The sequence below is a fragment of the Lynx rufus genome, unplaced genomic scaffold (assembly GCF_022079265.1).
Source record: "Lynx rufus isolate CCGP_SWC_20201006 ecotype Redwood Valley unplaced genomic scaffold, mLynRuf1.p SCAF_5, whole genome shotgun sequence".
NCBI classification, from domain to species: Eukaryota; Metazoa; Chordata; class Mammalia; order Carnivora; family Felidae; genus Lynx; species Lynx rufus.
In genome coordinates, this window is record NW_025814867.1 from 78415187 (window position 1) to 78487031 (window position 71845).

Genomic DNA, 71845 nt, shown 5'->3' on the forward strand with positions numbered 1-71845 from the left:
TGATCACCTTAACAATTCCAAGCAGTATTGGTCAAGTGTTCTGTAGACTATCCCTCAATTGGGATTTTTCTGATCTGTTTCTCATGATTTTAGGCCGGGGTTATGAGATGAATGGAGGAAGAGTGCAGAGATACAGTGCTATTTTCATTAGGACATATCAAGGTCATATACTATCAACATGACTTATCATTGTTAATATTAACTGTGATCACCCGGCTGGGGTAGTGTTTTTGTTAGGTTTCTCTACTCTAAAGTTATTTTGCTGCCCCCCCCCAGCTCCCCCATTTCCATACTGTACACTTTGGAAGGAAATCACTATTTGCACCCCACACTTAAGGGAGGGAGAATTATACTCTATCTCCTTTAGAGCAAATTATTTATATAAACCATTTGGCATTCTTCATGGGAGATTTATCTATTCTCCCCCATTTACTTATTCATTCAATAACTTACGCATGTAAGTATATACTTATGGATATGTATTTTATACTTTGGGTTGCAATCCAATTCTGTTTTGCTTTGTTGCTCAAAGTGTTCTTGCTTTGGTCATTAGAGTGCTTCTAGTTGGCTCCTGTGTCCCTTTGACATACCCCCCATCACTGTGTGTGACTACCTTACTCTCTGGAACAACATACTCCAGGTTCATCTTGTATATTTTCTGTGCTAGTCCTGGAATCAGCCATTTCTTTAAGGAGCCCTCGTTCCTTTTATTGAAGAATAGTGTTAGAAACCAAAATCTGGACATTAGGTGTGCTTGCTGCTACTGGGGTGTTGGTGTTTGTAGGTTGGTCCATATTTTTAACCTCACTGTTTTAGTTTTCTTGCCTGTAAAAAGGGGAGAAGAGAGTAATAGTACTTTGTGAGGATAGATGAGAGAATTATGTAAGAGCTTAGTGTGGTCTCAATCAGATAGTGAATGTTCAGAAATGTTAGTGATTATCTCCCACAGAATTTTTATATTTGAGCTACATTTAGTTTCCAGAGTTCTTTCCTATATGGTAATTCATCTTATTCTACAACCCTCAGACAGGTAGAGCAAAGATTTTTCTGCCAGTTAATAGATGGAGAAATTAAGTGGATAAGAGAGTCAACCTATGCTGCACTAGAACCTAAGTCTCTTGGTTTCAAGACCTATTCTAGACCCAAATTGGCCACCATCTCTGCCACATGATCAGTATAGATTTCTCTAATTTTACCTAATCCTACCTATCATTGCTAGAAGGGCTTCTTGTTGGTGCTAATTCTCTGATTCTTGCCACCGGAACAAGATTAACTCATAGCAAAAGGAAAGTACACACTACAATTCAAAAGAGTGCACTCATAGACATGGTGCCATATTTTCTGAACCAAACAATTGAACACATGATAAAAAAATTCTTTTTATATTCTGGGAGTGGATGACAATCAAGAAATGTAATTTGGATGCTCAAAGATAAGCATCCTGGGATATTTTGATAATTTATAGGAATAATAGGACAAGGTGTTTAATCAGAACTGACCTGAAAAACCTAAGACCTGCTATTGTATTGACAATATGATCTCCCCCACTATCTCTCTTCATAGTACAGTGATACTAATCAGATTCAGAGAAGTGTTGATAAATGAAAATACAACTTACCAGAATCATTAGTACATGAAAAACATACAAGCCAAACAGGATTCTTTGACTCAACGCAGATGTTTATTGGAACAAATGTGTAGCTACTCACAAAAACAATAGCATTTGTTGCTAATGAAGTTGGCATGATCATTATTGCAAAGAACATTCATGGTATGGAATCACAGCTACAAACTCTATTCTAGGGAGGTGGAGTTTTGTTGCATAGAAAAGGGAGCCTAAGAGGCAGCACATTTTGAATTTGGAATGGGTTGCATTTGGAGGTAATGAGTTTCACACCTCTAGATAAGATGGTCCTAATAGACACTCCCACCCTCTGCTTCTTTTTTTTTTTTTAATTTTTTTTAATGTTTATTTAATTTTTGAGAGAGAGAGAGAGAGCGAGCACAAGCAGGGGAGGGGCAAGAGAGAGAAAGAGACACAGAATCCGAAGCAGGCTCCGGGCTCCGAGCCGTCAGCACACAGCCTGACGCGGGGCTTGAACCCACAAACCATGAGATCATGACCTGAACTGAAGTCTGGCGCTCAACTGACTGAGCCACCCAGGCACCCTCCAACGCTCTGCTTCTATAACTCTGTGAGAAGTTTGGGTTTCTTGAAACTCAGCAGCAGTGCAGGGGTTGATAAATGCTTGTTGATCAAGGGTAAGCTGGAGTTCCAGAGCACATTTAGACATTTCCTCAGAATAAGGATAAAGGGGAAATAACAGGATGAACTGGGTCCAGCCAGAAGCCAGTATTTATGCACAAATCCTGAGGCTATTTCAAACGCTATAGTAGTCTGACTTTTAGAAGAAAGGCTATTTCAGATGGTGATTCTGATCCCAGAATCAGAATAATGTCCTTTCTCTGTTCCAGGCCTAGTAAACCCACCATTTTTGTGGGAGAAGCTAGTCTAATATGACGAAAACCTGAGTGGACATTTACTCTTGTGATCCTTCCACCTGGAATGCCTCCCTCTGTTTTACCTGTGGGAATGCCCACCCTCCTCAAGGGTTAGTGCCAACATCATCTCCTCTAGGATTCCTTCCTGATGTCCCCTCTTCTTTCGCACGCCTCCATATCAGAGTGGCTATTCTTTAGCTTCCATGCTGCTCCCAAACACAGCACTTGGCTGGGTTCCTTCTGTTCATGGTAGTCACTTGTGGGTGTCAGTTCCACCTGTAGGAGCTCCTGGAAGGCATGAACCATGCTTCCGTCAACTTGGTATTCTCCATAGCCCCGTCGGCACAGCCTAGCACATGGGGACACCTGGGCAGTGCTGTGAGGTAGGAAGGTATGGGGTTTTGGAATGTCTTACAGCAACTCCAAAACTTTGCATTGCAATTCTTTGGTGTCTGAGATAGAGCTCCAGCTTGTCTGACATATATCTGATGAAGTTGGGTACCCATTGCCATCTTCCCTTTACAGCATGGACCGCAAGGCCCAGAGAGGTAGAATGACTTGCTCATGGAACCAGCAGCAGGCTGTGAATTGCTGTCCCTGAGCACTCAGCCTAGTGCTTAGTTTCTGTGAGTTATCACCCCTCAGTATCTTCATCTTCCAACAAGAGGTTCTGACTGAGTCCACCAACCGCAGTGCAGGTTAAGAACTAGAATCTCCCACGAAGACCAATTTTGATAAAATAGAAGACAGGAACCTGGGGCTTCTGACCCTTGAAGAGCTTAAATCTCAGAGCTCTGGAGGGGATGAGGTCTCCCCAGAGAGGAGGTGGTTCTTGGAGGGGAGAGGCATTCTGCCTGGGAAACACTTGTGATCTTGCACTGCCAGGGCATCCAGGGTGAGGGACGGGGTGTGAAATCAGTGGCACTGATGCTTGGGGTTAGCTGGGGACATAAGAAGGAAGAGTTCAGGGGTCTGAGTCTAGCCTACCAGGGCTGACCTTGTGCAGCTCAGGTTCCCAGGAAGGGTAGGAGCAGATGCTCTGCTTTGGAATGTGGAAAGTTCCCTTGGCTAGCACTTTGCTAGGCGACATTCTTGGAAACCAGGGCATGGTAGACGGGGTGGGGATGGGGAGAGCAGTGGATGCAGTATTGGGTCTGCATCAAAGCTCTGTTGAACCTTAAAGTAATTTTTGCCTTTTGGTTACTTCAGCTTCAACTCATCTCATTAGAGAAACATTAGAGAAACATCTCATTAGATCCAACATGTCTTCGTTGGATCCTAGACTGTCAGAGCTGGGAGGGTCCTTTCAGATGAGGGGAAGGGACTGGCATAGAGCCACATAGGAGCTGGGGGGAAGAGCTATTTGTAAAACCTGGCATCTGACTTCCCAGTCCACTGCCCCTGGTCTGCCCCCCTCCTCCTGTCCTGCTTCTCTCGGGCACTCTCTCAGTTTCGTGTCCAGCTCACATTCACAAGTGCACTGCTATGGGACATGCCATTGGACTAAGAAACTTGTCACTTTTTCTTTTTTTAATGGGGAACATGGATTGGGACTGAGAAAAGTGCATGGTAGCAAAGAATCATGGAACATTTGCAGGCAGATGAAGGAGATGGTCAAGGTTGAGGGGAAGGGTACACACTGAGCAGCCCTAAGACCCAACGGGATTTGTGGGAGAACTTCATTTGCCTGGTAAACACAATGACTTTTGCTAAGTCATGTTTATTGAGGACTTATGTCTGCACTGTGCTAAGTGCTATGTATATATTAATTTTATCTTCATCAGACTCTTCTGAGGTAGGTAAGGTATGCCATTTTTATAATATGGACAAAGAAACTGCCATTCAGAGGTAAAGCCACCTGCCCAATGATGCAATGTCAGTAAGTGATAGTGCCTGGGTTCAGCCTTGTGTTCTGATCACTCAGCTACTCTACTCCTTTACAGAGTGTGGAGAGGGGGCTGAGATACCTCTTTATTGGCCAGTAATAGGTGGGCTGAACGAAATGGGTGAAAGGTGAGGGGTGGCCATCTTGCATCAGATAATTCTCCTGTGCTGCTGAGTGACCCGGGGCAGGCGGTTGGGGGTGAGGAACAGAATTCAATTCCTTATCCTGGTGACCCTCTGGATCCAGTCTGTGTTGTAGTAGATGTAGGAATACACTCCATAGCGGTCCTTCTTTCCACAGTCGTCGCCCCAGGACACCGTGCCCACCAGGTACCACTGGCCTGTCGCTTTATCCAGGGTCACCATGGGGCCTCCGGAGTCACCTGAGCAAGCGTCCTTTCCCCCTAAATGAAAAGGAGATGCATGTTAAAGCTTTCCCCTTCCTAGCCCCAAATAAATCCAAAGGAGCCTCCTTTTCCCTACATCTGACTTGCAGTTCAGAGAATTGAACACGAGGGGGCGCAACAGACCATGTGACCCAAACCTGGACTCCGCAGTTCTGTCCGGCCTCCCGAGAGCTCAGTGATTTCAGTTATTGCAGGCAGGTTCGGGACTCTCCTTTCATAGGGGAATCCTTGGGCTTGGAGATGGGAATGATGGGAATTTCTTAGCACTCGTTTCTCTGACGCAGTGTAATTCTCCAGTGGAATCCTTCCTCTCGTGACCTCCCCCATTCCTCTCTGAGTCCTCCTCTGTTCAGCCTTAGACTGGACGATCTCCAGTCCTTCCATTGCTGGTGGTGCCCTGTTGTATGCCATCCTCTTGACTTACCTTCCTTCTCCCCAGCACAGATCATGTCCCTGGTCACTTTCTTCTTCAGAGGGGCATAGGCCTCTTGGCATGTGCGGTGGTCAACAATTGGGATTTCAATCTGCAACATAAGGCCATTGTTGGCTCTACCCTTGGCTGAGGAGTTCTTGCTGTTCTGATACCCCTAGAGCTGGCTCCTCCCCATCTCCTTCCTGGATGAGCTTAGGTCGAACCTTAGACCTGGTCTCAGAGACTATCCTATTGTGCAGGTGAAGGAACACTGAAGAATGGGGAGATCATGTTCTGCTACAGTCTTAGTCATGAACTTGCTGTGCGACCTTGAGCAAGTCTTTTGCCCTCCCTGGGCCTCATTTTTCTCATCTGTAATAATACTTGCCTAGCACATTCATTATTTCAAATATGGGAATGTATACAAAACGTGGTCAATCTTCTCCCCCCGCCCCCATCCCTACAATTGCTGGCTGTGGGACCTGCGGCATATAGTTTGCTTACTGCTTTTCAGACCTCTGAGATCGCTTCCTCATCTGAGAAGTGGAAGTCACACTACTTGCCATACGAATCACATGGAATGGTCCAAAGAGGAGATGAATAAGCAGATACTTTGTAAATTACAAACACCGGATAAATGTTAAGTCCATAGGGGTTACCACTGCTTGCCTTACAGCAGGCATCACAGTAGTATGAGCTTCTGGACACTGGGTTTGTATTTTGTCCACTTCTACTTACATAGCTTGGGACAGAGTCAATACTCAGGGAATAGTCTTTTTAACTGAAGCAATAAATTGATACGTAAAAGTAAGGTATTGTGATTATTATTGCCCTGGATTCAGCTTGGGGGTAAATGTTGGAGCAGATGTCTGGAATAAAATGAAGAAACATATGAGTCTCATTTACCCACACCAAGAACTGAATGGGTCATGGGACCCCAAAGTATAGTTCTTGTTGACATTTGTCATTTCGGTCCCTCTTGGGCCATGCCCTTCCCAGATCACTGGGGAGAGAAACTTAGGGCAGAGTGGTCACAAGCACAGAGTGGTCACAAGCACATATCTTCAGCAGACCATCAAGTGCCTGACTGACCTCTATTCATTGTTCAGGTATTAAAGTGTTATTTTCTCTGGAGAGCCCTTCTGTACCCTTAAGACGAGGTTGGATTTCCTGTTATACATTCTGGAGCCTCCTGCACTTCTTCCTCATCACGTTTATCATGTTGGTAACTACTTTCTGTCCCCCTCACTTGACTAAAAGGGCAGATCCAGTCCCTATAAGATCCAGGGACAGGATCTGTCCTTTTACCCCCCTGCATACCTAGTAACTAGTACAATGTCCGGTACATGGGAGGCACCAAATAAGTACCTGGAAGTTAATGAAGGAAAGGATGAATGGCTGTTGCAAATCTGAAATTCCGATGTGTGTTAAAATAACATATGTTGAAAGGTCAAAAATTAGCTGTGGCAGTCACTAACCCCAGTCATGTCAGAGTCAGGCAGATCTTGGGGGGGGGGGTGTCTAGCGTTGCCCCTAACTTTGCAGCTCGAGATACTATACAATGGTCTAGAGAGGCAAATGACTTGTTTAAGATCACCCAGCAAGTTAGTAGGAACCAGTACTTGGAGCTATGACTCCTTACTTCTGGTTCAGTGTTCTTTTATGAAATGATATAAATGTGAACTCCTAAATGCAACTGTCAAGTTTATTACTACAAGAACTGCAGCTCTCAAGAGCCCATTCTTTAGCCCATTCTCTGGTATGTGAATCTTTATGGTATACTGATGGGTCACCTTTTGGGGTGTCCGAGCCTGCTGTTTTCTGGAAGAATTTCCATAAGCCGAGACTTTAATATGTTACAGAAATACTGAACAATGTTTAGAGACTAGTGCCCCATGTAGAACAAACAGACCAAACTTGTGGGGGTTCAAAGTCCCAGTGAATTTTGGAGGTGGGTCTGGGCCTCTTTTGTCTCTCTCACCCAAAACTCTAAATCCCTGGGGGGAACATGGAGCAGAAAGGGTCAATGCAGGGCAGAGGCATCATTCTCTATGGGACATAAATTGAACCTCACCTCCATCAGTGTCTCTGGGAACCTTTGCAAGAACTGTTTCCCCCAGCCACTGACGATGACCATGGCGCCTGGAGGAAGGAAGACACAGTGAGAGAAGAGAGGCTGTCTGTGGGGTTCTCAGAGGGTTGAGTCTTGCTGTCCCATCATTCCCTGCATGGGAAGGAAGGGCTGAATTTGTCCCCTTGGAGAACGGCAGCATGGTGGAGAGGAGAACTGCTGGGTTGGAGCTTACCTGCAATAGAGGTTTGGACATTTGTTTCTAGGACTCATTAGCTGGCTAATTTGTTGTCCAGTTTCTCCCGCTCCCAACTAGCATGGAACTTAGGCTCCATTAAGTTAGTAGACTCAGCTTTCTCTCTCTTCCCTGCTATATCCCCATGCCTCCAGCAGTGCTGGTGCATAGTAGGTGTTCAATCAATAATGGTGAGAAATTAAAAAGTTCAGCCTAGTCCACAATGTGCTCTGCTGCCTTCGGGGAGCCCCCTCACCTCCCTCCCTTGCTGAGGCTTGGCTTCCCTGTCCATAAAACAAAATGAATTGGCTGGACTTGGTATTCTCTAACACCTCTCCTAGCCCTGATATTCTAGAAGTCTATGAAGTTGGCAAATATTGGGACAGTGTGGAAATGGGTTGAGCTCTGATAGAGCAATCATTTCTTCATTTGAAAAAGAGTCTGGACACTGGAAACAGCATTGGGTGTCAAGAGGGAAAACCTGGCTTCTGGTCCCAGCTACGCCTCTTACAAACCGTATCTTGGGTAAAGTCACTTCACCTTGTGAGGACTCATTTTCTCATCTGGAAAATGGGACTACAATACCACTTCACCAGGCTTTTAGAAGTAATAAATAAATTAACGAAAGCAAAGCAACTGGTACGTGGTAGGCACATGACATCTGATAAAGCAGAGTCATCGCTGTGCCTTTCCTGTTGGCTCAGCTCTATTCAGCCATGTTTTATAACTTGATCAAACCGAAGAAGGTTAACTACGATGCGGCACTACTGGGTTTAGACCAAGATGAAAAGAAAGCCAGTGTGTTTGAGTGTATTATTGAACTTAAATATCACAGCCGCCCTATGGGGTATTATCCTCTGTGTAGAGGTAAGGGCCTTGAGGGTCTAACACTGTCTCAAGGTCACCCAACTGGGAAATGGCAGGGTGGGGTTTTGAATCTGTGTGGTGATGAAACCATCGTCTCTCTCGGGCCCAAGCTTCCTCTTTACTCTGCTTTGTGATGCTGCAGACAAGGCTCTAAAATGGGAGTTGTGCTTTGTTGAGGAGGAGGGGTCCCAGAAATAGGGGGCGTTTCCAGGAAGCCTTGCTGTTACTGTTGGCATTGCCCTAGCCCTGGGGGCTGGCCCTGGCTATTTCCCCAGCACCTCAGCACAGGGCTTTCTCCTCGGGCTTCTGAGTCCCCTTTCCAAGTTTCTACGTCCTGTGACTGCCCCCTCCCCCCTTTGTTCCCCCAGCCCCAGGAGGGATGGGTTCTTCCCGTGGGTACTACCTGTGTTACATTAGCATTAGTATCCCCCTTACTGCCCTAGTCCTCCAGTGCTCTGTATTAAATTCTCTCTCTTGTGATAACTAGTCTGGTTTCTGTTTTCTCATCTGCATCCTGACTGACATAGTATTTACAGTACTGGTCAAGCCTGCCTATTTACTGTGTCCTGCCATGGAGCCAGTTCTGACTTAGCTGTTTTAGGGGAGGCAGCGGAGGGATCACGCAGACATGGTCAGCAGGCTCGGCTGGCACCAGAACCTCCCCAGGGCTGGAGAAGAAGTCCCTGTGAAGGCACCTGCTGCTCTGCAGAGGCGGGAGCAGGGGTGCGGCAGAGTACCTTCCTGTGGGGGCCCCTCGGGCAGACAGATGGGCATCACATAGTCGTTCAGCACCGGGCTCTCCAACAGCTCCACCAGAGCCACGTCATTCTCAAATGTGTTGGGGTCATACAGGGGATGGAGGAAGAAGCGTTTGACTCTGAGATGCTGTTCATTCTCATCTGACCGGCGCCTCCAATGCTTACCTGGGCAAGAGAAGGCCCATGAGGCATGGGGGTAATGGAGACATGGAGGGGAAGATCACACCTTGTCCCCTGTCACCCCCTGTCCCATCCAGCCTGCTTTCAGCCTTAACCCTTTTCTGCCTCTCACTGCTCTTTTCCCAGCCATCCCCTACTTGACTTCTGCAAAGTCATGGGCTCCTACCTCTGGCTTTCTTCTTGAACTGATCCCATTGCCTTATAATCCTCATTCTGATGATCATTGCCACATGTCCAAACTATATAATCACACTTCAGTGCCTCGGTCAGGTGTTCCCTCCTTCATGAAGCTTCCCTGATTCTTGCGTTAGATTCTTCAGTTAGAAGTCTCTTTCTTGTGAATTCCAGTGGTACCTCATCTGTTCCCCTCCTATAGGACTCTCTGCTTCCTATCTTATACTAGAGGTCTCTGTGTTCATATTCATAGTAGGCTGTAAGTTCCTTGGGGTGCAGGAACTGGCTCTTAATTACACTGTGTTCTTAGATCCCGGCATAATGTCAGTAGGTAAGTATGTGCTGAACCGAACTGAATCAGCTGATGGTCTAGATTTTATAAAAGAGAGGGTCAGCTTGGATCATCTGTGTGTGACTTACCTGAAACCATGGATTCATAGAAGCCTGAAGTGTCTTTAGAAAATATCTAGACTGGGATCCTTATTTTACTTATAAAAACTGAGGGCTGGACTTCAACGACTGGCTCATGGTCTCACTACCTGCAAATCATAGCCTTGGGCTAGGACTGAGGCCTCTGGACTCCAGTTCTAGCTCATTCTTCGTCCCAGGTGTCCTGCCCTGATGAGTGAGTGAGTGGACACAGTCTATGCCTGGACCCACTGTTGGCTTCAGGAGTCAGCCTGCCCCTCACTCACCCAGGATGATTTTGAAGTCAGAAGGTCTGATCAGGTCTGAGTCCTGTAGGGCTGGGTATTCTGGATTGAGTAACTGGTGGAGGCAGTGAGCCGCGGTCACAATCCAGCTGGAGCCTGAGAACAGAATTGTACATATGTACTGCCCTAGACTGCCCCCTCCTGCCTTCTATTGCCTTGAGCTGAGAGCTTCAGACTACTTCAGGCTTTCCCCTTTCCATTGTGTTTCACAGCCCGAATTCAGACACTCATTTGACCCTAATCTGAAGATGAGGATTTAAATCTGTGATTTCATCTATCTATTCTAACCAAGAGGCCAAGACTGAACATCTTCAATGGGATTTTAGGGCTCCCTTAAACCTATGGGCTTGGTGAACTCCACACAGCCCAAGATGGGTCCGCAAAAAGCCTTGTGCTTACTGGCTACCCTTTAGGCATCAGCCTCAACTGGGAACTTCTTAGAAATGCAGACTCTCAGGCTCTGCCTCAGATTTACTGAAATACAATCTTTATTAATTCTATAATAAAATCTGGGGATTTTAACAAGACCCTCAAGTAATTCCTATTCATATTACAGTTTGAAAAGCACTGATCTAGCACGGACATGTCCTTACCTGACTGTACTGTCAGGAAGGTGAGTCAGTGAGAGACGAGGCTGGCAGCCTGGGAGCTGCCCAGGCAGATGTGGACCCATTCAGGCCTTCTGATCTCTCAGAGATCAGACCAGGAACTGGCCAGGGACTCTAGGTTGCTATTCATTTTTCCTATGATGTCAGAGCTGGAATGGATCTTTGATCATCTGGACCAAACTGCAGTGGGAAGAGCCGCCAGCCATTTCTTTCCCACCCTTACTCCCTTTCCCACCCACGTTCACTCCTTGCAAAATCCTGACAGTCCTATTTCCTAATCCTTTCGAATCTGCCTTATTTCTTTCCCTTGTCCCATGTCCTCATGCTGAGGCTAATGACTTCCCTCCCTACAATTGCAATGGCTACCTCACTGAATTCCTGGCTTCACTGGATTCACTCTTCCTTCAATCCGTGTTACCCCGGCAAGAACTTTCCAGAATATGTTTATAAATCTGCAGCAGCCTTCAGGATAGATCTAAATTCCTAAATATGGCACTCAGGGCCTTTGTAAATCTCCCTTCCCTGACTTCTCCAGGGTGAGTTTCCTGGTTCTCCCCAGTCCCACAGCCCTAGTCACCATGCTTTTGAGCTGCACATAAGTGCCTTGTAATTCATGTTTGAGGGTCTGACTCCTTGACTTATTCCTTCCCAGTGCCAGAGACTGACCAGGACTTCATAGGTGTTTGTTGACTGAAGGAGCAACCTAGAGCAGGAACACATGTCTCCTAGCTCCAGTTAAGGACTCTTCCTACCACACTGTCCTTCTGGGTCCTGCTACTAGTGTGGACAGTGATTCTCAATGAAGAAATCTTGATCAGTCTCTAGAATGAAGGTTGGTTCCCTTCACTTTCACCCAGTCCCCGAATCCTGGGTCCCCCACCCTTTCCACTTCTCCTTACCTAGAAGGGAGCCCCCACAGAAGGGCTGCTCACTCCAGTGTGACAGCATGGCAATCCAGGGGGTGGTGCCCTTCTGGGCTGGGCGTCCATTGAAGATCCTGGCCATCAGCTTCCGGGAGAACTTGGGGAGCCCACACACTGCAGCCAAAGGAGGGAGGGACAGATCACACTCTGGGCTTCATCTTGCTCTTTGCTAGAGGTATGAGCTCATCATCGTCTTTTAGGAACATCTATTATTTTTGATTTCCCAGCATTCACTGCACTTTAAGTAACAGCACCCCAGTTTTCCTCTGGGGTCTACTCTTCCCTCATTCTTAGTCCATTATGTCCTGAGTTGGAATGATCTTACATCTGTTTCCAGACATAGGAATGTGACCCAGACCTAATGAATTAAATCCTCTCATCCTCTGGGGACAACAATTGCTCAGAAATGGGAATGTAACCCTGGCTAGCCCAATGAAAGCTGGCCTTGGGAATTTTGCTAAACGTATTAGAAAAAGAGAAGGCCTTTCTCTATTGGGGTTGCTAAGCTGCTGGTTATAATCCAAGATCTATCAATGATCACTTCATTGAGAGTCTTCAGAGAATGATGCTACTAATGGAAAAAAGTGGGTCTAGATGATGAAGGATGAAGCAAGAGAAAGATTGTATCCTGATTTTTGGGTTCCTTGATCTAACCATACCTGAAGTCTTGTGATTTGGACTTTTTAGCTATGTGAGCCTATAACACAAACTCTCTCTCCCTCCCTCCCCTGCCCTCTCTCTCTTCCCTAAGCTATTTGTATTGGGTTTCTTTTACATGAATGAAAGAGTCCTAATAAAGAATTTTCATGCTCTATCCAGGGGGATCTCTTCTCAGAGAAGCCCTTCCTCAGGCCCTTGGGGGGTTGAAACCCCTCCAAGGGTCTCCCTGATCCATATTGTTTCCACTGACTTGGATTCACAGACACAGACACACAGCACCTTACAGCTGAACAGCCTTGGAGACCATCTAGTCTATCCTCTCATCATACACCTAAGGAAACTGAGGTTTTAAGGAGGGAATTAACTTGCAAAGAGCTACTCTATGAGTTAGGGGCAAAATTCTAATCTAGGTCTCCTGACTGCAGGGCTTTTCCCACCATATCCAGCACCACTAATTCTTACTATGTGACTTCCTAGAGTACTCATACCCTAAGCCCCTGGATACAGGTAGCCATTTGCCTTCTTGGTAGCTGTCACCAGGCTGCTGAGTAGGGCTGGGGAAATCCCAGATGGATGTGCTTTAACCTTGACTGCATCTTCAGTATCTTCCAGTAGCTTCATTCTACATGCCCTTGGCTAATGTCCCAGGCTAATGTCCTGTCCCCACTCCCAGCAGAATATCAGAGCCCACTGTGTGGAAACTCTCCCAAACATTCTGTCTCCAACTTCCCCTGTCTATAAACCTTTTTCTCTTCAGAACTAATTCTGGACCCTGGATCTTCTCACTTCCACACTCTTGGGGACCTGGCTTGGGAGATTCTCATCCCTCTCTGATATCTTGAATCTTTCCTTTGCCCACACCTCCAAAACATGGCCGTGTTCTCATCGTAAAATCGCATTTCCACTTTCCTGGCTTCTCATTCATTCTACAGTCTCTCCTTCTCCTCCCTTCCATAGCCAAACTTATGGAAAGAGGAATTGACAGTTAGTCTCCACATCCTCTCCTCTCCTTTGGAGGTGGATTTGGAAGAAGAAAGTGCCAGACTGTGCATACACTTGGAAATAAAGTGGCTATTTGGACATTTAGTAGATCCACAACAATATATGGAGGTAGAATGACTCTGGACCCATACACGGGACTTCAAAAGACATGTTTTCATGTGTAGGAAAACAGGATTTGAAATTTTCTGTCATATGTTCTGTATGTCCAGGAATTCCCCTTGCCCTCTGGCTCCTTATTATTAAAGCTGAGCATCCATTGTTTTAGGTGAGGCTGGATACAACTCTGACTTTTGAAAGAGCAAAGTAGAAAGCAAAGCTGGAAATTTAAACTTTCATTTGAAGAGTCAAGGATTGTGGTAAAAGATTTGTAGGTTTCAAGGAACCCAAACCCAGAGAACTAAGCATATAATCATAATTTTTACTATAAGTCATAGAGAAAAGTGGATGTGAGGATAGTTGCCTGCCTCAAGAGAGAGAGATAAAACCTAGGAAAAGTCTGGAGACAGAGGGGGGAAATGAGGGAGGGAGAGAGGAAGGAAGGAAAGAGAGAGAGAGAGAGAGAGAGAGAGAGAGAGAGAGAGAGAGAAGAGAGGAGGAGGAGGAGGAGAAGGAGGAGGAGGAGGAGGGAGAGTTGGAGATTTAGACACAGCAGGGGCCCTGCTTCCTAGAGCCTCTGAGTGGACAGTAGAGGCTGGGTCCTTGTCCCTGGGGAGTGTCCTGCCTGGAGGTTAGCTTCAGACTGTCCTGTGGCATTGGCACTGTTGACTACTGTACCCTTCCTGATACTGCCTCCCTGGCTTCTGAAGCACTTCTCTTCCTGTGTTTCTGACCCCTCTTTTTGGTCTCTTTCTTGGAGTTTCTCTTCTCTCCATGCCTTCCATGCTGCGGCACCCTTGATCAGTCCCTGGCCCATTCTTCTGGACACTTCCAGTAGATAATAGCAGTCTCCTGTGCCATCCTACTGTCTATACTGTACCCTGATGGATTCCAAATCAGTATCTCTGACCTGGCTTCACTTCTCAGTGATTCCCTTCTTGCTTATTCATTCCTTACATCTCCAGCTGGATTGCTCGTGACCTTCTCCCCTCTGATATTCCAGATGTCTGTTAAGGTCTGCATAGATTACATCCTAAAGCTGGTAAAAAAAAAAATCACCAGGGGAAGTAGAGAGTAATGTGACTCCTCCCTGCCATGTCACAAGGTGGTTTCTGTGTAACCTCATGATACCTCAGTGTCTCGATATGTCACAACATAAAGTCCTAATATTTAGAGGATAGTAAAAATCTGAAACACATTAGAACGCAAGACAGGATAGTGCTCGAGACCAGCTACATATACAATGCCAAGCATAATTTAGGATTCTTTTAGTTCTCAATAGTGTAAAAACCATGATATTTTCATTATGATACAAACCCCAAACAAAGGCAAACCATGAGCACATCCATGGAGAGCCCTCATGAGCAGGTTAGCTGTGCCCCCCCTCCCCACCAGCTCCGTGCCTGCACTATTTCACACCAGGCCTATACACTGAGCCCTGCTGAATACATCATTTGGATGTTTTAAACTCCCCCAGCTCCCACATCTGCACTGGCTTAGCCATAGGTCTGGTGGGTTTGCACCTTTTTCTCCAGGACCTTCCCCCTCCCCCCACTTCCCACACTGTGCTGCCCACCCTCAGAATCCTCTGCCGGTGAGACCCAGGAATCTGCATTTCTAAGGAGCACTCCAGGTGATTCTAATATACTCCCAATTAGAGAGTTACTGGTTACAGGACATAGTGCAAACATTGTATGGCCTTTAAGACTCCTTCCACCTTCCCTGATTCCCTGATGCACCTCTCCACTCAGGCATGTTTCCCTGCTTGATCTTCATCCACACTGGCCCTTCTCTCCTGTCTCCTGGTGTGTTCTCTGCAGCCTGTTTCTAAAGCTCCCCAAATCCTCTTCAGCCCTGTGACTCTCCCACCTTCAAGTGCCCACAGTGCTGTGATCTCTACTCTTCTTACGACACTTCCCTGCTTTCACCTGTGTGAGACAAGGATGCACGTGACCCTGTCTTGCATGCTAGTTTGGCCTCTTTGAAGTCAAGGACTTAAATGACAGGTGCTTCAGTGAAGGCACACACAGCCTGGGGGGGACACATGTCCATAACTGACTCCATTCTTCATTTTACCCTTTCTTGGATGATGTCCAAATGACAAAAGTTGTACCTTTTCTGTAATGGGAGAGAGAGTAGCTTAATGAGGGGCCAGTCTCCTTCAAAAGGTCAAAATACACAAACATCAACAATAACCAAACCTCAGAATGAAGGCTGTTTGTTATCCACAGAGGGTTTATTTCCACTTTAGACCCCTGACAGGAGAAACAGAGCACAGAGGCACCTTGCAGAGTAGTGAAGCTTGTGGTATGAAATACACAAAATACAGCATTCTCTATGTGCACTGTTCATAGACATAGGAGTGTGTTTCATGAACTGATTGGACAAGCGGACACTTCCCAATGTTCTCTTGGAATTCTTCTCAAGAGACTTCTCTGGCTGCCTTTCTCTGATGGAGAATCCCCAGAAAAGCAAGCTCTGGGGAGGAGGAACACAGTCAGCCCTGTGAGAGCCAGGGAAAGGCTCTGGCAGTCAGAAGACTGAATGCTAGCACTAGAAGAACGCTGAGAGGGATCTGATGTCTTCCTTTTCTAGATGAGGAAACTGAGGCCCAGAAAGGGAAAGTGATTTGTGAGAAGTTATACAGCCAGTTAGGGGACTGGAACCCAACACTCTTGGCTGTCTCTCTTTCTTCCCTGCAAGAGAAGTCTTCATGGGCAAGTCTCTGCTTCCCATGACTCGGGCTCCTGGAAACCGGAGGGGTGGATCTCTCTGAACATCCATGCCAGGTGGGTTCTCTGAAGAGCTCAGACTGTAGGCACGCTGGGCAGTCTGGTGAGATCGGGTTACTCCTAATGTCCTGAGCCCACCCTTCTTCCATTTTCTTGCCCAGAAGCCCAACGGGACACAGTGTGGGCCTTCTCTTTTTCTAAACAATCCAGCTGGGTCTCCACGCCTAGGGCTGGGGCTCAGGTCGCCCTTTCAGATGATACACTTCAAAGCTGGAAGTTTGCTTCATGCTTGTCTGGAGCGGCAGGTGTGGACGCCCATGTTGTCAGCTGATATTGGAGAGTAACATATGGGTCTAAATGATGTGTTCAGAATTGACAATAGGAATTTATCAGGGATGGGGGGCCTCCCACTGATATTCTCCTCCTCCTGGTCACCACAACACCTTCCCAGCTTTCTCATTGTCCTTTGAAATTCCTTTAATAGAGAACACAGGCATATGGCTTGGACTACAAGAAGCTTTTGGGAGAGAAACCTAAGGAACAAAAGTACACCAAGGTATCACCCTAGGAGACAGGGCCTCGGGGGTCTGATCCGTGTCTTCTAAAACCCTAGAAGAGACTAGACTTGTCTGTGCCAGGGCTGATCAGGGAAAACATATGGACTCAGCATTCAGCTCAACATAAGGAAAGATTTTCTAACAATCAGGTCCCAGCTCGGGCACACCAACAGTGCGAGGAGTGGGTTTGGTAAGTGACTAGGAGTGCATAAGGCCACTGGGGTCAAGCGCTCCCAAAGAGGAGTGTTGGGATTGGCCAGAGGTCTAGTCTCCCTCACTGTGCTGCCGGGGAGAGTGAGGCCTACAGAGGGGCAGGGGCTTGCTCAGGGCCATGCACCCAGGTCTCTTATACAGCCTTTTCCTATACCACACTGCTGGCTCTCAGGGCCCCTGGGCTGTCTTGGGAGGATGAGAACAGCGTGTTCCATTCCATCTGGTCTGGTGAGTAACGTGGAGTGTGCCGTCGGAAGTGCGTGTGCAGACTCACTCGGGCTGGGGCGGGGCAGGCAGGCCCTGAGGAAGTCAGTCAGCTCACCGTTCCACCTGGAGCGCCCCCAGGCCTTGTGGGGAGCCCATCTGCTCCCACAACCAGTCCACGTAGTTGGAGACCTTTGTGTAGACCCCATAGACCTGCTTGCTGCCGCATTCTTCAGGGCCCCCCCATGACACCAGGCCTTGGGCCACCCAGCGCTGGGTCAAGTCATCCAGAATGACAAAGGCTCCACCGCTGTCTCCAAGGCACGTGTCCTTGCCACCCTCATAATAGCCGGCACAGAACATGTTCTCCGTGACACTGTAGTTACCCGATCGAGACTCATAGCTGGTTTTGCACTCAGCGTGTGGCACCACAGGTAACTTGACGTACTGCAGGACATCGGACAAGGTCCGTGTGCCACTGCTGATGATTTCATCCACTGTCACGTTAGGATTGGAGATGCCCCACCCAGCTACCAGGCCCAGCATGTGGGGCTCCGGGCCTTCGGGCTCAGGACTTGGTAGGCAGATGGGCATGACGTGGGGTCCCAGGGGCACAGGTTCCTGAAGCTGCACCAGAGCTATGTCATGGTTGTAGTTCTGGATGTTGAAGTCTGGGTGGAGCACCACTTGTGCAGCTGAGCTGTTGACAGCGCCTGATTTGTCCCGCACATCGTGCAGGCCCAGGTAGACGGTGACATGCTCCTTGGAGACCGGTGTCACTGTGTTGTCTCTTCGCTGGGAGCGCAGCACGTGGGCTGCTGTGAGGATCCAGGACTCGGAGAGCAGAGCCCCACTCCCAAACCACTTGTCATTTGGCACCCTTGAGGTGTCCTCCACCACTATCAGGGCCTGCCACGGAAAGAGGCCGGGCTCGGCATTCCGACCCCCAATGATTCTCTTGACCAGGTTTGGCAGAGAGCGGGAGGGCTGACCACACACTGTAAGGAGAAGGAGGGAATGGGGACAAGAGACAGAGACTGGTCAGGTCAGACATATGGAAAGAGCTGCTGAAAGAAATTCACATCATTCACTGTAGATTATGCCACATGGAACCCTACTCTACATCACAGGGCCACAGTAGCCTGGGAGAGTTCTGCACAGGTGTCATCTTCGACTTAGGTCTTTCTGGTCTGGCCTGTGTATGGTCTGGCCCTTCTGTAGCCAGTGCCATCGACAGACCAGACCATTTCATGTGTGGGGGCTTCACCATCCTGAATCGTTTCCAGCCAACATCACTTTCGGCTTTGACCAGCTCATATTCCAGAAGAGGCCCATGCTGTGGGTACTTAGAAAAGTTCTGAAAACCATAGGTCATGGGCTTTGAGCGATGGAAGGAAACTAAAAGACTGTCCGGCGGGTCACAGCAAACACTGGGCTGGGAGTCAAGATACCTGGGGACTTGACCCAGCTTCTCTCTCCTATGTCCTGCGTGACTCTAAGTAAATTTGTCTCTTAATTTTTGATCTGCTAAATGAAGCAGTTGGCCAATATGATCTCCATGGATCCTTCAAATTCCAAATTCCCTCAATTTTTATTTCATTTTCCATGGCCATCCCCATTTTATGGGAGTAAAACTCTCCAGAGGTTAAGCAATTAGCCCAAGACACATGACTATTAAGTTAGTAGGAGAATTAACTAGATTCTAAGATCAATGTCTTGTCCCATATCCCACAGTACCTCATTACATATACAGATCATGGTCATGGGCTCTGTAACTTTTTCTTCTTTGGCCTAAAGGACTCATGCTATGAATGCATGCCCAGGGCATCCAAGGTTAGGGGAAAGTGGCATAATCTACAAGCAATGATGCATGGGCTCTGCTCTGAGCCACCCATCATTGCACCCAGGAACCATGTAGTACCTTCAGGGGAAGAAGAAAGGTCTGATCAAACTTCGTTCCACTGAGTTGTACCCCGAGCATGCACATGCACCACCAGCCTCCTGCAGCCAAATGTCTTTGGCCCATGAGCAGAGAGGGTCTTCAGTACCAGTCCCCTGCTGGCCAAGAACAAGCTCACATGGGCCTTCCCAGCAGGGCTCTTAGGCTTGGGAGGTGAGCCTGGTGTAAGTGTGGGCTTCCTCCTGGTTGCAAATGGCCAGGCTACATTCTTTGGTTCTGGATACTTTCAACAATTCTTTAAAGACCAAGGAATATTTGTGTTTTCTTGGCAACTTTGGGAGGTCAGGCTTTCAGCGACCTAATGTTTTTCAGATGCTCTTCTTCCTGATGCCAAAAGCTTCTGACATGATCCTTAGGCACTCTGTCCTTCACATCAGGCCAGATGTGAGCTGGCCTTTGCTAATTCTCTGTGGCCTGGTCTTTCAGAGTTGAAGGCCAGACTCCCAATTACAAGCAGCAGCCTACAAGGTGACATCTCAAGGCAATCTGTGACTGGCCCTGCACAACAACTCACTTAGTGCTGAAAGGGCCTCATCTGGTAAGGGACATGCCTGTGGTTGAGTTCATGCTTACAACAAAGCCAGCTCTGAATGGTGCCTTTCTTCAGTGTCAGAGCTGGGGAAGCTTGGAGCACCACTAATTGACAGATGGAGAAATCGAGGTTCAGAGAAGGCAAGTGACATACTCAAAGTCATTAGTGACAGAGCCAGAAGTAGAGCCTGTTTCTTCTAACTCTTGTTTTATTTTCTGCACTAATGTCTGCTTTTCATCTTGATGTGCTTTTGTCCTTTCAAGAGGTTGAATGATGCAACAGGCCTTGAGCGAGCTCATTGAAATGGGACCTTCTTTTTGGCTGCTACCCTTTTCCATCCAATCTTTCCTGGAACAAAGGAATCTTCTTGAAAAACTAGAGCTTCAGCTGCACTGAAGCCAAATTCAGACTCTAGAGCACTGGAGGTACTGAGGGAGGGCCCTTAAAACAAAAATATAATATTCTAGAATTCTGGGTCCATGAGGATGCCATGAAACATAGAGTCAAGAATGGCTCAACATTGCTTGTGTTGACAGCAAAATTCTTGGCTTCATCTTCCAGCTCTGCCCCTAACTTTGTGGATAGCTTTGGATAAATCAGTGCTCCTCACCGATCCTCAGTTTTCTCACACGTAAAATGAAGGGCAGAGAGTATTTGCTTAATAAGATTCTTTGGAAAGGTGGATGTTATGATGCTAAATAAAATGGCTTTCTCCTTTCTGGCTTGCTTTTGGGTTCAATTTTGGTGTTTTAGGAGGAAAGGATTTAGAAATCTCTGGCATGGTCCAATGGTGAACCACAGTTCTTCCCAATACCAGGTGTTAAAAGAATTTCATGACTCACTGTATCCAAGATGCTTTGTGTAAATATAGAGGATGATAACCATTGAAGGTTATAGAATGTTATGGATCACTTGGTCCTACTCCCTCACTTCTGAGGTATGGAATCTTAGCCCCAGAGATTACTTACCAAAGATCACAATAAGAAAGTGACAGCACCAGGACTAGGACCCAAGCCCCTGACTCCCAGCTCAATGCCTCTTCCCCTTCCAGAGGTTGCAATATGGCTGCCCAGGATGGAGTCCCCCTGCAATGCTTTTACCTTTGGCCCACATAGTATTTTAGCAAAATGGGGATTTGGCTTTCCAGTTTTCCACAGCTCCACCATTCCCCATCTTCTCTGAGGGTTCACATTGGGTGTGCTCTGTGCCCTTGGGTGTGCTCCTGGCTAAGCCTGAATGAGATGATGGGGATCACCAGAGTATGAGTGGGTTGACCTTTCCTCCGCTTCACCTCCTCCAACTTCTTTCTTAAGTATAAAACCCTCCCAAGTGAAGTCTTCCTAACCAGTCCTGACTCCTCCACTCCCAGACTACCACACGCAGTGAATTCCTCCTTCTGTAGGATCTCATAGCAACTGTGATGGCCAACATAGAATGCTAACATTTTCTTTGGTTCTTACAGATAATGGTAGACAACCCTATAGTCTTTCTATTTTAACATCTATATCTAACATATAGAAGCCTACTGAGTGGATATTGAGGGTTACTAAAAGGTACCGTTCAGATAATACACTGTCTCAGTTTACCCCACACTCTAATTCAGTAAAATACAAATGCCACACAACATTTAACTATACTGCAAAGCTCCTGCTGTTCCAGCAAATATGTAGGTGGGGTCAGCATCACTCCTCAGTGCTGTCCTGAATGGTTGTATCTTTTAATGAATTCTGCTTGATTAATTAAGTCAATTCTGCTATTTTTGCTTTTATTAAGAGTGTATATTTCTGTGCCATGACTATTAATTTTCTTTTTGGTGTGGATTATTTGTTTCACCCTACAGAGTGTGTTTCAGGCCACAGTTTTCTAGAAAGTTGATTTGAATATATGTGTGCACTATGATTGCAATGCAAATCACCTATACTTTTAATGCTAACACAAATATCCACAAAATGTCTCCCAAATCTCTATGCACAGTGACACTTTCTGTTACCACAAAGTTCTTTTTTCATCTTAGAGTGGGGTGAGTAGGTGAGCCATGGGGCTGCAGTGGTCAGTAAGACTTGAATACATTGCTCTTTGGAGGAACTTCTTATTCTGTCCTATAGTTGTCTGTTATTCGTCCTATGTTGCTCATCTCTACAACACAGTGAGTACTTGAGGACAGAGTGCCCACTTTCTTGATTTCCCTGGTGCACAGGAGGTGCACACACAAACTGTTGGAGGGAAAGCCTGGTGGGAATGGAGCAGAACTGCACAGAGAGAAGAGATAGGAAGGCTCTTGGCGTGATAACAGAGGCTGAATGTAGAGGCTGGATGGTTTGCCGAGACCTGATCTTGGGCTCTCTGAGGTAGCCCTTAACAAAGGACCAAAGCATCATGTTCCCCATCCACTCTCCATCAATAGCCAGAGCGCCTTGGATGGGAGACCTGGAGGCAGAGGACTTGAGGGTCAGGTACCTGGCAGACATGTGGGCTGGCTTCTCCCCAGTACTTCATTCATCCAGACTCCTTGGGCAGAACAGGTATATATACCTGGGAGAGGGAAAATAGATGGGAGAAAAGGGAGAGAATGGTTGATTTGTAGCACATGGAAAATAGATCTGGGTTCTTGATTCTTTTATAGTAGGCCATTGCAAGGGGTCTCTCTGATGCCATTCTCTTTAGGCCAGTCCTCTCTGCACCCTGAAGGACCTTTCTAAAATTAGAATCTATGCCTTCCCTCTGCTCACAATCACCAAGAGCTCCCCATTGCCCTCACAAACAAACAGCACACTCTTCAGCATGGTGTCCAAAGCTCTGTACAATCTGACTCCTGTCTCTCTGGGGCTGCCCCCTTCCTTTGATCCAGCCCAGCCCCTGGAAGGCACTTCCTCCTTCTCAGTCACCAGCCCTTTGCTCCTGCAGTTCCCTGTGGCGCACTTGTCTGCCCTCCTTTCCCCACTTAATAAACTCGTGTCCACACTCATGTCCGCCATCTCATCTGAGTCTCACATTAGCTCTATGAATTCCCCTTTTGAAAAGTGAGGGCTTTGAAGCTTAGAGAATTTTCTTAGTACCAGTCTGTGGCAGAGGCAAAACTGATTGGCTTTACCGTCTCCCTGAGGGTTCCTTCTCTGCCAGGGGCTCTGAGTGTGCATGTGAGGGTTTTGGGGGTGCCATGTGGCCTAACCCGTGGGATGTCAGCTTGAGGCAGGGAGAGGTAACACATGCCCCCAGGTGTTTCTCCTTCCAATTCCTCCCAAACATCGGCCAGTAGACTGGCTGCCTCATCCCCCAGTCCAACCCTGAGGCCCAAATGGTACAAGGTGGGAGTGGGCTGGTTTAGCATGGAGGGCTCACCTGTGATATTGTGGAGCATCTTGTAGTAGGGCTGCTGGCAGGAGTATTGGATCTCAGATTTGTATGTGGTAAGTTTGTTCCTGGTGGAGAAGGTGATTTGCCCATGTTTCAGCTCTGCTGGGGCTCCACAGTCTGCAACTGAGAGAAGAGAGTAACACCTCTTAATTACCCTGTGCTCTTCTCCTTGGGGCCATATGAAGGATCTGTCTCATATAGATGTGCAGGTTGTGCACTGCACACAAGTTCAGAGAGCAGTGCTCTAGTCTATGAGAATGGTACCCTAGAGATTTTACAGGGCCTTTGCCACCATGAGTAGCTCTGCTTTTGGGGTCTCTTCCATCTACTGTGGCACTACTGTGTGGCCAACTCACCTGGCCTTGTGTCAACTCCAGGGCAGGGGCAGGGCTGCTGAGATTTAAGCAGACCCCAGTCTCTTCCTCACATAGTCCTTTCTTTGACTTCCAGTTCTATTGTGCAATCCTCTTAGTCTCTCCTGCCCAAGCATGAAGCCTGTAGCTCATTGAAAAAACTCTGGCTGACACGAACCAAGGAATCATCAGTTCTTCCAGACCCGACCACATGCTGAGCAAGAGCAGTTAATGTGCTCACATTGGTGCCTGGCATAAAAATACCAAAAACAAACAGAAAGACAGCAGCTCCTGCATGAACACACAGCCCCACCCTGCTGGCTTTCTGTGGGCATCCTGGCCACAGAAGGCGGGAGGTGGGGCCCAGGGTGGGCTAAGTTTGAATCGTTCACCTGCTTATGTTCTCCAATTGTTGGGGCTGGATGTTGGGCTTGGCTGTAGGATGCCTGCTCCTCAGAGGTGGTCTTAGGGGGTTGCCAGCACAAAGTCCAGTACAAGTCTGTCAGAAGCCCAAGTCATGGGCTGAGGACCCAATTTATCAAACGGTCTCTTCAGGGACTTCTTTTAGGGGGTGGTGCTCATTTCTAAGGGCATCTTCATTTTAGGGCTAACAGCCTATGTCAGAGTTGAAGAATCACAAAAAAAGTCGTAGATAGAACTTTGTAGTTCATAAGGAAGCCCAAAGGCGGACAATCCAGAATACCTTTACTTTACAGATGAGCCCAGAGAGAAGACTTGACTGGCCTAAGGTCACACAACGAGGTACAATCAGAAAACTGGACCTGATTTTGAATTCAGGTTTCTTTTGAGAAAACCAACTAACAATTCCTAAGGATCTGTTTTCTAGGTAAAATGGCTTAAAATCAGTATTAGCTGGGTAATGATGGACATTAACTATTAATCTTCTGATAATTTCAGAGGACAGCACTCCACAAAGAAGAACTTCCAGAATCCCCCCTCCTTGGGAAGCAGAGAGAGGGCAATTTCCCCCTGAGATGCTACCCAGAATTTGTGATTTTTAAGTTTAGAACTCTAAATTTATCATTTTGATCGAATAAAGAGTTACTTAATTTAAAACATAGATGGCTCCAAGGCCCTTCGATGTGGAGGAGAGCGGTGACAGCTGAGGGTAACAGCAGGTGTCTCCTATCCACAAGGAAGGCAAAAGCCAGGAGAACTGGCTAATGTTTTGTCTTGACCTCTAGTCTCCCTAGACAAATCGTTCCCATTCATTTTGATAACCCAAAACTAGAGATACTGTTCTACTCTGTATGATGAAGGTCAGCACTAGGGTCACCAGAGGTGATAACATCTATTATTTAAAGATATAAAACAGTTTTAAATGTGCTTTCCTGCTGAGTCTCAAAGCAGATCGTTCTTTTTTAGGAAATACCATTCACTGGTGCCTGGATCTTGGTATTACTGTTGTGTCTCTGAGCTTTGGTTCATTTTACCTATCCTCTGGACCTAATACCTAGTTCCAGGGGGAGGAATTGCAGGGTTGGGCTTAGATCCTAGAAGCCCTGGCTAGAAGTTCAGTCTATTGAGAGACTGTTACTTGGCCAGCAATGGTGGGGAGATATTTCTTGAGTACCTGCTTTCTCATCACTCTAGAGAAGGAACTTTGCTGGCCCTCTAGGCAGATGGAGGTGATAAATAGTATATAATAGAGGGTCGCTTCAGCTTGGGACTTCTCCCAAGTCTATAGTATCAGGTGAAGAGCCATGCCTCTCTGGGACCTGGAGACAACTTCCCTTTCCCGGGGGCCTTGAGCCCCACCTGGTGCAATCAAAGATGCTATACCCAGAGCCTCCTTCCTCAGCTAGCCTAGCCTCTTTGCTTTGGAAGGGGTCTCATCCTTTCTCTAACACTCCCTCTGGCCACTTCCCCACTCTGGAATCAAAACGCTCTTCCTTTTTTCCATTCCCTTGGATGCCCTTTCTCATCATTCCCTGGGATGGGACGCACCCCACACCCTGTCTCTGCTGTCACTACTGGCTGCCATTTATTTTCCTTCAGACACATCTTTCTTGACCTGCCATCCTGAGTGTGCTTTGCCACAATCTGGGGCTTCCTGCAGAACAATGCACCATGGGCTCCCCTGGCACTCACCCCAGCATCTCTTGGTCCCCACCCTCGGTGCACCTGTGCTCCAGCATCACACACCCTCACTGTGCCGCTCACTCGCCTGCTTTCCCCACACAGGAAACCATGTGGTCCACGCTCTGGCCACCCTTGAGGCCTTGATCAAGCGCTGCTTCTTCTTGAAAGCCTTTTCTCCATCTTCTACTTGGAGAGGGCTGCTTCCCTATTTCCCCTTGCTGAGGCCTCTGTTCATCTCTCTGATGCGTGCATCTTATGTTGCCCAGTGTTGCGATTATTTGGGTCCATATCGGATCTTCTGACTAAGTTAGGATCCCCTCTATCACGCTGAGTAAAATATCTGTTACACATTGTGGGCTTAAACGTATTGACTTAACTGATGCCCATCTTGACTGCCCACCTCATCTCCGCTCTCAGGGGCACCCCTGCCCTAGGCTGGCACTGCCGTCTCCGGACCTGCCATTGTCCACCTGTGCAGGATTCTGCCCTCGTCGAAAGCCCTCATTAATCACCACATAGACTGGTCACAGTAATGAAGGGTTTCTCAGATGCATCTATTCTGATTTTGTTCAGGCTGAAGCAGAGATTCCTGCTGCCACTAACAGAGCCCTTTATCGTGACTCATTGATGGCCCATGGCTCGAGAGCTGAGGACTGTGCTTTCAAGCGTGATACCTATCTTTTGAAACCTTTAATCAGGGAATTTTCACAGATGCAAAATTTGTAAGCCCTGGCCCAGAGGAAAGAATACTAATAATGATAATGATAATGGGCTTTCAGTCCCGTGTTAGGTCTAGGTGGAAGCAAAACTTCTGTGGATGAGAATAGGTCTAGATTTCCTAAAAAGCCATGCTCTAGGAGTTATGGTTAGTTTCACACCTACTCATGGTTAGAAAGTAGCAACAGATAAAAATACTAAAGTCATCAAGTCACAGGCCTTCTGGCCCAGTTCAACTTGAAGTGTGGAGTGGATGAAGAACCAGGGCTCACTTTGACCTGGTCAGCCTAGGGCCATGTGATTGTATATGAAATCTTGTGTCTCTGGAACCAAAGTCATTTTTCCTTTGAGAATTGTACGGTCCGCTTGGAGGGTGCTAAAAAAAAATCCCCCTTGGCTTTTCATTATTTTCCAGAGTAATGTTTGAGTGATGGGTGGGCCCTCCAGGAGGGAACCGTTCTCCATTACACAGCAGTTTCGACTGCTTGACGCTGTGTTGCCTTGTTCAGCATCCACACTAATCCGCACAGAAATTGGAAATGGAGCGTTGGCGGGGTAGGGAGGGGTGGAGTAGCTCTGGGGCCCCAGGGTCTTGGGTATGGTCCATTCCTGGATGTCTGCACTCTGAGGGGTCCCGTCATTCACTCTGTCTCTTGCTCTGACCCGAGTTCGTTCTCCTCATCCATTTCGGTTTCTGCCACCGTGGTGAAGATCAAAGAGGGGTCAGGAGGTGCAGAGAAAGAAAGCAGAGAGAGGAAGAGAGGGAGAGAGAGAGAGAAAGGAGAGAAAGAGAAAAGTTAGCAAGCAAAGCAGAAACAGTTCATGCAGGAAATACAGAAATCGCTCCACCAGATTGATTAAGAATGCAGTTTAGGTACAGCCAGTGTGGATGATAGTTTGGGATTGTGGAATTTGTACCATTCTGAGAATTTGCATGGTCATAAGTCCTGGCTCACGAGGATTCCAGCATTCTGCCCCTGAAGCGAGCTTTGTTTTCATCTGGTTTGAACCTTCATTTGACATATGGCATTCAGCATGGAGAGTACTTGTGTTGGGTGGCCATGGCAAGGTGGAGGCAGGGTCAGGACAACCCTCCATCATTTCTACTTCCTGTTCCAGTGCAAGTTTCTTCACTACACATGCACACTTCCTGTCTGTTCCCAAACTCTTGCCCCACAATCCCTAGGGACTTGAAATTTCTTAGTCCTACTCATCTTTGCACCTAGGACCCAGCATATGTCTGGGACGCAGAGATGCTTGGTGAAAACCTATTCAGTGAATGAGTACAGGTGCCAGGTATGCCTGAATTGGGATTCTAATAATCCTAATCTGGGCTATGTTGGGAGAACCAGGCCATATTCAGGAGAAAAAAAAATATTCCTCTTCTTTAGTACAAAATGACGGCCATTCTTTTGTATACTAACGTAAGTCACTTAAAATAGTACCATCAAATGAAGTACTTCTGTTGCAATCGAAGTGTGCATGCTTCATTGGGGAAAAATTACTATTACGCTTTTCTACCTTCCAAAAGCATGAACGAGAGAAACCAAACCTCTGCCTAGTGAGGAGTTTGGATGTGGGGGGTGGGAGGGAAGAGAGAAGCTTTTATGAACTTTCACTTACTCCTGGTGCTCCACTGGCACAGTAGGTACATTAGCCCAACTGGTCTTGAGAAGAATCAAGAGTGTAGGAAACTGAGGCTGGAAGTCTGAGTAAATTGCTTAGGGACACTCAACTGGTCAAGTCTGGATTTGATCTAGAACTTTCTGACTTTACAAACATCCTGTCTTCTCCACACCACATTCTCTTTTGCTTCCTCCTTCACAATGCGCCCTTGCTTTGCCTTGTACAGTATTCACACAGAACTTAGTCGCAGCACTACACGTGAGCCAGGCGTTGGAGAAGGTGGTGGACATGTCTGCTGGCCTTTGAGTTCCTCAGTTTCTGGACCTTTCTTTTCTACCTGAATTTCCTGTTTCCTATAGGCATCCAACTAGTGGAAGCCATAAAATGCCCCCCCGCCCCCCACCTTTTCCCACCCTGGGCTCTGACTCCAGCCACGTTGTCATATAAAAAAGAAAGATTTGAAAAGCAAGTGTATTTTCTAAAATTCTGTCTGGGATTTGCCTCAAGAGAGCTCCTACTGACAGAGTCCCCCCCTGGGGCTTTGGGAGTGGATCTGCCTGCCTAGAGAATCTGAGCCATTTAGTTCTCCTAACTACAGGGAAGTGGGATACTACTCCACTGTTTATGGCAAGCCATGAAACGGGGGTGGGCAGGACCAACTCTTGCCTTTTCACCTCTCCCTCCTAAAGCCAACCCTCTCTTTGCCCCTTCCCTTTCTTCCCTTCCCACCCTCCCGTCACCACACCTCCCTTCCCCCATGCTGCCATAATGAGTTTCCTAAAACTGTGGTCTTCACAAGTCTCTAACTGGAGCGACCTGGGTAGGGGACAGGGTGGTGGCTGGTAATCTATACTTTCACAGTGCACACTAGGTGATTTATGTGGAATATATTATTTGAGAAACGCCCCAATGTATTCTAAAGTATGAAAGCTAGTTCAACTTTTTATTGCACATTTGAGGTGAAGGATCTTGTCCATGATCACGGGGTGGGTTAGGAGCAGAGTCAATGCAAAATCTCAGGGTCTCAAGAGCCAGTACAGAGCTGTGCCCCTGGCCCCTGCTTCGCACAGGTCTACTGACCTCACAGCCTTTCCTGACGGGCCCTAAATCATGAGCTGTTGCAGAAACCTTAGTGGGTATGGCTGATGACCACACAGAGATTGGCAAGGTCATTTGGCTCTGGGCACCGGTGCTAAAATAGTTTCCTGAATTAGTAATTGCCAGAGCTAGTTTCAGAGCTGGGGACAAGCTACTTCTTTAGCAAGTTTGGCAACTTGCCTGCAGGCAGAGGTAAAGTTAGTATTTGGGAAGTAAACCAGGACCAACAAGAAGTTTCTTTTGGAATCCTAATGTCGTATTCCCTAAACAAACAATAGTCTTTCAGTCCAGCCCTCACGTGCCCGCTGAGTTACTGGCTCTACCCCTCGTTGAGCACACTCGTCAGGTTTTCACCCTTGTGTGGTCTCTGATTGGAACCCACCAATGCTGGGGAGCTCATTATCCTTATCACAGACCAGTTTTGTTCTCTTACTTTTACAGGTGGGAATCTTGTTACTCCATGTCCCATCCTTCAGACACTCGATCTGGAATGTGTCCATCTCCACATTATCCTAGGAAGAAACAGGAAGAAAATGTGGCAACAGGGAGGAGGGGTGGGGTTGGTGGTTGTTCCCCAGTACAACCGGCTCAAATTCCATACTCAGTTGTCCTCGACTAACATTTTCCAACCACTGGCTTCCAAGGGCAAGCTTGACTCCATGGAAAAGACAGACTCTGAATTCATGGTGCCCATTCCTACCGCGGAAAGGGGCAAGGGCTGTGTGTGAGGAAGGGCTGGGGCAACTGTCCTGGAGGGGAAACCTGTACCCTTGACTCTCTTTCCAGAGCAGGGCCTCTCAAACGTGCGTAAGCATCCGTATGCCTAAAGGCTTTTGCACAAACTGGTTGGCCCCACCCCTGGAGTTTCTGATTCAGTGGGCCTGGCTTGGAGACTGCCGTTTGCATTTCTAACGAGTGACATGATGCTGTGGTGGGGACCCCACGTGGAGACCCATCCCGTGAGAGCTTCTCCAGCTTGGCTCGCGCTGGACTCACCTGGGTGACATAACAGAAAAACCAATCACTGGCCCTGCCCCAGAGATCCCGCTTTAATTCATCTCAGGTGAGGCCTAGGAGGTGCTTTTGTTTCTATTTTCCAAGGTAGCCAGGAGGCTCCTGGGAAGAGTGAGCCATGTGCCGCCTCTCAAATCTCTGCTTCCCATCCCAGTTTCCCCCAATCGGCCTGACTGATGAACTCCGTTAAGGTTGTTTGTCCTGATTGTAGGGCTGAACGGATCTTGATTTGTTTTTGCAATTCAAACCAGCCCAAGCTCTGATAAATGACTTTTGTGCCATTTCTAGAAGTGAGAGTCTGGGATGCATGCTTTGGATTTTCAGAGGGCTGGCATTTCTGGAACATGCTGGAGGTTTATGGGGAAGTTGGTAAATACCGTGGAGGGGCATGGCAAGCTCCGGGAAGCCCGTCTGCCCTGGGAGGCACTGGAGCATCTCTCTGGCCTGGTGGCCTTTCCTCCCCCAGCAGGACCCTGTACCTTTAGCACTTTGTAGCCTGTGTCACAGCTGATGAGCACCTGATCTTTGAAGGAATACTTGGCTTGCAAGGGCTCGATTTTCCCGTGGACAGGAGGTTGTAGGTCTGGGCACTCATTCCCTGGTGGGGAGCAATGAAAGAGCGGTGGGTGAGAAAACAAGGAAAAGGCTGCAGCAGGTGGCGAGCCCCTGCAGTGCAAGGTATGGTGCAGGGGAGACCCACAGAACTAGGTGTTTGGGGGTCTGTACCTACTAGGTTCTGAAGACTTATTCTGGAACTTTGAGCAGGTCACTTTCCAACTTGGACCTCTATTTCCTCATCGGTAAAATGAGCTGGTTGGCCAAATGATTTAATCACAACACACGGTAGGAAGGATATTAAATGTCATTGAGTGCAACCCTTGTCTGAGGCCTCCTTTACAACATCTTCCGTGGTAGATGTCAAACATCTATTTGCATTCCTACAGTGACAGGGAGCTTAATACCTCCCAAACCTGTACCTTTCCTACTGGACTCCTCTGATGAAAGGAACAGTGTTTTCCTATTTCACTGAAATTTATATCCTTGTCATTGGCACTCACTGGGCAAAGTTTATTCTCTTGGGCAGCTCAGTATGACTTAATCGCTCTTTCTCCCCAAGACCGTTCTTCAGAGTGTTAGAGAGAGACCGTGACCATATGCTTCTGAGTCTGCCCTTCCGAAGCCTAAATTGGACAGGATTCCCAGGCCTGGCTCCACCCCTGACATTTTTTCCTGGACAAAGTCTCTGTTAATACACTCTCCATTCCCCTCCCCAGAACCAGGCATTGATGTGATAATGCAGGCAAGGCCAGGATATCAGATCTATGAGATCAGCCACAACCAGTACCCTCTTTTTCCTCGGCTTACTGCAGACCCCTGGGGCACATGGCTCTATCAGGCTTTGGGCCAGCACTGGCTGCCTTGGGGTACTAGGGAATGAGGCCTACGGAGGCTGCCAGTCTGGGGGCCACAGGAGGCAAACCGCCATGAGGAAACGTTTTGAGCTATAGGCCCGCACTCAAATTCCTGCCCCAGACTTGGAGAGGGCTGAGCTGGGAGGGTTCTCTCCAGGCCCAATGAATCGGTGTGAAAGAGTAGAGTTCAGGAAATAAGGTTTTTTTTGTTAGTTAGTTTCTTTGTTTATTATTGTTCTTGTTTAAATCTCTTTATGTGATTCTGAAGTGCGGCAAGTTTGAAAACTATGTCTAGTCTAATCCCACCATTATTGCTGCCCTTGCCCCCATTTTCTGGATGGTAAACTGAGTCAGGAGACAGAATGTACTTGGCCCCAACCTCCTTTATAGCAGAGCTGAGGGTCCTGTCACGTCCCCAGAGGAGTCCCAGGCCTGCATCCCTCATCCCTCAGCTACTGTCCCATGAGGGCTAAGCATGGTGACTAAGTGTGACCCATGGGGGAAGAGGCTGTATTACCTGTTGCCCTGTACGAGAGCCTCCAGCCCCGGTTCTCGCCAGAGTTGTCGCTGCGGAACAGGATCTGGACACTGTGGCTCTGGGTATTGATGGGTTCTGGGGCTCTCTCTCCACAGAAGGGCCCCCAAACTTTTGGGTCAGCTTTAATCTGTGAGGGGCAAGATAGAGAAAAAGATCACATCTGAGCTGTGGTGGCAGCTGCTGGGACCATCTCTGTACTGAACCCCGGCTTTCTGGAAGCTTCCATGTGCACCCATAGTATTCACTCATGTTTTTAGCGGGCATTAGCATTCACCAAACAGTTCCATCTCTACTCTCTCACTTACAGATTACAATGGACTTGGAAGTGGACAAGGCAGTCCTCTGCTCCAAGATGAACATGCTATGTCTCAGAATGGGACAGAGTCCTGTCTAGGTGCATAGGATAGAAAAGACTTCTGCTCTCAAAGAAACTGCAGTCTAGTCGAGGATGGAGGCGAGGGGGGGACTAACAATAAATAAGCAAAATAATTATAAAAAATAATCATGATGGTGTGTGTGTGTATATATATATATATATATATATATATATATATATATACAAGTATATGCTATATATTTCTAATGTATGTAGTAAAATCTATGTAACCTATATAATTCATCATTTATATAATAGATAAAATATTTATTTGTTTATTTGTAGACAAAACTTTAAATAGATGGTCAGGGAAAGTTTCTTCAAAGAGGTGACACTGGATTTGAGACATGGAGAATGAGTAGAAGATTGTCACTTGAGGAAGAGAGAAGAATACTTTCCAGGCAGAGAAAACAGTATATGTAAAGGTCAAGGCCAAAGGTGGGAAAGAGCCCAGCATTAAGAGCAGGAAGGAAGCCAGAGTGGCTGGAACAGAAGGAGTGCCATAGCATGAGGTTGGAAAGGCAGGTAAGCACCACATGGTATTGAGGGGTTTATGTTTACTTCCAAGAGCAGTCCTAATCGGATCTGGATTTTATAAAGATCAGCCTTGATGTCATGGAGAACAGACTGTGTAGGGCAAGGCTAGAAGCAAGAAACACAGCTAGAAGCCTTGCCACGGACCAGGAGATAAGAGGGATTTTCCTGGAATGGAGTCAGTGGGGATGGAGAGAAAGAAGTAGGCACTATTAGCTGATCTAGATTTCCTGACTACCAGGTATGGGTCCTTCCTGTGCCTCTAACTCGTGTTTTCTTCCATCTCCGAGGACCAGGCCTCCTGACCCTTCATCTGGTGGCTCCCACAATCTTGGGTGATATCTCCATCTTGTCACCTTATTGTGAATGGGGGAAAAGTGAAGCCCCATGAGGTTAAGTGCCTGGAGAAGGTTTACAGCATAGCTCCTGGGATACTATACGCGGTAGGCAGAAGTCTAAGATGGTCCTCGTGACCTTCACCTCTGGTGTTCCTTCATGGTGATGTCACGTGACATGGCAAAAGGGATTTTACAGGTGGCCAAGGAGCTAGTGTTGGGTCAGGGAAGATCCCTAGGCTGGAGCTGATGGAGCTGGTAGACACTATTTTAAGTAATTTTTGGTCTTGGTCTTCTATCCTGGGAGAAACTGGAGGACCAAGAATATCAATTTTCCCAATTCAGCCAAGATCTCCCAGCATGGCCAGGGCAAATGTCCATTGTAGGCTTACCTTGATGTAGTCATAGGGGCAGGGCACCTCAGGGTGATCCTCAATGTCGAAAATGTCCTCAAACTGGAGGCTGACCATGAAACCCTCCTCTAGCTCTATCGTGTAGAAACATTCCGAGCTCTTAGGATAAGGGTTGGGGAAGTCGGGGCTGGTGATCACGCCGGTCCTCTGGGTAAAGAGGTTATCACTGCACTCCACTGTGGGAAACATACCAGAGCAAAGTGGCACACCACAGCCATGGCCACAGCAACCCCTTTCTCATCGGTTACTGTATGACTTTCCCACTGGTCCTGAGAGGCAATGGGAAGGCATCATTAGCCCCATGTTATGGATGGGTAGACTGAAGTTCAGGGAGAAGTGATGTATCCAAGGTCACACACCTCATAATGTTCAGAGTCAAGACTCAAAGGCAGTGAGTGTGATAAACCTTCTCATCAGCTTCTCTGGTATTGGTGTGGGGCAGAGGGGGTCTGAGAAGGAAAAGTTTTGAGATAGACTGGTAGGGGGAAACCTCTAGACCTCCTTTGTCTGCTCTCCCCTCAGCCCAGAACTCCATTAGGTCTCTGTTCAAAGCCTTCCTGATCCCTCATCCAACACGGGACACTCACACATAACTGTACTCTCTGGCCCCTGACCTTGTTCTGTTTCTCCTCATGCGGCTGACCACTGCTTGACATTGTGCAATATATTTGTTGGGGGATTTTCTTGCCCCCAGTAGACTGTAAGTTCCCTGAGCTCAGGGATTCTGCTTTGTTCGCCACTGTAGCTGCAACCAAGGATCCAGTGTCCTGGGACCCTGGCCATGGCTTAGCCCTGCCAAGGCCCTTTATCTGCCACTGAACCTTTGTCCTTGGGCTGACCCCTCCCAGATCTGGGATGTCAATCCTTTCTAAGCCCTTGTTTATCCTGCTCATTTGAATATGAGAAAATTGTGGCTCAGAGAGGGGGCATGGCTAACCTAAAGTCCTATAGCTGTGAGCTGCAGAGTATGGTTAGGATGAGGCCTCTTGAATTCCCACCTCTTTTCATTTCTTACCCCAAGCACTCTCTGGGGGGTGGCATTTAGCCCATGGAGGCTATTTTTTTTTTTTTTTAGGCAAGGTTACTCTTTTTATGCATAATACACAGACAGGACATACAGTATATAAACATACATACAGTATTATCTGTGGTATTAAAATTCCATGGGTAGGGGAAATTAGGAAGATAATGTTTTAAAAGGCTCCTGGAGGCAGAGGAGAAAATGAAAACAAAGACTGAGAAGCCTTGCTCATTCTTAGAGCCCACCGGACTTAGTATGTAGTAGATACTCAATAAATACCTACTGAATAAAAACCAAGGAAAATACAGCCCTCTTGAAGAAAACTCCTGTATGTGCCTCCTTTATACTGATGGATCACATGAGGGTTTTATTCAGAAGAAAGTAGGAATTTTTTAAGGAGGAAGGAAAGGAGGTCTTGTTTCCAGCCTTTCTCTCCTCCAATGATCCCCCACTCAGCTTCCAAGTGACCCTCCTAAAACACAGATCTTTACCCTGCAGCCATACTGATCTGATGGCAATGCCCCAAACATGCCAAGTTCTATCAGGACTCTGAACATTTGTTCTCTCTGCCTGGAGCACTCTCCTTTTCCTTCTTCTTCCCACTCTGCCAAGTGCCACCATCTCTGGGACATGTCTGCTCACGGTGCCGTGCAGACTTAGGTCACTTGTGCTGAGCCCACAGCATTTGCTACATTTCACCACTTGCTTCTGTGCTGATAACCCCACTAGTCAGGGAGGCCCTCATGGAAAGTGGCTGAAGTCTTCCATTTCTCCATCCTCGCCCTGCCTGGAGGTGGCAGCAGGGTGAGCGTGTTGATTAAGACAGGAAACCAGAGATGGAAGGAATGGGGCATATTCCTCACTGTCTCTGTCTTTGCCTCTCTCCTTTCTCATCTGTTCTCTGGACTGAGGTTCTCTCGATCACAGAGGAACTTGTGAGGCCAGGGGAGTGAAGAGGTAAAGGAACGGCTGGGTGAGGCCGGGTGCATGGCTGAGAAAGGACTGGGAACCCAGCTTTTCCCATAACTGGGGCCAGGCCAGTTACCTACAGTAGGAGAGCAGAAGTTCCTGCTGTCCAGGAAGAAAGATGGCCTAGAGGCTTCACAAATGTGATCCTTTGAGAACCTGAACGCGGACTTCCCGGCTGGCGGGCATTTCAGCATCTTCAGGCATAGGGTATCTGAGGCAGAGCTCTCTGGCTTCATTTTTACTTGTTTCTACTCCGTATCTGTTCCGCCTCTGAGCCTCCCCTAATCTTATTGAGAAACATGGCACAAAGTGGTGATATACGGAGTCATCCTTGGGCCCCACCTCGGCAGGTCCTGTTGTCCGTGTGGAGGAGGTAGCCAAAGCGGCAGGAGCAGTAGTAGCCGCCGATGTAGTTGTGGCAGTAGTGGTCGCAGGACAGCTCCTCGTCCTCCCGCTCAGTGCACTCGTCTACATCTGCAGGGCAAGTAGAGCCTTTTGGTCAGTCAGTCCATGTGGGACGATGAAGACAACAGCCATGTACAGAGCACACAATATGGCCACTCCCTGTGTTAGCCTCACATAAAGCCCCAAAGTAGCCATTGTCTCCATTTACAAATGAGGCAACTGGAACTCAGAGAACGGAGGCAACTTATCCAAGACCGTCGAAAGCCAGGTTCGAGGCCAGGCGAGCTGCCTCTCACAGGTGCCACTACCCCGTAAGAGTTGTGATAATAGCAGGTAGAACTCTTACCATCCCCTTTCCACAGATGATGAAACAGACAGTTGGGGCCTTTAAAGAACTTACTCCAAGTCATAGAGATGATAAAAGGTGGAGTCAGTATTCACACCCAGGTAGGGTAGCTCCAGAACCCATTCTTTCTTTCTAGTCCATGCAGCCCCTCTCTCTCTATATATATCCCACTTCCCTGGGCAGTGGGAACGTAGACATTAAAGAAACGCATGTTCTCAACCCAATTTAAAAATTTGATCATGCAAGGGCACCTGGGTTGCTCAGTCAGTTAAGCACCCAACTCTTGATTTCAGCTCAGGTCACGATCTCATGGTCGTGAGATCAAGCCCCACATTGGGCTCCATGCTGTCAGCTTGAAAGCCTACTTCGGATTCTCTCTCTCCTCTCTCTCTGTCCCTACACCACTCCCACACTCCTTCTCTTTCAAAACAAATAGATACACATCAAAAAAATTTTGATCATACATTTCCCCCTAAAAGCTAAAAGAATGGCCAACAGGCACATGAAAGGATCCTGAACATCACTAGTCACCAGGGAAATGTAAATCAAAACCATAATGAGGTACCGCTACATACCCCATCAGAATTTTAAATTTTAGAAATTAAAAAATTGACATCAAACTCTTGTACATTGGTGAAAGAATATAAAATAGTACAAAAACACTTTGGGAAAGGCCTGGTAATTTCTTATAAAATTAAATATACACCTGCCCTATGACCCAACAATGCTGCTCCTACCTATTTACCCAACAGAAGTGAAAACATATGTTTACAAAAAGAGTTGTACAAGAGTGCATAGAAACTTTATTAGTGAGAGTCAAAAAACGGATAGAGTGCAGGTGTCTACCAATGAAAGAATGGATAAACAGACAGTATTATATTCATACAATGGAAAATTACTCTGCCAGGAAAGGAGCAAGTTACCGATGCATTACAACATGATTGAAACTCAAAAACTTTATTCTGAGTAAAGAATCCTCACTTCCAAAATATATTTTGTGTACGTTCATTTATATGGAGTTTAAGAAGAGGCAAAACTCATCTATAGTGGAAAAAAAAATCAGAACAGTTGTCACCTCTAAGGTAGATGGGACCAGACTGTGACTGAGAAAGAGCATAAAGGAACTCTCTGGGTTAACGGTAAAGCTCAACACCTTGTTAGGGGCTTGGGTTACATACAATATAAAATTTTTGAAACTCAACAAATGTACTGAAGGCTTATGCATTTCGCTGAATGTACATTTTACTTTATTAAAAAAAATTTTTTTTAACGTTTATTTATTTTTGAGACAGAGAGAGAGCATGAACAGGGGAGGGGCAGAGAGAGAGGGAGACACAGAATCTGAAACAGGCTCCAGGCTCTGAGCTGTCAGCACAGAGCCTGATGTGGGGCTCGAACTCACGGACCGCGAGATCATGACCTGAGCTGAAGTCGGACGATTAACCGACTGAACCACCCAGGCACCCCTGTACATTTTACTTTAAAAGAAAGGAAATTGTGAATAGATATTGAACTTCAGCAAAATGAAATGCATGGGTAAGTATTTAGGAAAAAGTATACCACTGTCTGTCTGCAACTTACTTTGAAATTCATCAGAAAGAGGGGATTAATAGCTAGATTGAGGATGGATAGATGGGTAGATATGTGATGAAGCAAATGCAGGAAGATATTAATGGCAGAATCTCTATGGTGAGTATGTAGGTGTTCATTGTAAAGAAACGAGCATGAGGTACTTTTAATCTTTAGAGAGAAGGGGAGACCTGGGGTGAGCCACCCATTTCTCCAACTTACCTACAGCCATGTAGTGGGCATCAAAACCCGTGAATCGCTCCTCATTGGAGAAATCTGACCGGAAAGTGATGGACATGAAGGAGCCGGGGGAGAACACTACTTCCTGGCCAGGGGTCTGCTCCGTGTCTGTGGTCTCCCTGCCACAGAAGGTTGCCAGCACCTGCTCTTCGGTTTCTACCTTTGGGATCAAAGAGGAAGGGAACAAGATGAGTAGCTTCCAAAATTAGCTTGGTCTCTAAACGAAAAGAGGGAGGGGCTGCCCATGAACAGACCAGGCAGCCTGGGAAACCCAGAGAAAGAGGATTTGGGACTCTGGGACTTGAGGAAAGACACAGTGCGGGTTAAGTCCATGTGGCTGCGTAGTCACTGCCTCATTCCTTTGTTTAGGTCCATCAGAAGTAGCTTGACATTTGTCATCCTATGGACAAAAAATGACTCATCTGTCAAAACTAACTCACTATTAGAACTCAGACTTAGATAACCTCACAGATGGATTCCATATGCAACAGAAACTGACCACATTACCAAAGACGAGAAACGAACTCCGAGGCATTCACTGAGCATTCAGTGTGTGCCTGCCACTGAGTAAAGCATGGAAGCTGTGCCTGGGGAGCCAATATTCAGACTGATGAAAACACAGACAGAGCTGTTATACGGTGCGACAAGTGCTTTAACGGGAACGCAGTCACTGGGAACGCACTGGCACTCAGAAGATGAAAGATCCCATCAGAATGGAAACTACAGGAGAACGAGACTTTGTTTTCTTTGTAGATGTGTTTTTAGTTCACGGAGCAGGACCTGGCACCTAGCAATTACCCAACAAATGTTTGTTACCAAGAACTAAAGTGTGAGGCTCTTTCTGAGAACAAGAAGCCAGGGAGTCTGTGGGAACATAAAGTCGTAGGAAAGGTTGAAACGAGATTATGACTGACTTTGAATACCATAAGAACACTATGTGACTCTTAATTCTGAGTAAAGAAAAGACACTGGAAACTTTTGAACAGGGAAATTATATAATTAGAACTATATTTAGTAGGTAGTCTTAATAATTCAGAAATGACTGGAATCATCCCTGAAACATTTGTGTTTGTGTTAAGACTCAGATGCAAAAATTACCTGTTTGCTAAAAGAATTCCCTTCCTTGGAGGAGCCAGAGACCCTGTGTAAATTCAGAGACCCCAGCGGAGAGCCTAAATTGGGTGCCTAAAGCTGATTTTGTGTGAGTTTGGTTTGGGAAGTACAATACGGTAGCTGGTTGGTATGTTTATTTGACTATGAATACTTGGCCTACCTACCACTCTATCATTTACACTGACTGGATTCTTTTGAGGCTGTATTTGTGTTTGCAACCTCTAGATTGACATTTTAGCCAAGATGCGTGAGAAAATCTCTTACCAAGAATGATTCTGATGCCTTTTAAAGTCATTAAGGGAAAGTTCTCAAAGGCTCTGCGTACCTCTAGTAGCTTCTAATGCATTCATTGTTTTGTTCATTAGCCTAGTATGTCAGAAGTATCTTGACATTTGACACTTCTGTTTTGAAACTAATGATTTATTTATTTAAGATAAGTGGGAGTTTTAAAGAAAAACAATTTGCCCTGGCAACAAAACACAAGGACAATTAATCACTAACTTTGGGAATTGAAGTGTAAACAGAAGATGAGATCATGGCTTTGCTGTTTATTCCTCTTCTCTGCAGATACTAGCCAAACTCACACCAGCCTTGTTACTGTAGAATGTACCTATCTGTACACAGTCACTTCCTTGACCACCATGGCTTGTTTGTTATTTTGGTTATCTGAGTTTTCCAGATAGCCGAAGTTTTACCTGACCATAATTAATAATAATAACCATCATCAGCATCATCATTATTGTTATTTAGTGTAATGCTTTTTAAAGTGCTTTATACAAATCCCTGCTTTCGTAGGTGAAACATGCTAACCCTTTCTTGGCGACCCAAGGACATTATTATGAATGTCAGTCATCTTGGGGATATTGAGTTGTTTAATGTTGCGTGCCCTGCATCGAACATTCCTGGACTATAACGCCTTTGCAATTCTTAGGTCTCCTTTATGTAGTGTTTTATTTTGTGTCTTTTTAAAAATCAGTTTATTAACTGAAATATGTTGCAAAATGGAAACCAGAGTGAAGGCCTAGGAAAGGCGTGAACTGGAGGACCCTATCTTGGTGACCTCTAACTCTGAGTTCTAATATTGATAATATAAGATATCCTGACCTGGCAGTTGAAGGTCCTGAGCTCTATTCCTGACTCTACCACAAACGGTCACAGGGCTGCCTCCTCTCTACTCTCAGTTATCCACCTGATAAAACAGGGGTTTGAACTAGCTGAGCTATATGTTCTCTTCTAATTGTGATATACTAGTATTCTAACAAGTCGTTACACCCACACATTCAATAGGCCAACTGGAGGATGGCGAGCAGAATTTTCAAGACGCCAGTTGTTTTCTGCTGAAGAACTTGGTGAACTTGAACTTGTTTGTGGTCTATAACCATGCCATACAAAGTCAGTTAGTTAACGAATAGTCATATGACTTGAGCATTAACACTTCCAGACTCAGTAGATTCCTGCTTATATTTTGGTATCCCCCAAAGTCTCTTGGATCCTATAGTGCCTGGGGCATGGACACTTTCAAGTGAAATCAACCAGGGATAACTTGGATCACAGGGAGACATAATGAGGGTCTGTGATAACAAACTCCCTCATAACTTGCAGGATAAAAGACATTTTCATGATGGCAGATAAACAGTCATCATGTGCAGAGCCACACTGTTCCAGACAACAGGTAAGCATGTTCTGGCTGAGGCCCATGGGAAAATCTCAGCCATCTATATCTTTAGGAACAGGGGATAGAAGGCTCTGGAAGCCTGGGAATTCAGCCTGCCGCTCAGAATAGAGTCCTGGAATATCAGAGCTGGGAGAGAAGGACCTGTAAGAGCTATTTCAATCCCCCTCCTTCTAGAGGAACCTGAGGTCCAGAGTGGGCCAGTGACTTGCTCAGGAGTAGACAGATAACCATGAGCATTTCCTGATAGCACTTTTGCTTTTGGAACTATTCTGACCCTGGAGGAAGGAACCCACCAGCCCAGAGAGTACATGACAAAAGACATAGGCACTTTGCCAAACAACTTTTCTGGCTCGAGGGCCTCTTGAAACTTTATCTTGGGGGCATGGACTGTCTCCCAGAGAGGATGTGGCTCAGTGACAGCTCCAGTCATAACCTAAACAGAAGGGTCACTGACCTTGGTTAATATTTGCAGCCCCTGCTAAGAATTGTAAAATTCTACAAAAATCATTTACCTCTGAGCACAAGCAAAAGATTGAGCCCTGGCTTCTGTTCAGACTGTCCCATTTCTAGGGTCATCATGTGAACATGATGGTGGGAAGTCCCTTATCAAATGAAGACACAAAATTCATTATAATAGAGAACCATCTGGCCGGGGATCACAGACTCTTCATTTTTCTATTTCTTATTATGGCAACCATATCCTTTCAGGCTATTGTTATTTAGGGCCCCAACACATGGATGCATGTCCTCAATTTGTTTTCTTTCAACTCAATTCAAAAAATATTTATGTACCAAATTCTGTCTGGACTGTAATGTGGAGGATGCCAAAAATTACTTATTTGTTGCATGAGCTTAATGAGCAAGTCCCCTGCCTCTGGGAATGTGAAATTTAGTAGGAGAGTAAGATAAGTAACTTAAATGGGTATGTGTTCAGGAACTGTCAGGGCATAGTTATAGCAATGAAAGATAGGAAGCCCCAGGGGTTTAAAGAAGGAAACAAATTCCATCCAGCTGAGGGGAATCATAAAACATTTAGGAAGAACAGAATGTTCTTTGAACTGAGGCCTGAAAGATGAATAGGAATTAGGGAGGTAGAAATAGTAGGTAGAGTTGGGGAAAGCAGGAGGAGCTTCTAGGCTAAGGGAATAGTGAAGTCCCGGGGGTATTCAGAGTCTCCACCATCCCTCCTTTCCCATCACCACCTGCCATAGGAAAGGTGTTGAGGACAGGGAGCTGGGAAGAGAGATCTAAGGAAGAGAAGCCAGGGTCTGTTTTCTATGAATTTTCAACTTAGTAGAAACAGCACAAACCTTGGCAAAACTAAGACAGGCCAGCAGATATTTTAATTAGGCAGATATTCAGGAAATGTGCTGGATTATTCTGCGGTCAAATTAGTTAATCTGGGAACGATATTCCTCAGAATCTCCCTTTCTGTATAGCTCCAGGGTAGAGGGGGCCAAAAGAGAGGCTTGTGTGAGTTTAGAACACAACAGTCCTTACTCTCTGAAGGCTGTTTTGTGATCAGCTACGGAGAATGAACAGACATAGATGCGCCCAGTGGGTTCCCACTTGCCCTCACTCTCCTCCACTCTGCAGTCAGCGCTTCTTTCCAACTACTGGCTCTGCTGACCAACAGTGGCTCAGACCCACCACCCACTCTGAACAGCTTCCACCTCTGTGGGTGGTTCAGAGGTGTTCAGAGTCAACAGCTTCTCACAGACCTCTCCCCGTGGGCCCCCCTTCATGGGCCTACTTTGGCTTCCGAGAAGGTCTTGGATTCTCACATTCCCCTGCAGGTGCCAACATCTCCGCCCACGTCCGGTTTTCAGGAGCACTGATTAGTGCCCGTGGTCCTCCGGCTCCCCAGTCCTGCTTTCACTTTCCCAGCTTCTCCTCTAGTCATGTGATTTCTGAGGCCCCAAATAGCTCTTACGTCTCATTGCTCACAGAGCAATTTCTCACTCTGCTTTCCTCACTGAACTCTGGCTGATGCAGGTACCGGCTTCAGAAGTATGGGGCTGTAGCAAACAGGACCCTTGGCTTGGGTTTTGGGACTAGCTAGCAAGTAGAGGTTAGAAGAGCAATGAGCAAACCGCCACGGGGGGAGCTTGACGAAGACAACCTGCGTCACGTAGTGGTGAGACAATTGGTACAACCTGCCCGTGACAATGTAGCTGGCAGAAAAGTGTACACAGTGCACTTGTGGATCTGCTAAGGAGATCTCTGGACAGTGTTGAAAGTGTCAGTATGTGTTTCTAGCTGTACGTGGCAAGGCGCTTCTGGAAGGAGTAGTCCTTCAGTGTGCAAGCCTTGTGACTTGCCTTGACAAAAGGCATGTGACATGTGGAGCTGGTGTGCCACTTCCAAGGGGCCCTGTGGCTCTTGCAGGCATCAGGGGGCCTTGTAGCTCTTTCCCTGTGTGCCTCCATGTGAGGAAGCCCTGTCACGCCTACTGGAGAAGCAAAGATCACACAGGCCAGAGAGGAATCATCCCAATCGAGGTCTCTAGACCAGCCAGCTGACAGCTACCACCATCTGGAAGGTCATCTTGGACCTTCCAGCTTCAGTTAAGCTTCTAAATGACTAGAGCTCCTCGAATGACCTCAGGCAAATCCAGCCAAAGACCATCCTGTGAGCCTAGCCCAGACTTCTGACCAAAGGATCTGAGCAAGTAAAATGGATGTTGTTTTAGCTACTAAGTTTTACAGTGGTTTGTTGCACAGGAATAGATATGCTATGGGGAGTAGGAAGCAATTTGGGACAAAGGGAAAGAGTGACATTTATGAAGTGATACTTGGAGAATTACCATCTCATAGGTTCTTGGGGCCTTGAAAGCTACTTGGCCTGACTCCTTATCTCCCTATCACACCCCTATCAAAAAATCATGCCGCCTTCTTGAGATCAACTGCAAAAATGAGAAACTCACTACCTTCTAAGACAGATCAGGCTGTTTGGATTATCCTCCACCTACAAAGTTCTTGCTTGGCCTCCTATCTGGGAATAAAACTTAGGGGAAGATATCCTAAATGTGGAAAAACCTTTTGTGACAAAGATGTTTATAGCAGTCATGTATAATAATAGAAAACTAAAAAAAAAATGGTAAATATCCAATTCTAGGGGAAACAGTCTAAATGAGCCTTCACTTAATAAATATTAGGCATTAATTATCACATTAATGAAGAATTTGCAATGATCTGGAAACTTTCTTAGTAGGTTATATTACGCATATTAAACATATACATGGCGTAATTACCACAATGCATTATGTCGAAGAAATGCATTGAAAATAAAAAGGAGAAAGAATTAGAGCAAACTGTTAACAATGGCTAGTTGAACTGCAGGTAATTTTTCTTTCTTCTGTTTCTATATTTTAAAAGTATTTTAAAAAGAAACCTGGGCCCAAAGCTACTTCCTTCTCATTCTACCAGTGGCATAAAATTGGTCAGTTTAGGTCAACAAACACGGAACACACAAGAGCGGCAACTAACCCAGCCTGGAAGTTCAGGGTTGGTTTGCAGTCCCTCTGTCTCTCATAAACACCCGAATCTCTGGTATGGTGACTCCTCCCCACTCTGTCACCTCCTAACGTTTTCTTCTAGCCCTTGGGTCCCAACAGAGCTGAAAAAGAGGTGAGGCTCTTTGCTTTAATTCCACACAGATAATATGGTAAGAAGTAGAACTCTGATAAAACAATCAAGAAACTCAGAATAACTAAAATTCACATATGGCAGTGCATGAATGGTTTTTGTGATCATGAAGTCCAAGGGGGAGTCAGTGGATAGTGTGTAAGTGGATGGAGGAGGGGAGACAAAAGAGTTCTTTGGTGTGGAGTTCTTGGAGACTGGGGGAAGAAACAGAAGGGGGAGAGAGAGACAGATTGAGAGAGAGAAAGAGAGGTGGGGGCATATAAGAGTATAGTAAAAGCATCTCTGTTTGGGTTTGGTTTCTCAAGAAAGTGAGTTGAGTTGTGAATTGCTTTCAATTCTTAAATTTCTCTCTCTCTCTCTCTCTCTCTCTATATATATATATATATACTTATATATATATATAAATACACACATATATATACATATATATACACATATATATATATACATATATATACTATATATATACTATATACTAGTATACTAGTATATATATATATATATATACTATATATATACTATATACTATATACTTATATATATATATATACTATATATATACATATATATACTATATATATACATATATATAAAATGTATATATATGTATATACATATATATATAAAGTGTTTGTTTACTTAGAGAGGGAGAGAGTGAGCTCTAGCAGGGGAGGGGCAGAGAGGGGGGGACAGAGAATCCCAAGCAGGCTCTGTGCTGTCAGTGCAGAGCCCAATGTGGGGCTCAATCCCATGAATCATGAGATCATGACCCGAGCCGAAATCAAGAGTTGGGTGCTTAACCAATTGAGCCACCCAGGTGCCACCAAAATTTTTCCTTTCTTCTTCTTCTTCTTCTTTTTTTTTTTAATGTAATCCCTTACTGACACTGGATCATGTGGGACCTCATCTTTATATGAGTTGCACATGAGTCTTCACCAGTTATTAGATGCTGGGAAAATCATTCAAACTCTCTGTGTTGTAGGTGAATTGTGGCCCCCCTTCCCCATAAGATATATTCAAGTCTTAACCCTTGGATTTGATTCGACCTTATCCGGAAGTAGGTCTTTGCAGATGTAGTCAAGGTAAGATGACCTCATACTGGCTTAGGGTAGACCCATGATTCAAAGACTGGTGTCCTTATAAGGGGGACGTTTGTTCACAGAGACACACACGGAGTCAAGTGTGAAGGCAGAGGCCGAGATTGGAGACATTCTGCCACACACAGGGAATGCCGGGGATTGCAGTCAACCACCAAAAAGCCAGAAGGGGCAAGGAAGGATTCTTCCCTAGAGCGTTCAGAGGAAGAGTGGCTTTGCCAACACCTTGATTTCAGACTTGAAGCCTCCAGAGCTGTGAGACAATACATTCCTGTTATAAGCCACCTAGTTTGTGGTGCTTTGTGATGGCAGCCCTAGGAAACGGCTACACTCCGTATACAGGTTTTCTCATCTGGGAAATGGTGACAGCGATAGCATTAGTATCACAGGACTGTTGTGAAAGTGACATGAGTTCATATGCGTAGAACACTTAGAAGGGCACCTGGAATCTAGTCAGCTCTCAGGACGTCAGTGAGAAGAACAAGACTGCTGAGATCCGGTCATCCAAGATGACCCCCTTCTGCACTCCCTGCTGGGTGGGCATGGGTAATTTCACTGTTTGAAGAAGAGGGAGAGACTGGAACTGTCCCCGTATCCCCTCTGGTTTCCAATTTCACACCTTCATTCCCGATCTCACTGAAGCCATCAGCACAGACTTCTCATCCTGTGAGGACCCCAGAGCCCAGGCCGATGGAGAGGGAGGGGCACCTTGAGACCCCTCACAGCCCGGCCACTTCATGTGGCAGGTGGCATCTATCTTAAGTTCCTTTGGCCCTCTGCACTCGAGGCGTCTCCTGGAAATCCCGGGAGGTGGGTGACAGACAGAGGATATTACACTGATTTCACAGAGGAATGTGAGGGAGCTCTCAAAGTTTCCATCCCACAAGGGAATATAAGTCCAGGAATCTCCTCACTTCCCTGTGTTTCAAAGGATTCTTCTATTCCATGGGGGGAAGGGAAGGGGAATAAATAGTTTCAAACAGAGAGGGAGGGAGTCAACCCACAAAAGACTCTTAAATACAGAGAACAAACTGAGGGTGGATGGGGGGTGGGGAGAGGGAAAATGGCTGATGGGCATTGAGGAGGTCACTTGTTGGGATGAGCATTGGGTGTTGTATGTAAGCGATGAACCACGGAAATCTACCCCAAAGACCAAGAGCACACTTTACACACTGTATGCTAGCCAATTTGATGATAGATTATATTTAAAAAACAACAACAAAAACAAAAAACAAAGGATTGCTCTAGATGTGGGAATTGAGGTCGGGGATTCACTTGCAGCCCTGGGCTAGGACTTCTGACTCGCAAGAGAGTGCTCTGTGCTCCTGAAGCCACCCTCTCAGTAAGTCTATCACCTCCAGGGACCGGGCCAGGGCTCGACAGCTCAATCTTCTACTTTACACACTTGCCCAGATTTCAGCTAAAGATCACGAGAAGGAGCAAATTACAGGTACTGGATTCCAGACAAGAGCCTGGGACTAGAGGAGAAAGGAGGTGTGTGTGTCTGTATGAGTGCGTTTTGTGTATTGCATTCTGGAAGCTCTTGAAAGCCATGGAAGTAAAATAGCACAGCTGGTGGGTCTAATGCTCAAGTTGGCCTTGCCCGAGAGGGGCTGGAGGTTGATGCTTGGGTTTCAGCCAAGTCATTTGGCCATAAGGTAATAATAATAATAATAATAATAGCACTGGTAACAGTCATTTCCCTCCTCTGTGTGGAACTTTCCAGCTGACAGGTATTTTCACCTTCTTTATTATATTTGCTTCTGCTGGCTCTCTTGCAAGGAATGCACTTCAAGCACACATTGTGATTCTGAGCCCAGAGAGGTGACATGAGTCCCCAAGGGAACACAGCCTAGGAGTAGCAGACCTGAGACAAAATCCTGATATCCTGACTTCCAGCCCTGGTCCAGTCACTGGAATCAGAGAACCACAGAAGGTCAGAGATAGAAAGGATATGAAAGGCTACCAAGTTTATCTCTTCTCTTTCTTACGTGGGGAAAGTGAGGCTCAGGGACACGGAGTAACCCCTTCAAAGCCACATGGCCTGGTAACGGCAGGGGTGTGTCCCATAGTCCCAGTATGGTGTTCTTACTTATGTGTTCATCACAGTAAAAAGCTCCTAACAGAGCTGGGTAAGCCCCTAAGAAGGTATTGTGTCCATGGAAATGGTAGGCACCATTAACGGCGTGGGGGCCTGAGCCATGGCTGGCGGGTCCTCGGAGTCCAAGACTCCCACTGCTCCCGGGAAGGATTGCCCTTTTGCAAGAAGGGCTCTGGACAGAAAAGGGGATGGTCTCCAGGCAGCAGGAGCATGGGGAGAAAAAGAGGGCTGGCAGGGAGGGGCTCTAAGAGCCTGGGAAGCGGGGCGTCCCGCAGGTGGGAAACTGGCAATGCCCACTGTCCCAGCAGGAGCGGGGTAGAGAGGGGGTAGGCGGGAGAGTCTGGGAACTGGGGCTGGGCAGGAGGGCCAGGAAGGATTCACTCTCTCCAGCTTGTGAAAGACTCCCCACCCCTTGCCTTCTGGAACTTCAGAGCCAGGCTCATTCACATGCAAATCCCCTCAGAGACAAGGGGTGGGGGGTGGGGTGGGCTGGGCCTCAAACTGTTTGGAGCCCGAAAACAGTCCAAGGGCAAGAAAACACAGCAGGGTTGTGTTCTGCAGCAGAGGCAGCCTGGCTCAAGGTATGTCACAGTCAGGCTGGGGGTGTAAGCCGTGATTGAGTAAGGGCTGAGCGCAGCGAAGGGGCCTGCCACAGGCCAGGGTCCCCAGGCAGAGTTCCCAGGAATGTGTGAGCTGGCATATTCTTCTGATCCTGCCAAGGACCCTGTCCAGCCCCGGCCCTCATGAACATCCTCAGATCTTCACGGGAAAACTCCTGCAGAGCACAGGAACAAGGACCAAAGGACCTGGGTGCCCGCCCTGCCTCTCATGGCATGTGTCACCCTAACCTCCCCAGACAGTAGGGTGACAGAGCTGGCTGCCACCAGTTTATAAGTGCAAAGGGTCAACTTTTCGGAGATTTTGCAGCCGGTTGTTAAAACACAGCCATCGTTAACAATTCCGTTTCGGAAAGTTGCAATTAATTAAATTATATTGGAGACAACTTATACAGAAGCTCATCACCTCCCATCGTCAGTATTTAACTGGTTACCTATGCCCTGGAGGTAATGAGTGTCTAGGGCACCTGAATGGTGAACGGTGTGTGAATTCTGAGCATCTCTTCTCCAGGCCCTCCCCGCCTACCCCCAAGTCCAGAGCCACTTGTTAATCATTGACAAGCACACCTCTGTCATCAGGCCTCAGTGTTCACAAGCATCTAAGGTGGGGGCAGGATGTTAATAGTGTCCTCTAGGAGTTGAGAGGTCATGAAACACTGGCATGAAAACAGCTTGTAAAGTCTGTCATTGCTGTGGGCGCTGAGCAGGGACCCTATTTCCCAGCCGCCTGGTGATCTGGCCGTCCTTCCCGGCTCCCTTCCTGCACCTGTCTGTCTCCATTTCTCATCCCTGTACCTCCTGCTCCGGTCACACTGCTTTCCTTGCTATTCTTCAGACACAAGGGCCACCTGCCCCCTTCAGGGTCTGCGCCCTGGCTGTTCCCTCTGGGTGGAAGGCTTTTCCCCAGGAAGCCACGTGGCTAACTTCCTCAACTTCTCCAAGTGTTTGCTCAAGGGTCACCCTGTCGATGAGGACTACCCTGACCGACGTGTCTATTTATTTTAATTTTGTATTTTTAAAAAGTGTGTATTTATTTTTGAGAGAGAGAGTGTGTGTGAGCGAGTGGGGGAGGGGCAGGGAGAGAGGGGGACAGAGATCCCAAGCAGGCTCTACGCGGTGAACCCGACTCGGGGCTCGAACTCATGAACCATGAGATCATGACCTGCGCCGAAATCCACAGTGACACTTAACCAACTGAGCCGCCCAGGCACCCCCTGACCAATGCGTTTAAATCACAACCCTTGCCCTGCCTCACCGTGACCCCTCTTTATCCTGCTGCATTGCGTGTCTCTGCCTATCGCCTTACTACGCCCTGTATAATTTATCTATGGATTATGTTTGGTGTGTCTTATCTGTCTCCCCCAGGGCAATATAAGCACCCTGCAGGCAGGGATTCCTGTATGTTTTAATTATTGCTGTACCCCAAGCTCTAGTAACTAGTTTTCCCTCTTTGAGCACACCAAAGTAGATTCAAGCTCTGCTGTTCACCGAGGTGGAGCAGAGATCGGTCTGCGCACACACAGGCATGCAGATTCGGGCACCAGGTGCCCCGGCACCCCAGAGCACCCCCGCTTCATACCCATCTGAGTGTGCCTGTGTGCCCTGCCCCGGCATCGGGACCTTCCTTCTGTTTTCCATCCCCCAGAGCCTACGCTGTTTGCCCTTCCTGCATAAAATGAGCGTTTGTCACACTTTTCTGAAGCTCATTTCCACTTCCTGGGTTCTGTGTCCCTAGCATTAGAACCCACTATCTCAGGAGTGGAAGAATACCCCCAGGGACTACAACCGAGATTCATGAGAAACATCTCCCCTCCTCTCGTTTCCTTCAGAGGCCAAGGCCGCCTGTCCACTCCCAGAGAATTAGCAGAGCTGCTGCGGTAGCTGGGGTCAGCCACAGCCTGAAGGTCGAGGGCATGTTCTGAGTAAACACAGAGCACTGCACAGAAATTAGGAGCCCGGGGGTCAGGGGATTCGGGCTTGGAGCAGGGCCATGGGAGGGACTTATCTCGCCATTCCACAGCAGGATGCAGACTGACCCTATGAGGCCTGGAGAAGGGAGCACTGGACTGAGAGCTGTAGGCCGTCAGAACTGGGAGGGCTTGGAGACGCCCACAAGTCCTCTTCCCTCACTGGGCAGATGGGGAAACTGAGGCCCAGAGCAGGGATCTCACTCATCCAGCATCTCAGCAGGAGTCAGTGGCTGCCTTCTAGGCCACGGCCCTTTCCTTATACTCACTAATGGGACACATAGGCCTTTTCCTGCTCTGCCTGAGACCGTGCTCGCTGCTGGAAACAAACCTAGACGTGGGCCCTAAGGTGCCAGCGCTGACGGTCTAGTGAAACGACCTGGAGTTCACTGTTAGGGCTTGTGTACCACACACAGATAAATCAAGCCCTCATCCCTCACAGCTCAGTCTCCATTTCCTGATAGCTTTGTAAAATAGATATCGTCTCCAAGTGAGGATAAAAGAGAAAGTTCTTTAACAGATTCTAGACAATACGAGGACCCTCAAAGTCCTTCTGTTTTACCAAATTTTACTAAATTACTCTGACAGGCAGGGTTGCCTTAGGACTAATACATAGCCAGGAAGCATACCAAAAGGTCTCTTCTAGGACAAAGCCTGTTCTAACAGAATGACTAAATGGAGAGACAAAATTGTGACTTGGGGGTAAGCAGACCAGGGCCTGAGAAACTGGCTTTCTGTAAAGACTGGACAAGTCCACCTGGGTTCTTTGCAGGATTTCTTTTTCTGTAAAGTAGGTGTAATGATCCCCGCTCTTCCCCCAAGAATCAAACGCGGCAGTACAAGGGGAACAAATGTGTGTTACTGAAAGGTAACTGAAAGGTAACACACAAATGTGTGTGACTGAAAGGTAAACGCACAGGAGAAATGACCTCTCGCATCTGACCAGTCCTTTCGAAATATTTCCCCATAAGTTGCCTGAAGAAACCGAGGGGCACGAGCAAGGTCACGGGTAGCCAGTTAGTGGTACGGGCAGAGTGGATGAGAAACGCGATGCTCATGCAGCACCTGGCGATACCAGCAGGCACTTTATTATGCACACGGTTGCCATCGTTACCCCTATGACAACATTACTGAGTGAATTCCATACGTGTTGGACAGATGTCATTAAAAATTCTGCCTCGTTTGGCATTTGCGATAAGCCCATGAGGTAGGCATTATATTATGCCCCATTTTGCAGTAAGAGGTGGGTGGAGGCAGGACTCCCTCCCCCTCCCCCCCCCCCAGCCCCCGCCGTGTGACTGGCTCTAAAGCCTGATCTCGGAACCACTGAGCATGCTTGCCCCTTGCGCTATGAATTCTACTTCCAGCCAACATTTCGTTTAAACCCTCCCACCACCTTCCAGGAAGGTACCGTGTCATGATAAACTTTTGGTTGTTGTTGTACTAGCGATAAAACCAGTGCTTAGGGAGATCGAGAAGCTTAGGGAGTTGTGCTGTGAATTCCTATTTATTGTTATTTAGTATTATTCCTATTCCCCAGCCTTTCCTGAACACCCGGAAATGACTGCTCCCCGACTTGTATACTGCCTCACCCCCTTTGTGTTACTTGCACAGCTTTGATGTATTAATTAGATATTTGTCTCGTGACACGCTATGAAACTGCCGATTCCTGGAGGGCAGATACATGCGCCCTGTCTTTGCACAGGTGCAGTGTCCTGCTTACAGTAGGTTTTCAATGGGATTCTTGGACTGTATTCCATAGGCCATGGGGAGTCACTGAAAGATTAGAGAGTGTCACAGTCAAAGAGGTGTTTTAAGAAGATCTCTCTGAGGGCGTCTGGGTGGCTCAGTCAGTTGAGCGTCCAGCTTGGGCTCGGGTCATGATCTCTTGGTTCGTGAGTTCGAGCCCTGTGTCAGGCTCTGTGCTGACAGCTCGGAGCCTGGAGCCTGCTTCAGATTCTGGGTCTCCCTCTCTCTCTTCCCCTCCCCCACTCGCACTCTGTCTCTGTCTCTCTCAAAAACAAATAAACACTAAACAAATTGTTTTAAAAAAAAGATACCTCTGGACACAGGCAGAGGGTGGACTGGATGGGGAAAGACTGACAGCTGGTAGACGTTTAGGAAGCAATTGCAGTAGACGTGGTGAGAGGAATAAGAATTGGAATGGAGGTGCCAACAGTGGGAAGAACGGAGGAAACGCCGAGCGCGTCGAGGACAGAGGGTTAACAGGAGAACACTGGTGAGACGTCACAGGAGCATCTGGCAGATGCCAACTGAGCTATATGTACTCAGTGAGAAAGAGAGAGAGAATAGAAACCAAATGTAGGTTGTTATTGTCTCTTTTTCCAGTGAACAGATGTTGCGAAGTGAACTTGAAGATAGGGTGTGTGACTTTGGTGTTCCCTTGGGGGTTCTGGTTTCTCAGGACCTTTTTCAGTGACCGTGGCTCCGGGGACCTTCTCTAGGCACAAGTCACCACTTCATCTGATGCCCAACCAAAGGACCTAATTTGCTGTATTCCTGGGACAAAAGGTTCTTCTGTGCTCTATTGTACTGAAGAGACCAAATAGGATTGACTAGAGACAATGTTGGCCTTCATGGCACTTACTTACATTTACATTATGTTAAAAACCTAAGCACCCACCCGGTGGGACTTCACTGTTAATTTTTTTTTTTTAACGTTTATTTTTTGAGACAGAGACAGAGCATGAACGCGGGAGGGTCAGAGAGAGAGGGAGACACAGAATCTGAAACAGGCTCCAGGCTCTGAGCTGTCAGCACAGAGCCTGATGCGGGGCTCGAACTCACGGACTGCGAGATCATGACCTGAGCCGAAGTCGGACGCTTAACCGACTGAGCCACCCAGGCCCCAATTTTTTTTTTTTTTTTAAAGAAGAAAAGACTGAGAGTCTTGAGATACAAATTCTCAGTGTGGCCCTGGCCAACGAATGGCCCCTTCCCTAGGCTTCGGTCATGCTGGTCTGGTCGTGGAGTTGAACCATGATTTCTGAGGTCTTAGATGCATAGAATATCCGGGCCGGGGTGGCTTTGGAGACCGTCTGTTTCAACTTCCCTTGTATGAGAGAAGAGGAAGTTGAGTCCCCTCTAGAAATACTCACTTGCCCAAGGCTAGTGAGTGGAGAATGACCCCAAGAGTCCAACCCTTCTGACTCCACCACAGCCAGCGTCCGTGCTGTGTCCTGTGCCTGCAGTGCTAACCAGCTGTGACTCATCTGCCTCATCTGTGCGCTGCAGGAATCCACACATTGCAGCCACATTCCAAGGAAGCAGATGCTGTCGTGCAGATGTGCACACGCCTCGAAGACCAAGGACTGCGGGAAATCAGGCCAGAGAGGAATTTTCATAAAATGAGAGCATCCGGACCACAGCCTTGGGGTCCTGCTCTTCTTCAAGCCTCTGAACTATGGAGTCAGCAGTTCCATTATTGTTACCCTGATGGGCCTGGGTGGGAAGGACAGTCTGTGTCTGTGAGTTTAGGCTGGGCCAGCAAGGGTCCCTGTGAGCTCGAGGGTGCTTTAAATCTACTCCTAGGCCTGCCAGGGGAATTCAGTCACAGAGTGTAAAAGCCTCAAAATAGGGGATAATGTCCCACCAAAGGGACATCAGGGATATTTAAAGTTGCTTGGGAAAGGACAGTGGTGGCATGGCGTGTTTACAAGTTTTCTCTAAATGACATCCCCCGCGGACGGTAGGCTCTCATTGGAATGCTTATGGCCACAGAACTTGGAGAAGTGGATGTTGTAACATATTATTACCATTTTCTGGCATTATCCTAACTAGGACAGTGAGGGTTTGGTGGGGTCATCTGGAAAGTTCTGGTGAGGAGCATTAGGGTTAGAGTCTAGGAATTTAAGAGACTTTAGGGATCATCTCATGTCACCCCATCGTGGAACAGATGAGAAAATAGAACTTTGGAGAGGAATGTTGACTTACCCAGGAGTGACATGGCATGTTCCTGCTTTATTCAGATGGAAGGGAAGGAGCTTCCCTCTCATTCATAGCCAGGAAAGGCACCTTTTCTGGAGGGCAGAGGGAGGGGGGCAGTTAGAAGTGAATGGATTTCAACTGTATGTTGAAGCTTCTGGGTTTGGAAGTTCAGAGGCCAGAGTACTAGCCTTGTGCCAGAATTTGGAGCTCCCAGGCTCCTCTTCTGTCCGGTGGGGACTAAAGCAGTAGTCAAGTCATAAATGCTGACCTTCAGGGTGCCCCAGGAGGATGAGTGAGCTTCAGAGCCACCTTCCACCCGCCGGCCACTCTTCTGTTTTCTCTATCGCGCCTCCCAGAAATTTGTTAGACGAAAACTTTCACGGGGCGGAAATGTTTGAAAAACAATAATAACAACAACAGTGGGGGATTAGCTGAGTCTCCTGAGGGCCGAGGCAACTTGACGTTCTGGGAGTTCATGACTCCAGACAGGAACTCCGCCCGGTGCCTGTGGGCAGGGGCACAGAGCGTGTTGCTATGTTAGCGTGAGTTACCAGCCAACGAGGGTGCAATGTCCTGCGAGGGGAGGCCTGCTCAGGTCCCGTGGCCGTTGGAACCTCTGTAGGGAGGCTAATGCTGACGCCCGGGGTAACATTCTGGAAGGCAGTCAGCACAAGAAGAGAGATACATCTTGCCCTCCCTGCCCACTACATGAATCCCTTTTCGAATTGGGAAAAGGTGTCTGAACCAAAGACGCAAGGACTGTGAGGCACTTCAGGTAGCAGACTGCTTCCTTGCTATGCCCAGGGGACACAGTCTTATTCTGGAGTGGAGAGAATGCTATAACGTTTCCTTCATTCAGGAGTCAGTGGCAGACTGGGGACTAGACCAGGCGTTTCCTGGATCCCAGGCAAGCGTCCAGGACCATGCTGCCCTTCCAGAGGACCTACCTCCGTCTGCCTGGACTTTCTTGAAGGTGTCTCACAGTCCCTGATAGAAAGTATCAATTAGTTTCCCAAGTATTCTTCAGCTAGAAAGGTCAAGCTTTGGGTAGAATACTCCAGGGTCCTTAATTCAGTGTCAGAAGAGGTCTTTGGGTTCTATTGTTGGACTGGAAAAGTGCCTTGTCGTTTTTTTCCCATTACAAAATGCAGCTGATGTCAGCTCCTTAATCTGCCTTGCCAGGAGACTCCATTTATTTGGGACAAAGGAATGAGTTAAATCCTCTGCTGTGTGTTTATTATCTCTATAAAGGAGTCCTAACAAGGTCAAGCTTGGCATCTGTCTGAACAAGAGGAAAACTGGTGAGAAATGATTGCTCAGTGTATATGAATTGAGAGTCAATTCTCCGGGTGGAGGAAGGGGGGTGGATAATGAAAGTAAGTCATTGTTACAGCTAACGAAAAAAATTCTGTAATTTCCACAGTCTTAAGGCCTCAGCTACTAGCAAAAGCAAGTTTTTTTTTTTTTCCACTGCAAAAAAATTCTAGATGGTTGACATGTTTGAAAATAAGAAGAAAGCAGTTAGGAAGTTCACATCTAACCTTGTTTAAACCTATGGAACCTACTGTTGTATTAAGCCAATGTTTCGTCATTTTCCTTCTGGTTAAGACCACTTTCTAATCCAAATATTTGAGGATGCCATGGTTTTATGACCAGCATTAGTTGGGGGAATGGCCTGGAAGAGTCTGCCAACCTAATGTCCCCTACCCATAATGCATCTTCTCCTGGAGTCTGGCTATGGCAGAGGCTAGATTACATCCTGGAAGACATAACTAATGTATTTGTCAGAAATTTCAATTTAGGATGACGAACACTTCAAGTCTTGCTCAATACCGCTTGCTGGATCCCTGTGACTCTGACCAGTTGGCTCCATTTTTAATTAATTTAGGGAAACTATATGTCAGTCTAGATTGCCAACCCACATCATCTCCTAGAGCATCCACATCTACCTCTTCTCATTCTTGATCTGCCAATCTTTTATTGTCATTATTCTTTTCCATCTTATGCAATGGCCACTCTTCTAGGCTCACGTCTCTCTGTGAGGGACCAGATCTTTTGTATCTTTAAATTCTCATAGTCCCTAGCATAGGACATTCACAGAGGGGCGGCATCACAATGAGCAGTGGTTCTCAAACTAGGAGATGCTGTCCCTCTGGAGATATAGGCAACTTCCAGAGGTGTTTTTGGTTGTCACAACCGGAGGGGGAGTGCTATTGGCATCTAGTGAGTAGAAACCAGGGGTGCTGCTAACAATCCTATAATTCGCAAAACAGTTTTCCTCAGCAAAGAATGATCTGGCTCAAAATATCCACAGCGCTGAAGCTAAGACACTCTGTCGTAGACCACCAATTTGGGAAAGTTTTTAATCTTAGAAACCTTGCCGTAAATGAGATAGTTGGTGGAGACCCAATGTATAAAATAAGCAATACACAACATTTAAAATAAATTTAAACAGGGTGGGGATTCATAGTCCCACTTATCAGCCTCCTCTACCCCCACAGTGGTCTTATAAGCCCCTGCAGTATCCTGGGGCCCAGTGGAGTGTGACCTGAGAGCCGTTCGTTTGGTGTAGCCAAAAGAACATGGAAATGAAAGTCACAAGACATGGGTTTGTAAATTGACCCACCGCTTCACCTTCTTGGGTTTGTTTCTTTGCCTGTGAAGTGCCTGTCTTATAGAATTTTTTAAAAGATTGAATGAGATTTCAAGTATCAATGTACATTGTAAACTCACTGCTTTGCTGTTGTCAAACATTCTGGTTAATACAAGGTTAACTCTTGTTGAATTCCTGGCTGTAGAAAACAGAGACTATGATAAGACTGAAAATATATAAAATCTACTCTGGAGTGATTTGGTGAGAACTTTTCCAGAAAGCCAGAGAGAGCTTAGAAAGTAGATTAGTAGGTCTCCACATCTTTTTGAGCCAGATACAACCTTAATAAACTTGATCTCCCAGACGTACTCCAACCTTTCTCAGCCCTACTTTCAGAGAACAGCTTCCCATCCATGGAAATGTTTGTGGGGTCCCTCTAAAGTTGAGGCAATATTGCTTGGATGCTGTAATCATTTCCTATTCCTCTTCCACATGATCTTTACATGCACTTCTGATTCTGACCCCCCCAACCTTGCCCACACCCTTTGCAGAGAAAACCTAAACTTCTCAGCATCACATTCAAGACCCTTCAGAATCTCACCCCAATCCAACCTGACCTCACCTCCCACTGTCTGCTACTGTATACCCAGCCTTCCCAAGTACCTGATCATTACTTAGGGAAGTAGGCAAGGCTTTCAAATGCCTCAGCTTTGGACATGATTATGGCTGTGTGTCAGTCTGGTTATGCTTACTCTGGGGTCTCTGCCCTTTTCTCGCTGCTTGTAAAGGTGACCTTGGAGCAGAGGTTAGTGGAAACATTAAGGACTTCGAGAACAGAAAGAAAACAGGGGAGGTTACGTTTGGCTGAGTTACACCTTGCCAGCCTCAGTTTCCCTTGTGGTCCTTTCTAGATCTCCCACTCAGCCTGCACCTAGCATATCACCCCAACCTTCATTCATCATGTTGTAACTTTGTGTGCCTTCCTCACTGGACTGCTACCCTGGGAGGGAAAACACAGTGTTTAATTCTTCTCTGACTCCCAGTAGAGAACCTGGCGCAGTGAGGGAATATCAGGGGGTCTCACCTTCACATAGTCATATTCACAAAGGTAGGAGGACTCCAAGTTGAAGTGCATGAAGTAAAGCTTGATCCGAAATCCCTCTGGGACAGTGATATTCCAAGTCACCTCTGAATCACTCGGATAGGAGTCTGGATAGCCAGGTGACTGGATCTGACCAAACATATTGTTAAGCTCCACGGTGTGGGCCGAAGCTTTCAACAAGGAGAGGCACAGAGCGTGACAGAGAAGGAGCCACCTGAAAGACATGAATGGATCTACTTACGTTCATGGACACAGGTCCTCACCACTTAACTAAGTCCGCAGCCAGAAGACCACATTGTTGGCAGATCTCTGCCGCTGACGTGTTGTGGGTACTCCTCCCCACTCTGGGCTTGCTTACCCAGTCTATTCGACAGGGAGATGGTAACTCCATGATTCCTAAGGTTTCTTCTAGCTGTGCTCTTCTGAAGGTTTGTTAACAGTATCCAGCTCTCCTAGAAAGTCCCCTAGTCGCGACTCTGACACGTATCATGTTACTGTTGAAAACTTAAGTTTCATGATTAGGTAAAAGTGGATGTCCTTCCTTCAACTCAGCTTCATTTAAGGATCTTGGACTCTGGATTCAGTTTTGTCAAAAGTGAGTAACAGTGACGTGGTAATGTTGGGAGGAGACTTATGCTCCAGGATGGGATCTTGCAGGACCTCGAACAGATTCGACAAAATCGGTCAAGGTACGCAAAGTTTGGAATTAAGAAAGAGTAAGCAAAACATGTTCCCCACTTGGGTAAGTATTCCGATGAAAGGATCAAAACCCTGCAACTTATTTCCAGCTGTAGGAATCAGAGATAACGGACTGTTAAAAAAAATTGCTTCGGGGGCAAGGAAAACCCAGTAAAACTCACAGAACACACCCCAAGTGGCAGAGGCAATGGCGAGGCAGAATGTCCACGGCTAGTCAAAACCCGAATTGTCAATATGCACCACAGCAGGCCTCTAATAGATTGTTCCTCTGCAAGACCCGAGGACCTTGAGCTCAAACACCCCAAACCCGGCTCATGAACGTCTTGCCTAAGTCCTCTTTATTCTGCTTCATATGTCAGGTCATCCGCTTCTCTTCCATCAATTACGTTACACGTTCTTATCTGGCCTATTGTTATTGCACCCTAAGTAATCTCCCTGTCCCCCACTTGATACCATTCAGCCCTTTGCTGCTGAAGTTGATTTTCCAAAACACACATGACCATGCGGCTTCACTGTGGCTGTGGGATCAGGCCTCTGTCCCTGGGATCGTGGACGAGCCCGTTCTGATCTAGGGCTGATCTGCGGGTCCAGCCTCAGCTCGGGGCCAGCTGTGCCCTGACATGTCATTCTGAAAGCATGCCATGCCGGTCCACGCCTCGGCCCCCTTGCGCGTACCATCCCCATTCTTCGTCTGCTTGTCTTATTTATCTTCCACCACCCAGCTCACAGCTTCCCAGGCTATGGTGTGCTCATCACACCTCCAGATCCCACAGCTCCCCGTACATGCTTCCTTTCTGCCTGCATCACCCTGGGCTGCTTCAGATGCAGCCCCTGGAGCGACGGATATTTGGGTTCAAATCCCAACTCTTCTACTCACTGGCTGTGAAATACCAGATAAGTCTCTCTGAGCCCCAGTTTCCTCATCTGTTACGTGGGGAGTATGATCTCTAATTATAGGACTCCCATGAGCATTAGAGATGATGTATATAAAGGACCTAGTATACAGCCTGGTATAAAATAGGTGATGGGTGAATAAAATGAATGAATGAATGAATGGATGGATGGATGGATGGATGAAAGTGTGCCCGAGTCTTCTACAGCTGAAGTCAATACTGGGAAATTATACCAGCATCTTTGGATGACAGTAATCCCGCTTTATCTACGACCTCATTTTTTGTGGTTTCAGTTACCCCTGGTCAGACCCAGTTCAGAAGCAAGATGATCCTCCTTCTGACATATTGTCCAAAGGTCAGCAATAACCTAATGCTACATCACAGTGCCTACATCATTTTCCTCATTTCATCTCATCACATAGGCATTTTATCATCTCTGTATCCTAAGAAGGATGAGTACAGTACAGTTAAGATATTTTGAGAAAGACTTATATCGGGGTGCCTGGGTGACTCAGTCGGTTGGGCGTCCAGCTTCAGCTCAGGTCATGATCTCACAACTTGTGAGTTCGAGCCCCGCGTTGGGCTCCGTGCTGGCAGCTCGGAGCCTGGAGCCTGCTCCGGATTCTGTCTCCCTCTCTCTCTGCTCCTCCCCTGTTCACTCTCTCTCTCTTTCTCTCTCTCAAAAATTAATAAACATTAAAAAAAATTTTAAAGATACTTTGAGAAAGAGAGACCACATGCAGGTGATTTTATTGCAGTATATTATAAGTGTTCTATTTTATTATTAGTTACTATTGTTAATCTCTTCTTGTGTCTAATTTTTAAAGTTTATTTATTTTGAGAAAGAGAGAGAGAGAGAGAGAGCAGGAGAGGAGCAGGGAGAGAGAAATCCAAGCAGACTCCCCATTGTCAGCACAGAGCTGGACTAGGTGATGGAACTCACCAACTGTGAGGTCATGACCTGAGCTGAAATCAAGAGTCGATCACTTAACTGACTGAACCATCCAGGGCCCCTCTTAATGTGCCCAATTTATAAATTAAACTTGATCCTAGGTATGTATATAGAGGAAATACATTGTATTTCCTAGCAGGGTTCCCTGCTATCTGTGGTTTCAGGTATCCAGGGAGGGTCTAGGAACCTATCCTCCAGGCATAAACAGGTACTATTGTAATGATTCCATCATTGCTAATCAGAAAGTTGTTTCTACCAACTCTCCCTCCACAGCACACAGATGCATACATACACATATATGAATTTTTGAAGATGTAACACAAGATAACTGTAAATATAGATTATCTAGCCATCTCAATATTGTATTTACATAAAAGGTAAATAGGTAAATGCAAAAGGCCTAGAAGGATATTAACAGGATATTAACAGTGGTTATCTCTAAAATGGGAATATAAATATTTTAAATGTCATCTTTGTGTATATGAAATGTTCACACTTGTCAGGAAGGACCTTGTACTGTTTTTTCTTTCTTTTTATTTTATTTTATTTTTTTTTTTAAATTTTTTTTTTCAACGTTTATTTATTTTTGGGACAGAGAGAGACAGAGCATGAACGGGGGAGGGGCAGAGAGAGAGGGAGACACAGAATCGGAAACAGGCTCCAGGCTCCGAGCCATCAGCCCAGAGCCTGACGCGGGGCTCGAACTCACAGACCGCGAGATCGTGACCTGGCTGAAGTCGGACGCTTAACCGACTGCGCCACCCAGGCGCCCCTGTTCTTTCTTTTTAAAAAAATTTTTTTAATGTTTATTTATGTTTGAGAGACAGAGAGAGACAGAGTGTGAGTGGGGGACGGGCAGAGAGAGAGGGAGACACAGAATGTGAAGCAGGCTCCAGGCTCCGAGCTGTCAGCACAAGCCCCATGCAGGGCTCGAACCCACGAACTGTGAGATCATGACCTGAGCGAAGTCGGACGCTTAACCGACTGAGCCACCCAGGCGCCCCGCTGTACTGTTTTTTCAAGAAAAAGAAAATAATGAAGTTATTTAAATTTTTTCCAAGGTCCCTACAATAGTAACATGTAAGATTTCAACAAAGGAAACAAAATGTTTTAATCCAGTTGCCAGTGTCAATATTTTCTAAAAACCAATCTAGGAGGGAGGGCCTCCAAGGCAGACAGAAGGGAAGGCCTAAGTCCAAGCTCTCCAGTGCACTCACAGGAAAGAGGAGTCCAGAAACTCTATCTTTCAGGCCCCAGGCAGCCCCACATTCAAGCGAGGAAATGTACCGATGCTACCAGGGCGGGGAGTTCTGGTTCAGTTCCGCCTGGGGAGGGGAGGGCACTGGTCTTGGGTCAGAAGAGCTAGATTCAAGTCCAGCCTTTGACTTGATTTCTCTGCCCCATCTTGGGGAAGCCAGGTAATGCCTCGGTTTCCTCATCCAGTAAGTGGTGATAATGACTTCCCTTAGGGCTGCTATCAGAGTAAAGGAGGATTAGAAAGTGCTTTGTTAACCGTCCAGCCCTCAGCAAATGTTAGTGATAATGACTCCCATCATGCTGCTTCCCGAAAAGCAGCGGTTAGGAAAGAGCTTTGGCTCCCAAGCTGGACTTTCCTGCAATAGCGACACCCAGATTATGCAAGGCTGAAAGGTCAACTTTCTCCATGCCTGCTTTTTCCAGACAGCATGGAGGAGACTCGGAGCCTCCTAATGCTGGTTTTGTCAAGAGTTGATGGCTGACAGCCCCATTCAGCCTCAAAGGCCCACATGTGGTAGGTAACCAGCCAGTGTGGGAGGAAGGCCTGCAAAGCTTTCTGTTCTATTTTGTTTGCATCTCAAGACAGTTTCAAACATAGGAAACAAATACCTCCTTGCACATAATGGGCTTGAGCATATGCTTGCTTGCTTTAGGGGCTGCTGATCGAAGAATACAAGTGGCCGCTTTTGTTTCCCGTGACACTCTTTGAATGTTTTTTGCTTCTTACACACCAGGCACTGGCTGTACAATTCCCCACACCTGCGACCTATTCTTGAGCTAATCAAAAAGTTTAGCTACATTTGCTTGAGATGTCAAACATAATACATAAAGCTGGGACTTGACGGACCCCCCTGCACGAGGAGGCTCTCCGGAGTGCACAAAATGCCTGTGTGTGTGTGTCAATGATTGCGGAAGAAATAGCACTTTCTATCCTCTTCATTCCCTCCCCTCACTTCAACCTACACTGCACCAAAACTTTTTTAAGTAGAAGAGTTGAAAGCCACTGTATAGATAGATCCCTTGGACAATGCCCTTATTTGACGGATGATGAAAACGATATCCCAAGAAGTGGTACGTAATGCCCAACAGCAGATGGTGAATTAGCTTCCACAGAAAAAGGGAATCACAAAAGCTAACAGAGGAACCTGCTGGGTCCATGCCCATATCATGCCCAGGCATTTGGCCAAAGCAATTAATCCTGTGAAAAATAATTAAAAAACTCATGGCTTTACGTAGAAATTAAAAAAAAAAAAGATACTAATAACAAAGCCCCTCCCCAACAAATTCTAGTTTAATTGGTCTGGAGTGTGGTCTGGTCATCGGCCCTTTTGAAAGCATCACAGATGATCCTAATGTACAGCTAGAATCAAGAGCTCTTGGTATAGGATAATACACTTGGTTGAGAGTCTGGTGGAATGTAGCAGAAAAAAATCTTGGACTGGGAGTCCAAAGACCCAAGTATGAGTCGGAGCCTTTTCAAGATCATCAGGGTGGCCTCGGGCAAGTTGCTTAACTGCTTTTATCCCCACTTCTCCGTGAATCCTCATCTCATCTAAAATCTGAAGACCAGATGAGACAGGCCTATAAAAGTGCTTCTCAAACTCTGAAGTGCTGTGTCCCCGAGAGGCAAGACCCTTTGGAGACTTCTAGCAGAGCACGTCTCCACTGGTCGCCAACTGAATTCTGTTCAGCTACTATTTTTTGAATGCCTAATAGGAAACAGACATTACGCTAGGGGCTGGGCACACTAAGATAAACAGACCTAGAGCCTATACCTTAAGGTGCATTCAGTCTTGGATGAGGAGATAGATAATTGAGCGGTGAAATACTACAAAGACAAAAAGAGATGTAGCTCCCAGGAACAGAGACCGCGCAAAGGACAGGATGCTTATGTTGGGGATGTTGGCCAGGGCAGAGGACATCATGTTTGAGCTGTGGCTTGAACAGTCGGGTGCTTTAGGTGGAAAATAAGGAGGAGAGAGGTTCTGTACTACGGGATGATACAGGACTGTAAATCAGCCTGTATGTTGGCATGCTGGGGCATTGGCTGGTACAGCAGGATTTGAATAGTGACACATCAGTCAAATTGTCACTCCACGTAGATGAACAGAAATCCTACCTTTTTGCAGGATAAAGGAAAACGAAGTTCGATGGGAAGCTTAACGCTACAATGGATTTTAAAAGAACAGATCGAATGAATCGTAAACACCTGATTATTTCTCTGAACCACAGGTAATCTGAGCCCAAAGAGTTAACACAGTCTGAAGCCCCCCAGTGGCCCCAGACCCAGAAAAGTTGCTAGGTGACTTTGCAGAAGAGAAACAAATAGAAACTCTTTTTCCAATTGAGAAGAAAATCAATGGGAAAAGAGGTGCTCGGGGACTTGACACATCTGCAGGGTGTTTTTCTTTTTCTGTCTTTTTCCCCCTGTATTTTTAACAGCATTAACGCTTAGAAATAGTAAAAATAATTGCACTGGCTGGGTTTTGAGACTCGCAGAGGAAAACTTAGAAGAAATGCCTGGTAAGAAGGATCAAGTAACTCTTAAGTATAAGCTGAGGAATAGGAAATCTTGAAGAGTTTAAAAACAATTAGAATTTAGAGTCCTAGATTTAGAACGCCAAAGACTCCTTTTTTTCTTTTCTTTTCTTTTCTTTTTTTTAATTTGTGGTATCCCTTTAAGAGCCATTCGGTGCAATTCATAGCCTGATTCATGCCACCAGCTGCCTCTGATTTCAGTGAGAAATGCAGAAATTTATAAGGAACTGTAAAATGGGGACAGGTTTTTCGTCTTCTAAATTGAGGTTTTGACTGGCAAACTTCTGAAGGTTTAAGAAACCACAGAGCTGAGCTGTGGGAAGCTGGTTTCTTTTCCGGTCCGAACAAATAAACACACAAACACATACCTAACTCACAAAGTGTTGGAAGAGATAAATCAGTGCTCTTTGCAGAGGAGGAAAACAAAAAATCAGCCTTGCGGGCACTGGAGGAAAGTCACATCTGCCAGCAGACAGCACCCTGTGCTGGCAGAGGGGGAAACTGAGCTTCGGCAGTGTCCCGGCAGGATTTGCACAAAGTCTCCTGTTTCGAGCTGGGGTGTCCCCGCCGTCCCAGGGCAGCGCCCAGCCCACATCTCCCTTCTCAAAGCCCCAAGGATTGACAAGAACCCCCTGCAACACCCCCAGGACACCCAGGTGAGTCTGCCTAGAGACAAGGTCAAACTCTCCAGGGCTGCTTGACACCTGGTTCCTGAAAGGGCACCCGTGCCCACTCCTACCCTGGCACTCACCTCATTTTCCAGCCTTGGGTGCTCCTAGCTGCCTGGCCTTGGTCCCCCCGGTCTGACTTTCCTGTGAGCTTGTCCCCGGTGTGGTGTCAGCGATGCCTTATCTTTGTTCTGAGGTCCCTGTGTGTCTCTGGAATTGGCTGGCATTCTCCATTCAGGTCACGCCTTCCCCTGCCTGCAACAGATCCCCTCTCCCCCTCTCTCCCTCTGCCTTTTCCTCTCTCTCCTCTCTGTCTCTCCCTCTCTCTCTCTCTCTCTCTCCCTCCTCTCTCTCCCTCCTCTCTCTCCCTCTCTCCTCTGACTCGCACTTACACACACTCATAGGAACCTGACAGAACAGAATCTGTCTTCTTCCTGAAAAGATCTGCTCTCCCAGTTCCTTCCTTTATCCTGTGTGGCTGGCCCCAGCTCTTCAGAGAAAATAACTGGGAAGCTCAAAAAGGTATTTGTATCTGTGTGTGTGTGTGTGTGTGTGAGAGAGACAGAGGGACAGAGAGAGAGAGAATGTGTGTGTGTGTGTGTGTGTGTGTGTGTGTGTGTGAACGGTGGAGAGGGACAAAGTCTAATTTCTCTTTAGTCTCCCCTGCCAGATGGCTATAGTTTTCTGCTCGTCTTCAGGACACCGGCAAAAAGACACCAGTGAAGCAGAAACAACCCACTAAGAAGGCAATTCTGACATCTACACTAGGAAAGAAAAAAGGTCCAAATCCCAAAGCCTCAGACAGCCTGCAAACAGCAACAGATTTTCCTGTGAACAGAGCCACTGGCCAGGAATGGGAGGGAGCCCCAAGTCCTACAGTTGGCTAGTGGTTCTCCTCCACTTAAAAGCAAAACTTGTGCTGTTTACCAGCTCAGAGTGTGCGGAGATCTAACTCAGCCCAGTGTGGGTCCATCAACAGCAGGAGAGCCCGCACCCTATGGGTATAGAAACACCTGGGCCTGTGTACCAGCCTACACCCTGAGATTGTGGAGAAATGCAGCACCAGATCTAAGTCGAGCCGAATAATAAGACAGTTACTTCCCCACGACAATGACAACCAATACTCAATATGGAGAGAGACGTCTGGGCGTGAAAAATAGATTTTGCGGAGAAGCTTTTCTGTGTTAGGCACAGCGCTAAGCATAAGCATGGTCTCAAGTACTCCCGAGGATTTGTAAGGGTCACCCTATTGTACTCATTTTACAGATGAGAAAACTGAGGCTCAGAGAGGTTCTACACCTTGCCAAGATCATCCAGCTCTTTTTTACTCCTTTGCTACTACCGCCAAGAGTTGAGATTTGTTGAGCCCTCTGTGTCGGGGACTGTTCTAGTAATGTGTTAATTTCCTTCAATCATCTTTATATCTCGTAGAGTTGGGTAGTAGGCTTAGCCCCATTTTACAGATGAGGAAACCGCCCAGAGAGATTAAGTAGTATAGCCAAGATCACACAGTTAGAAAGCGACAGGGGACAAATTTGAGACCTTACCCACGGTCTGGCACTGCTCCTCACTCATATATTATAATGTGTCTGGCATTTCAAATACAGCATCCACAGGGAAGCTCGACTCAAGGCATTCTGGAAAGAGCAGTAGGCTCGGAGTCCGAATTTAGCTGTAATCTTTCCTTTCTGTGCGAGCTGACTGTGCACCGTTGGGCCCAATACTTTATTAACATCTCTGATCCTGCTTTGCGTCGGGGAAAGGAGGCTTGCTATGAGGCTTCAGGGTGATTATGTTTGTGGAAGTGCTTTGCTAGCTGCCCGGTGGTGTGTATCTGAGAGAGGGCCCCCCCCCCCGCCCAGTCTAACCCAGGTCGCGGACACAGGTGCTCTCCACGCTTGGGTACTGCTGCCTTGGCAGATTTGGGGGAACAGGGGTTTGAATCCCCCCCCCCCCAGAATTCTTCTTGCCTCCGTTTTCTCTCCAGTTTCTCTATTTTAACACTTTCAAATGTCAGTCTTGCCAGGCCTGGCATTAGTGAGAGGCTGTGGTCGATAATGTGGGTGCAAATATATGAGATGAGAGAATATGTTTGAACTCAGGCACTGTTTTAGCAAAATGTTGCTTTCTGTTTCAGGCAGGGTAGGGAAAAAAAAAAATGTTTAAAAGTCCCATTAAGAAGCCTCATAGGCTCCTCAGACATCAAATAACTCTCGCAAAACAACATTTTAATGATTTAAGTGTAAATGAATCAGAAACACATGGATTGCATTTCTCTTGGAATACCCCAGGGTTTTTAAACCGAAGGAGAAAGAACTTGGCTCAAAGCACAGTGTGCTATGCAGAGGGCCCTGCCCGTCACAGACATTCCCTCTATTCATGTGGCAGCAGGACTGGCCTTCTCCTAATTTAGGGCACATACAGGAATATGCAATCATTTGTTCTGGGCACAGAGGGAAGAGCTTGGGAGAGAAAGCCATCAGCGTCTCCTTGTAAGTGTCATAGAGCACTTGAGCTTCCCAGAATAATTTCCTGGCCAGATTTTTTCAAGGCTGCCAATGTTCAATGGGAGGCATTTGAAATACGTTCTAAGCCAAAGTTCTGCCAATAGACAGCAGATCTGATATGTGTTTCCCTGGGAGTTCGCCAAGGCTCAGATGGAATCTGCATGAAAACAGGAACTGTGTGTGGCTGGCTCAGTGAATGATCTGGGTGAGATTCAGGGAAGTTTCCCATTAGACTAGAAGACATTGGTGATGTTGTCCTGACCTTTTGATTAAAAAAAAAAAAAAAACAATTCTCTGAAGTATCATTAACAGACCATGAGAAGTAGGAAGAACACAAGGGAGATTGGTCTGGGAGTAGGCTCGGTGTCAGTAGGCTAACTTGTATGTGACCTTGGGCAGCGACTTTCCCGGCTGGGGGGAGGGAGGGGAGGGTCATCTGTTTGCTCCACTATAAACTCAGGGATTGGACCCCGTTGAGATGATGGAACACATATGAATGTGGATGCGAGAACTGTGGAATAACCCTGCAGTGAAGGTAGTTGCGGGGGTTGCTCTCATGAGCTACGAAGAGAGTCGAGTCTAGAGCGGCCAACTCATTTCGACACTTGCTTTTTCTGCGATCATCGCACATGACATTGCTCAGGATTCCGTCGTGGGTATTCAGAAAAATAATTTGTAAGAAGATTCACCTAGGTTTTTAAAAGTTTGACAAAAGGCTTAAAATCTACATCCAATCAACTAACAGTACCTCATTTAGAATCCTAAAATGTAGAACAACAGAGGTGGGCTCAACAGCCCCAGGTTAGAGTGCAAGACAGGGGTCAGAAATACAGCACTAAGAGGGTAAATGTGACAGCATTCCTACCACTAGAACCGGGCTTGGTTTATATGTTGTACCGAGTATTTATTATATACGACTCCTGAGCCGAGACTTTCTGGAATCCCATGAATGTGCTAGAAAATGTCAAGTATTTGGGCAATGGGATTTTGTTGGCAAAGTCGGAAATCCAGGCTTCCTATAGAATATCTAAGAAACTGGTAAATAGCCCCAAAGATGGCACCTTATAATTATATTTTGGGTTATACAATACATTGACTATGTTGAAAGCCATTGCTTCAGAGCCTATCATATTTTCAGAATAATATGGGGGGCGGATTAAAGAAATACCAATCCCTAAACTTCATCCCAGGAGATTCAAATTCAGTGAATTTGGGGTGGAGAGCCTGAATCTCTAATTTTAAAAGCTCTCCTAGGGGCACCTGGGTGGCTCAGTCGGTTCAGCGGTTGAGCGGCCGACTTCAGCTCAGGTCACGATCTCATGGTTCGTGGGCCCAAGCCCACATGGGGCTCGCTGCTGTCAGCGCAGAGCCCGCTTTGGATTATCTGTCCCCCTCTCTCTCTGCCCCTCCCCGGCTCGTGTTCTCTCTCAACAATAAATTAAAAAAAAAAAAACATTAAAAAATAAAAGTCGTCATGGCATGTTTTTGCCTATTTGGGTACATACACCATAATGGTACATCTTATCATTGATGGCATTTTATTTTAGTTTTTACTTATATATATATATTTTTTAACAATTGTAAATATTTATGCACCCAACATGGGAGGACCCAAACATAAAGCAACTATTAACATAGAGGAAGAAATTGATGACAATACAATATTGGTAGGGGACTTAAACACCCTACTTACAACAATGGACAGATCATCCAAACAGAAGTTGATGGCATTTTAGACTTGATGAAGTATCCTTAGCATGTGCCAGATGCTTCCATATACATTATTACATGTAGTAGTCACATATTTTTACAGAGGAAGACACTGAGGCTCAGAGAGACCGTGCCAGTAAGAGGACAACTGACATGTGGAGTCTAGGCCCCCTGACCCCGGATCCAGGACTCTTTCCCTTCATCTGCAGGCTCCCGATCCTGCCTGTGGACTTTGAACACCCGTGAGCCATGCTATCACGTGTCTGCAAGAGTTCAGGGAAGGCAAAAAGCGTATCTGTTGAAAAATAAACTATTAGGCTCTGTTATGAGCTGAAGTGTGTCCTTCCTAAATTCATACGTTGAAGCCCTAACCCCCAGGACCTCGGAATGCGACAATTTGGAGATAGAGACTTGAAGAGGTGATTAAGCTCAAATGGGACCATTGCTGGGGGTGGGGGGGCGGTCTTACCGGTAACTGGCGTCCTTATGATAAGAGGAGATTAGGACACAGACACCACAGAGGAAAAGACCATGTGAGGACACAGTGAGGAAGTGGCTATCTGCAAGCCAAGGAGAGGTGCCTCAAAATAACACCTCGAGCTTTCACTGGAAAACACCTGCCCACACCTCGAGTTTGAAGTGCTGGTCTCCAAAACTATAAGGAAATAAATTTATGCTGTTTAAGCCACCAAATATGTGGTACTTTGTCACGGCAGCCCTAGCCCATGTTCTCTTACACAAGGGTCTCGAAAAGCAGGAAGCACATGCCAGCAGGGTGTCAGGCCGATTTCAGATGCCACGGACATGGGATTCAAAAGTGCCGGGGAAGCTGATATTCTGTTTGGTAGATAATAAGAGAAACCTCGACTAATGTTCAAACAGAAGTTATTTTCCTCACATAGCAAGAAGTGAGGAGGGACATAGGTCTGGGGCAGCTGCTGGGCATTGTTTTCTTTCTTTTTTGCTCTGCCAGCCTTAGGATATGGGCTTTTAGTCTCATGCTTACCACCTCATGGTCACAAAAAGGCTGCTGTAACTCTACATGTCACGTCCACATTCTAAACAGAAAAAAAGGAAGAAGAGGGAAAGGGAATTGGTGGACTTCTCCTTATGTCCCACAGACCAGAGTTGGGTCACATGGCCACCACTAACTGCAAGGGATGCTGGAAGTCCAATTCTTAGTTTTACAGCTTACATAGCCGAGACAGGCAGCAAGGAAGACAGGGGTTGGAAACGGAAATTGCATGAGTCAACCTTCAGTGTCTGTCACCACCATATGCCAAGAAAGTCCTGCCTTCTTCATTTCCCTTTCACTCCTGATAGTATTGAGAAGAAAGTCTGAGGGTGATGCCATTATGCCATAAATGCTAATTACCCTTTTATCAAGGACAGGCGGGTCCCAAATTCATAGTCTTGCAGAGGCCATATCATTCTTCTAGAGTTTAGCAATGTTTTATTCATTATTTTTATTTTTATATTTAGAGTGGCAACATACTTTCACATATATGGATTTCAGTTAAAAAAGAAAACAAATGTGGAGTAGATTTAAATAAAAATATAAAATAAATAACAATAAACATGTTTTCATGTATATGAAAAAAAATTATAAATGTGGCCAAATATTGGAAGCATTGCTCTAGAGGGAGGACACAATAGAAGCAGCCTGGCATGGCCTATGAGTCAGGATGCTGAGAACAGAGGTCACATTCTGCCCTAACCCACTGAGAAGTCTTGAGCTTTTTGTCTGTCCTCCTTAGACTTTGGATTTCTAATTCACAGCGATGATGTTGGATTAGCTGTCTTGTTTTCGTTTTTGTTTTATTTTTTTTGAAGGGTATCCTTTCTCGAACACTTTAAGATCACTTTGTTTCAGTGTGTGGAACCATACCCGATGCATTACTATCCATACTGGACTAATGTTTTAGATCTCAAAGTGGCTTTACAAAGAGGGTGTACTCTGGGATATAACAGAAGAAAGTATGTTCGAGAAGAACGCTTTCCTCTTGAAAATAACCATTAAAGGGCATGCCTTATTATCGGCATTTTACGTGTATGATTAATAATATTGAGGTGACGTAACAGAGGCCTAGAGAGAGAAATGTGTTGTCCAGGGTCACACTGAAATTAGGTGGTGAGCTGAGATATGAGTCAGAGTTTCCTACTCCAGTGTTCTTTTATGTTAGGTTGTAGGCCACTCTATTTGAAACTGAGTACTTTAAAAAGAAACTTGCTTGTTTTTCGGAAGACCCCAAATGACCCTTGCCTGCCCAGCACAGCTGGCTCTCTATTGCACAGTTTTATTGAACAAAGAGGTGTGCTGAGGTGTTTGGACCTCCCTTTAAGAGCAAAATCTTCATGCTTCATCAGTTGCCAGTGATGAATCTATAGCATCTGATCATAGACGCTTATAGATTCTAGGATCTACTTTGGGCTCTGTATCAGAGAGGATACCCCTCCCCTTTTCCCACCTCTCAGCCCAACCTGATTCCCACCTTCTTCCTTATTCTTTAGGCTGGAGTCTAAGTTTATGAGTGGAAATGAGTCAACTGGTCATACACATCAGCTTCTCTTGCTTCCTGCCTTCTTTTATTCAGTGAAAAAAAACCAACAACTACGGACTAGCCTTCTTTAGGTCTTCTGGCTCTCTC

At 46.6% G+C, this 71845-nt stretch overlaps 1 protein-coding gene across 1 annotated transcript; it reads right to left on the reverse strand.

The window, feature by feature from the left end:
* Positions 1–4599: 4599 nt before the first annotated feature.
* On the reverse strand, positions 4600–58198 carry MASP1 (MBL associated serine protease 1). Its single transcript, XM_047100260.1, has 15 exons — positions 57956–58198; positions 38096–38273; positions 35896–36027; positions 33543–33739; positions 31885–32032; positions 30435–30553; positions 29375–29453; positions 23030–23167; positions 22148–22222; positions 11711–11848; positions 10186–10299; positions 9116–9301; positions 7280–7347; positions 5218–5317; positions 4600–4790 (listed from the first exon to the last, which is right to left on the reverse strand). The coding sequence occupies exons 1-15, from the start codon at positions 58196–58198 to the stop codon at positions 4600–4602; spliced, it is 2106 nt and encodes a 701-aa protein (XP_046956216.1).
* Positions 58199–71845: the final 13647 nt, after the last annotated feature.

Bases quoted from the DNA above. Each gene is read 5' to 3' on its own strand.
- MASP1 (XM_047100260.1), bottom strand. From the start codon at position 58,198: ATGTCTTTCAGGTGGCTCCTTCTCTGTCACGCTCTGTGCCTCTCCTTG. The intron at 38,274-57,955 runs GTGAGACCCCCT...TTGATCCCAAAG, and splicing joins GTGAATATGACTATGTGAAG to GTAGAAACCGAAGAGCAGGT. The intron at 32,033-33,542 runs GTAAGCCTACAA...TGCCCCTCACAG, and splicing joins GCCCCTATGACTACATCAAG to ATTAAAGCTGACCCAAAAGT.